Here is a 72089-nt window from a genome sequence, read left to right as displayed (position 1 = left end):
CGAAAACTTTAATTCACAAGATATAGGTTAAACTCAATCTAACCTTTACATGATTAGGTGCCTCTATTTGTAGGAGAAGAAGCAAGAAAACCTTGCTCCCCAAGTACATCAAAACCCACGGCCCTCTAGTAGTAAATAAGGAAAGTATTCTCCCTTAATTATAGCCTAGAATCTAGCTAGAACTTAAGAAAAGATGGCAAATCATTCCTTAAATACAACCAAACCACACGGCTCCAAGGGTTCCCCTTGCACGCCACTTCACACTTCAAATTTAAGGAAACTTTCCTAAATTACAACTCATGGCAACAAGGCCTTTGATGAATCGAAACAATCTAACATTTTCAAATCTTATTACAACTGAAAAACATATTTTTAGTCACATGTAAAACCTCTACTTTAGGAGTAAAGTAAAACCATGTAACGACCTAAGAAAGCATTTGAAGATAGCTTGGTGGAGTCATCCATGCACACATCAATGTATCATATAGCCCTCATTATCATACAAAGGCCTAGATGAAACACCCATGAACATCACTTTGATTGAGTAATTTCTGGATTTAGTTGTTGCTGGAATTATGTGGGATAAAACCCACTTCTTTCTCTCCAGCTTGTTTGCATCCGAAACATGTGGGTAATTTGCACTCTTATGTGCTCCCAAAAGGCCCTTTTTTATGAGCCTCCATATGTGCATATGAGAGCATTTTATGTAACCACTAACCAGCATATGCCATCACTGTGCCCCTTAGGCGAAGGGGGCAGGACTCAAGCAACTCCTCACCGTTTTCATATTGTGACTTCCTCCCATACCTCCCTTTTCTATTGGCACTTACATCAATTGATTCCCCATTTTTTGTTGCTGCTTGTGTTTTTTCGAATAATCAGTTAATTGTTGATTTATGCACACCCAAATCATTTGCCAGTTTAGTTTGAGAACCCCGTGGAAGCTTTTTGCCTTTCCTAATACCCAACAAATTGTAAACAATGTGTCTTTTCTTCTCCTCGCTTAAGTCCCAATTTGCTTTCCTTACTAACTCATGCTCCACTGTGAATTCTGTGCCCACAGTTGATGCCACAAATCATTGTTCCATGAGCAGCCTCTCAGCGTCAAAGAAGCCTTCCCCCATTTTGCTGATGAAGAATGAAGAAAGTGGAAGAAACTGATGCTAGCTGCTCCTACTGTTTTGCAAAATTTGTGTAATTTTTCGCTAACTAAACATTAATTAGGACTAGCATTTTGATGATGAAAAAGAGTGAAGAAAAACCCTTTTTTAGATGTGAAAAGAGCTTTTTATAAGACCTAAAATGGTGGTGATGTAAATTTGGGAAAGTTTAAGCCTAAAAAATCCCCTAGTCCAAATATTGCAAGTAATATGTTAGGGGGGGAGTAATTGTTTGAAAGAAAATGATGTTTATATATATTAATGGAGGATGGACAACAGATTTGAGGACTGCAATTGGACCAATAGTTTATGTTAGTAGTTCTGTACTTCTGTCCAAAAAAATGGCTCATAGTTTACGCACATTTGCAAACATAATATTACTAGTAAAGTGTTGATAGCGTACCACCTACATGGATTGGTACTTACCTAGTTAGCCATTCTTCACATAACCTGGTTGAACTATTGTAAGTTGTGAAAAAGTTGATCTTCTTACACGCATATCTCTGACAAACCATGCCAAGGTAGTTTGACAGCCAAAAATACAACAGTTTGAGCGAAAGACGGAAAGGCAAATATTCTTTCTTAGTATGAATATTATCATATTTCCTAGCTTGCAATAATCAAGGATCGATTCCCCTTCGATCAAGACGTCTCTATTTCTTCTTGTGCTTAGTAAAACTAAAGCGTAAGGGTAATCATGTAAAGTCGTAATATAGCCAGAGGGAATGATCAAGACTGTAATCTCCAGAAAAAGTGGCAGCACCATTGTACTCCGGACAAGTCAATGAAGCACATTACTTCGAAAAACCATGAGTATGGAATTCTGCAAGTGAGCTCAGGAGGTTGAAACTTTTTGTTATTTAACTATACAATCATCCATGTCAAATGGCGATAACCAGCCCACTTAGCAGCAACACGGATTCCAATGGCTAATGCAACACCCAGCAAAGGAAGTGGAATATTCCCACTAGAGGAAGTGACTTCACCTTTTGCATTTCCTTCAGCAAGTTCCTTAGAATGGTGATGAATAGCCAATGCTGTAAATGAGATGATTGCTAAAACTCTTACCCATGGCTCACCAACAGAGGCCAGTACAGTTGCAATAGGTAATGCAGAAGAAACATAATCCCTTTTCTTAAAAAACCGGGAAAAGCTAAAGAGTCCAACAAGCATCAACCAGAAGAGTGGTTCAATGATGACACCTCTCACTGCCCCATAACCGATGAGTCCAGCTGCAGTAAGAAGATAGGGTTGGCACTTTATTGAGTTTGGAGAAGCTGCTTCTCCAATAGCAAGTACAGTCAAAGAAAGCATAATGATGAAGGTTAATTCTGGTATTGGAGCAGATGTCACTATACTGGAGTACAAGGAACGGGTGGCATGAACTGCAGTCTCAACATAGAGAACTGTGTAAGTGATTGGATCACCTATGAAACGGTATATGAGAGCCAAGATGAGTTTCAATATGTATCCAACAAATGGAAAAATGCCGAAAAAGAGATTTCGCCAATTGGATAGTTCCCACAAGACTAACCTCCATGCATAGATGAGGAAAGGCAGCGCTGCATATATCATACGCAAAGTCAGCATGAAGCAAGAATAATAACATGCAATGATGCAACATAATGGAAAATTCCCTACGAATAGAAGGTAATCAAGTATATATGACTGACTTCCTCTCTGTAATCCCTAATTAGGTCAGCACATACTGAAGCAATTTCCAAGAGTTTATATACATGCGCTTTTAAGTGAACAGACTCAAACATAATACCAACCAGTAAATTCAGGGCTTGGACACAAGGTAAACAAGGCAATGGAGTTCAATGAAGCAAAACTAGTTCAAGTATGGGTGCAATCTGTCCCGTCACCTGTTATGTCCGTTGTAGCAGCCGTGATACGCTAACTACAGTGCGTTCTATCTGATCCTCCAGAAAAGAATTATCTATACATTATCTACGAAATCAAGTAGACAGCAACAGGCATGTCATGTTGGGCTATCAGCAGCTATAATACTCGCAAATTTAGAAGATAAAATAGAGAAAGTGAAGGTAGTTTCCCTCTCTATCACTATGGGGATTTCATCCTAGAAGATCTCATGCTTTTAACAACAACAACAACAACCTTCCCAATCAATCCCAAAATGATTTTGGGTTGGCTTGATGTAAGTGTAAAAACACCATCCCAATTAAGTATGATGATTTTAGACTTGAGGAATTAGAATATTCACTCAACTCTCTTTGAAACTCACAGAATGGATAGTGACCAAAACACAAGAACTTAGTCAAAGTTTTGGGGTCTTAGGCTAGAGACAAGACTCACTCAATCTCCGTAACTCTCACAACTCAAGACAAACTCAAAGTTGAAGTGGAACACTCAAGCTCGAGACACACTCAAAGCAAAGTATTACAATACACTAGTTTTAATCTAATTCACACAAAGCTGATCTTTCTCTTCATTAACTCATATATAAAGCAATACAAGCATCTATGAAAAGAAATTAGCAAGCAACTTCCAAGAAACCACCCACATTAAAATGGTTCCAGTACACCAATCACTCCTCCTTTCACTCCCATTTGTAACCAGCTAGATACACTCCTAATCACAGCTAATAACAGAGCTTACAAATCCTAGCTCTATTACTTCTATAAGCTAAAATTAAACACACTAAAGCAAATGCAAGAGTTATGGCCCAAACAGAACTCGGGCTTATCATAAAACCACGCACACTACAAGCTTCACTCTTCCATTCTCCAAGGACACAAAAATGCACTTCGATTGGATTCAAGCATTCTCCCATGTAATACATGTCACAAATTGGGGTAAAAGCAAATGGGGAGAACACAAGAGCTTCTAAGACAAGGGCAACTAGTTCATGAGCCAAAGAGCCTTTAAGTGAGCTTGATTTCGGATCATGGCTAACATGAATGGTCATGTGAAATCATCTCCGTGCGAGTTCAAATAAAGTACAAGAATAAGAGTTTAAATAAAGAAAAATGAGTGGGCAAAAGTGAGAGGATCAAGGCGGGAGAAAATTTAAGGAAACAAGAACACTGAGGGAGGTATGAAGAGAGAAAACCAAAATATGAGAAAATTATATACAAGAGGTAAAGAGAAAAAAATGTGAAAAAAAGAAATAGAAAGATTTGAAAAAACCCTAAAAGGAAAATAAATTAAACCATTCTTTCACCAAATGCCCCCAAGTTTTCACAAAATTCACTATATACCCTCCAACTTTCGAAAAGATGGATGGTATGTGGTGTATTTCGTGAGATTTTGGGGGTATTTGGTGAAAAATGCGTAAAAAATAAAATATTTAGAGGGAAGAAGTTTGTGAAATACAATGAAAAACGTAAAAGAAATCAAAATGGTGAAAAATAAAATCAAGTAGTATCATGAGCATAAAATTCTCCCTCCACTTCACTCTCTCCAACACCATGTTTCCTTAATCCCAAGTAAACTCATGTCACTCTCACTCATCCTTTTCCAAGGGTCTACCCAGTACCCTACCCCTTTTCCTAAGATCACTTTACCTCTAACTGGTACATCACTTGTCTAACATGTCCAAACCACATCAAGCGAATCTACCTCATCTTGTTCTCAATGTAAATAACTCTTACTTTCTTCTTAATTATCTCATTCCTCAACCGATCCTTTATTGTATGCCCACTCATCCAATGTAACTTATGCATCTCCGCCACATTCCTTATGAACGTGACTCTGTCTAATGGCCAACGTTATCAAAATACTTTAAGCAATTCTCATGTTCAAAAATCCCTTGATGCACTTATAAATCCAGTATTCACAATCCCCTTTGGGACGTTAGACACCTTTTTTGTTTAACACACATACATTCAGCTCTAAGAAAATCTGCTTTGAGAGCACATCTAGTCTTGTAAATAGCATCCTCTACTCAAAGTTTAAGTCATTCTGACACTTTCTAGCAGATTACCCTCCTATATAATTTGTGAAGGATCCATGCTTTGTCAGGAGACTCAGTACTGATGCCACATCTCTTGGAAAGTGCATATTCTTGGCACCCAATAAAATCATAATTTGATTTCTAGATGTCAACTGTTGAGGTTCATAGGTTCTTCATAGATCACAAATTTGAAAGCTGATGGAGGATGGAATAACTCTTCATCAAGGAAGATGGAAGTCAGTTTACACTTGATGGGAGGAAAGGTAGTAAAATCAACTTATAAATTATAAAGGAAAGTAGGAAAAAATTTCCACTCAAAAAGGGATCACAAGAAAATACAGCCTCACATCCTCTCCGACATTTATTGGCCTACTAATAACTCATTGGAAGAGGCGAGCAAGGAGGTCAAGCAAATGATAAAGACTAAAGAGGGCTAAAGAGCAAGATAGATGACTCCTTGGTTTATAAAAAGTCATCCAAATGCCTCTTCAAAACCTCCTCCGCCAATTTTTTATTTTATGTTGAATGGGACGGGGAAGGGTAATGGAGGCACGTAAGCTGAAAACTTATTTCTTAATATCAACAACCTGAATCTAGTTAGATGATACTCGTTGTTTTACCCTAATTATACATGGATACAAGGATATACAATAAAATTTATGGAAAAGCTATCACGCATCCAACAACAATGCCTAAAATCCTGCAATCTACATCTTATTTGGATAAGTGATGCTCATTGTCGCATTCAATATGCATATAGAAGCATTGAATTCCAGACAACAACATTTTTTCCACATTCTTACTATTGAAAGGAAAAAAAGGAATATCTTCTATCTCTAGCTTTATAAAAACAACACATTTTATTTCCCTCTCTCATAATGGTTCCAAAATATACGATTACAGTCATTGTCGCGGCAACGGTTGTGGTTTGGCAGGAACAAAACGAGTACGTCAAATGTGAAACGCATCGCGGTTTTGCCCAGAAATATGTTATTATAGTCCTTTTTAGGTGGTTTATTAGTTTATTAGGTATATTCCAATATTATGATAGGGAATTTTCTGGAATTTTTTTTTTTTAAAAGTAGTCTTGGTACGAGAAAGAAGGGAAACCCGAGTAAAATTTTGCCTTGTCAAAATTGGTGCGGCCCAAATTTCGGCTTATTGAAAACCACCGTGTTGAACCAGTCAAATTCGATTCGCCAAAGTTGAAAATCGTTCCAATACGGGCTAATACAGGATAACCAAATTGAACCGGGTGTATTTTGATACCATGTCTCACGCCCCTCCCCCACGTAACATATCTTTAGAGACAAAAAAAGGAGATTCTTATTTAGAGAGAGTCAAATGTATTTAAAAAAACGTGTTCTAATTATCCCTATTGTGACATAGATGATGATAAGACTTCCAAAAAGTGCACACAAAAGAATCTCCACATGACCAGTTTGTACTTGACTTAGATTAAACAGAGAAATCGTCCTTCCAATTCTTTTTCTAGCACCCAAAACTCAAAAAAGAATTATGCCCTTGTATAGGATGGGACAAAGTTTGTAATCCAAGTAAGAGGGTGGGAGGGTTGGGCTCTATGAAGCTCAGAGATTAGTTTCCGGCTATAATGGCCAAATCGAGTTGGAAAATCATTTATAAGTCTCATATATTGTGGGCCAAAGTCTTAATCCTTCCCATACAGCCTCCCCCCATTGGAAGGATATACTCAAAGGAAGAGGTGTTGTCCTCAAGGCCTAATGAATGAATTGGAGATGGTAAGGACACCTCTCTTAATGGATCAAAAAATTTCCTAAAAACGACAAAAAATTGGAGAGGTGCACGTATAATACAATGTGCAAGTGGCACCTTTTGTATGAATGAAAATTTTGATGGCAAAACATTTTTTGAAAGACATGGAGCTTATCCCATTCCTAGTTATCCACATATTAATTACCGGTTAGATGTGTGGCTTATGCTTCAAGAAATGTTTACCATTAGATCTGATTAATATATAATTTTCCCTCCTCTTGATTCCTCTGCTCATATGGGATAAACGAGAGAAAAGGTTGGAACATCAGTACTCCGTACAAATTCCGAATGTTTTTTTATGGAACGTTTGCCAAGCTATCCTTCATGGTGCCTCCAAACTTGCTCAAAACATAGTTAACTTTGATCCAATTTGTGTCAAATATAGGGATGGGAATGAGTCTCACATGCACCTCTTCATGGAATGCCCAACATTTACACTAAGTTGGGTCATTTCCTTTAAATTCATTCCTTTATCTCATGCCCCTAACTTTGAAACTATTTTTAATGGGATCATTGGGTTCATCATAACCATAGCAAACCTAGACTATAAGAAACAAGGCCAACCTTTAGGAAGCATCCAACCTTTCTCTACTTCCTATAATAGATTGTTAGTTGATTTGGCGGTTGTAAAACTTGCTTTTAAGGGGCAGGAAAAGAAGTTACGCTGGAACGACCACCCTACTTGGAAGCTTCCACCAGCAGGGTTTGCAAAGCTCGACATGGATGGGTGCAGGAAGGGTCCTTAAGAAGCCAGTGGAGAAAGGGCGATAAGACGAGAAGATGGCAGTTGATTTATTGGCTTTTCATTCAAAACAAGGAAAAACCGCTGGCTCAAATGGAATTGATGGGGATTCGAGAAGGCTTGGAATTGGCTAGAATTTGATATCAAAATTCTGGTAGTGGAAAGTGATGCCAACGAGATTCAACTAATGCTGGAAAGAGCAGAGGAGAATGTCCATCATTAGCTTGGGGCAGTCATTTAAGAAGTTGCAGTAATGATGAAGGCAGAGGCAAAGAATTTATCCTCCACATCAAGAGAGCAGCTACTATGGTTACTCACGATCTAGCTAACTTTGGTATGCAAACAAATTCATGCAACATGTCGTCATGCCTGACTGTTGTGGAAGCAGTGCAAATGACATTAGAGGTGCTTCTCTCCAAGTATAATTGCCTTTTCATATGTTGTTCCCCTACTCTGTGCTACCTTCCCAACGAGAATGTTTAGTTATTCAGATAGCGACTGGCTTTTTTTAACTATGAATAGCTTTATGTCCCATATGATGAAAATGGTTTTTGGTGGACACATGCGAGTTTTGTGTTTCATTCATTTGTGTAGTCTTGTTCCAGGCAAGATCTTCTGAACAAATTTGCTTCTGGTTGTAAGAAACTTATTAAAGGTATTTTAGTTTCTTGTTGGAATCTTAAAATTAGAATAAGTGCACCATAAATGTTTCCAACTCCCAATAACAAAAAAAAAAAAGAAAAACTATCATCAAGAATCTAATAACTCACATCAATATACTTACATTAGGTCATAGAGTAAAGCCACAAAAACATCATTCTTGGATAGGACTACAATTGCTACAACTGACATTATTACTACTATAATATGATTTGAGTGACCACATTCACTTTATATAAAATCAGTACTCACTATTCAGTAGATTGAGATCATACTTGTTCATAATTGGAAGGCTATATTGGTAAGAATTTTCCTTTATTTATTCTCTCTTCTTAAAATGTACAAGGGTGAAGTTCCCTCTTCTTCTTTTCCTATATACACTAGAGTAGAGAGGCACACTTTCATCCTATTAAAGCCTTATCAAAGCTTAAATTACCATGCAAAGTAACAGCCTTTCATGATAGATTTTCAGTAGCCACCATTCAAGTCTTATTCTAACACTATCCATATAATTTTGCTATAGGTTGTTCAAATTTGTGTTTGAACCTATCCTACGTGAAGGCCAAACCTTAAACATCCATGAACCAAACCATCACAATCGTATTGGTCCCCAGATGAATGGTACACCACTATCAATCACATAAGACAAAAAAGGGCTTCGTTGTACCAAGTACCAACTTAGGCATAACTTATGTTCCACAGACTAAACAACGATTTGCAATAAGGATATGAGCGATACCAACTGTTCGGCTATGATCAACTATATATATCAAGAACCAGCACTTAGATATAAAGGTGAAATGACAACAAGTCCATGTAACATTGTGAGCATGAGTGATCTAATCCATATCAAACTACTCACTGTATACCACTTTCTTCTTCCCCCTAATAAAATTCACTCAATCCCACTTTAAGACCAATGTATTAAATCTCTTCTTGTCCAAGAACACAAAATCATTTATTTTCCAACTTACTTTGTCACTGCAATGTCAACTTTCCAAAGAACATAAACTTAGCCAAAATGGGCAATACTCTATAACAAGAAAGCCTTAGGCTTCATTTGTTTAGGAGGAAAACGATATTCTCTATTTTCCTTTGTTCGGTTGGACAAGCAGTTTAAATAGGAAAACTAAAGAGGAAAAGAATTTTCCATTTTTCAAACATTTTCCTCCAAAATTTGAAGGAAAATTAACTCCCAACTAATCTTCACTTGTGTTTCCCAGCGGAAAATACTTACCATGAGAAACAATTTTCCGTCAAACCAAATGGAGCATGTCTGAACATGATTTCAAGGTTGGCTAACATGTTCAAGTCATAAGGAATCGTCACATAATAGTCGATAGTCGATACCCATGTCCAGTGAAAGTTATATTAAACATAGTAAATAGCAAACAAAATATAACTACAGCTTGTTCATCATGTGATAATGTGAATAGTAACCATTAAGACGAAACACAAAAAAAAAAAAATCACTTTAAAGAACAAAAGAAAGAGAGAAACCTATTAACCAAGGCCAACGCAGAGGGGGTGAAGGAACTTCCTTAGTCAAATATTTGAATCTATCAGGCATTGTACTCTTCCCCCTCAATTCTTCCAACGCTTTATCCTCTTTCTCCTGCTCGATACTCTTTCTCTCTCCTCCCACATTTTGGGCTCTCACGCAAAATCCCAATTTTGCCCTTGAATGGCAAAAACCAAACCGCTGTGTAAATGAAGAGTTTGGTGTTGAGGAATTGAATTGGAGGGTTTGATTAGTGTTTCTGTTCCCACCAAGTAAAGTGGTAATTTTGAGAGGTGGGTGAGGATAGTTTCGACATTTGGGTGGGGAGAAGAGGTTGGGAATGGATATTGACATGGTTGAGACTTGAGAGCTTTGGAAGTGAAAACTGGAATTATACTCTTCTTTCCTTCGACTTCCTTTATTTGGTTGTTGACGGGTTGGGGGTCGGTCTTCAATGGGTCATATTCTCACATACCGATAAGAAATGGTATAAAAAACAGAAGATGTCACGGGTTGGGAACTTGGGGTGGGTTTTTAAAATACTTTTCAATGGTATAAAAAAAATATAATTTTTGGAAAATATTGAAAGTCATGATTGATTTATTATACTAAAGTTTTTATAAATCAAATCCTATTTATCCTTATTTTAAGGGCTCGTTCGTTATCGTTTTTTGTTTTAAGTTTTTTTTAAAACTGAAAATCAAAAACAGAAAATCAGAAAAAATGGTTTTCATTTTTAGTTGTCGGTTTTCAAAATCATCATGTTTTCAATAAATTTGACTAATTTTTTATTCATTATAGGACATATACCATATGACTTTGAAATCAAAAAACCAAAAAACAGAAAACCACATTAATATCGAACGGGTCCTAAACTTTAATTTTGTTTTTTAATCCGAAATCATATTTATTTTTAAAAATAATGACATGGTAATTAATAAACTCGACAAATGGCGTCTAATAAGGACGTCAAATGTCACAACATCTGACTGTTTTTTGGATTCTACTCTATATACTTCCTACGTTTCAAAATAGTTTATTTTATATTAGATTATTTATAAACTATTAGGAATTAATTAACTTTCTACGCAATATCAGTTATTAGGGAAATTATATTCTCTAGTGTGGTTGCCTAAGTCTTTTCTCCTTATCAAAAAAAAAAATCTCTAGTGTGGCATTGAGTTACTGTTCAACTATTTACCGTAACACTAATTCAAAATTAGTTGTTAACTCTATAAAAATGTTGAGTTAATGAAAAAATTAAAGGAAAATAAATTCCCAAATAAATATAATCTCATAATCCCAACTTCCCTCCTTAAAATTTCCTATATTCCTGTCAATTAGCTCTTAAAATTCCCCTTTTACCTCTGCCATAACACTTTATTTTGGAGCAAGAAAGTTGCAATTTTGGGTGATGATTCTCAATTGTTTACTTCTCAAATCTCACTTCTCAAATCTCACTTCTCAATTCTTGCTGCTAAATTTGCATGTCTCAAGTACGAAAATTTCCATTTCCCAAATACTGAAATACCTAGCTTTTTTTTTGACGAATTTAGGGTTTGATAGATTTTGTTATTAATTGTCGTTGATCAAGTAACTAATGAAAGTTTCATACTTTACACTTCAATCTGTATTATTATCTAAAGCAAAATGAAAAATCTTACCTATCAAGCTCACAATCACCGAGCAATTTTAGAGCACGAGGAATGTAAAACTCTCATCTAGGGTGTCCACGTAGGATTTGTCTAGGTGGAATCCGAAAATTAAAAGATTTCGGAATTTGAATGGTCTTATTTAGGGGTGAATTGAGGTAATTATTGATGATTAGTGTTAATTGTGGAATAAAAAAGGCAAGGTCGGTTTTTATAATCTCCAGTTGTGTTTAAAATTGGCCGAAATTTATTCTTTCTAATTGGCCGAAATCGTGTTGATTGATTTTTTAAGTTAGACAATTAATATCATGATATCATATGAGATTTCCGAAAATCAAGGATATTATATATATTTATATATTAATGTGGTTGGCGTTAATTATGGTTACAATTATGTAATAAAAATATCAAATTGATATACTTTTGACCGAAATTTTTAGTTGTCATATTGGTTATGTTAGAAAATTTTACTAATCAGCTTAACATGGCAAGTAATTTAAATTACCAATCAATCTTAATTATTGCCTCCTTTAATGGTAATTGTCAATCAATCAGTTAATTTAAATTGATACTATTCGAAATTCTTAAACAATTATTAACATGGTAATAAAATTAAGTTATCAATCAATCAATATTTTATGCTAATTGTCAATCAACCATAATTTTGGGTACTAATTAGCTAATGCAAAATAAACATAACATTTTTAAGTCTAAATAGTGAGGTTTTCTCATCGAGCATCACAACTCATTTTCGTCTATTAAGTCAACTTCTTCCCCCATCTCTAATAAGTCAATATTATGTTCTCCACAAAAAATAAGAGAAACACAAAATCCAACCAAAAGATGGCCCCTAAAGTTGAATATTCGAATTTATTTCCTAGATGTTTAATCTATGGTTTTAACACTTAGCTTTTTCGTGGAAGCCATCTTTATTTCCACAATGTGTCCAGTATGTTCACACATCATTTTAATAGAAGCAATGAGGTTTGGGCTTATGTTGAGACGTTAAGAAAACAATACATGGTTTTCGTCCATATTTTGATTTTTCGAACATGATGTCATATGATACAATGTATTCCATCAAGAGCTTACAAGATTGATGATGAGTATTTCGAAGATATTGATTTAAACAAAACAAAATGTTGTGGCGTTAACAACAAAGTATTGGTTGATTATCTACCAATTGATTAAAACGTAGCAATTAAAGTCATTATATATTTTTTTTTTACTATATTTACATTCGAATAATGTAGTTGTCATTACCTTTTTTTTTATCTAGATCCTTTTTAATTTAAATTGATACAAAGTCACCTTTACAGCATAATATCGAATCATATGAGATTTTCGTAAATCAAGCATATCCTATTTATATATTATATGTGATTGACGTTAATTATGATTAAAATTACGCAATTAAAATCCCAAACTCATATACTTTTGGACGAAATTTATAATTCTCATATTGATTACATTTCAAAATTTTAAAATCCCAAATAAAAATGGAAATGAATATAAATTATCAAAATATTAATTTGCCAATGTTGATGGTAATTGTCAATCAATCACTTAATTTAAATTGATAGTATCCGAAATTATCCACGTGACATTAACTGTAAACTAAAGCCTCACATTGCATGACAAAATGGTGAGATAATGAATCTACATGCCACGTGTAAGTGTGTAAATTGAATGTCACATATAACTCTCTTGCATTCTTCCTTGCTAATCAATAAGCGCAACAAATCAACTGTATAAAAATTCTTCCTTTCCATAACTTAAAGATTTATCCCTTGATTTTTGGCTATCAAAGAAGCAACAACTTCTTTTTGTAGCTTCTTTTTATTTGTTATAATTATTCTTTGGATTATAACATTAAAAATTTTAAAAAAAAGAAGCATGCAATAAGAATTTTAAAAACAATCACTCAACATATATAAGTAAGAGTTTCTAAATCGGGAAATGTTTTATGATGGGAGAAGGCAGGTTATTATCATAAAAATAAGATAAATAAAAAAATCTTTCATGATTGAAGTAATAGTAAACTATTTGATTCATATTTAATTATATACTACTTTGTTGCGGGTACAAGTATTTATGAGAGTAGAAAAAAATAGATATTTGAAAAAATAATAGATATTTGGGAGTTATAAGTGAGAAGATATATTTAAAAAAAAAATAAGAAGAGGTAGTATTGGTAATTTTTGGTAAGTCATGATTACTTAATAAAGAAATATATCAAGTAAAAAGAGACTAACATTATTGAAATATGCAACAAATAAATGTGTCTAAGGATTGCAAAAGCTATAAGTGTTAGTTCAACAACAATTAATTGTCACGAATATATTTTATTTTAGATAACATGAGCGATGTTCAGTCAATGATGTGTACGCCAACATAAGATGGGTTAATTGATACTATATCACAAAAGAGAGGGGTTGAGCAAGACTACGAATTTCGGGAGTGGTAATGGCTGCATTAACGAGTGCCAGTAATAATGCAAATTGTCATTTTATCTGAACCTCTTAATGAAGTAATGGGTTAAGCGAATAATTTTTCATTAGATAGGTTAAACTAGAGTGTTAGAAAATCTAATAAATTGTTTGACAAACTTAAATAAAAAAAACAACCATAGTGGTACACAATACGATACGGTACCATTCTATTTATTTATTTATTCCTTATTAAAAACAAAAAAAAATCAGTCAAATTCATATAAGTTCACATAAAATCTAATAAAAATTAATAAGTCTGGGTAATTTAAGAAAAAGTCAGTTCAGCAAAAATAAGTAAACAATAAAGTTCGACGTACTCATAAAATAAGGTCTAATCAATTCGGATAATTTTGTTCAAATAAATTCGATTAAGGTTTAATAATGATTAATAAGTTCAAAATGGTAGGTTTATTTCAAATGTAAGAAAATCGATGATTACATTTTTGAGACATTTAAGCAATCCTATTAATCATACTATATAAGTTAAAAGATTCATAAATCCAAACTTGATCTATAGAATTTCCTTATACAATATTTAGATTTACAAAGTTATAATACAACAAGGATCGCAAAAGTTATAAGTGTTAGTTCAACAACAATTAATTGTCACTTTTATTTTTTATAACATGTGCGATGTTCAGTCAATAAAGTGTACACGGACATCATATGGGTTAATTGATACTATATCACAAAAGAGTGGGTTGAGCAAGACTACGGAATTCAGGAGCGGTAATGGTTGCATTAACGAATGCATATAATAGTGCAAATTGTCATTTTATCTGAACCTCATTCCTCAGCTCTTAATGAATCAATGGGTTAAGCCAGTATTTTTTTCATTAGATAGGTTGAACTATAGTGTTAGAGAATCTAATAAATAGTTCGGCATATTAACCATAAACTTTTCTATTCTTTGTAGCATTATGTGTAAAACTAAATGAGGTACTGTCAAAATAAATATCTCAACATCATACTAGGAAATAGGAAGCTTATATTGACAAAATAACGTGAAAGGTTTTCAAATTCCTTTGATAGCTAGCAAGGAAGGAATAATTTACCACATATATGTCAGTTTTCTTAGAGATATTCTATGTGTTTCGTATAATTATAGAGATTGGCAGAAACTGTAGATAAAGTAAGAGAGACATAAGGAGATCATTTGGATAAATTATTTGTATTATATATGAACGCAAAATAATTATTTTCAAGTCATGATAGAATAATGTAAAAGCAATTGAGTATAATTTAATTGGTACATTCTATACAATATTATATGATTTTATCATTTTTTCATAAATAAAGTATAATAATATTTTAAAATTAGGAGCAAAAATTGATAATAAATTGACCTTTATCCATATGAGGCATTAGGAAAGCATATATTTCCTACTTATGTGATTATAAACTAAATCTAACAAAAATAATAATTCTGATGATTAGTAAAGCATATAACTTTTAGTACCAAGGATTTTTAATTATCCAAAATTATGTTATAATTTATATGATGATTGGGACGTAACATATTAGTTAATAATAAATTTCATTATAATGTTCGAAAATCAAAATGTACTACTTAATGGGAGAATTCAACTCTAGAAAGATGTATATACGAAGTTCAATCTATATGATATAATGAGCAAAGCCAGAGAAAGATGTATCATCATATAGATTGAACTTCGTTTATTAAGCAAAGCCAAGTTCCAAATTATGCAAAAAAAAATCATAACTTACTTATGTAGCTTCTGTCAATCAAGGAAATAATTTACATACATGATATAATTGACGTATTTCTTATTGACTAAAAAGGAAACAATTAGTAAGATAATAAAATTTATGTATGTGTTTTAGGGAGTTGAGGTTTACATATCAACATTTATTATTGAAAATATAACTTATATTTTCTGAATAATTCATTTACCGAAATTAAAACTTATAAGGATCTATCATATGTTGATACGTGATCACGAGTCATTTTGCAAAAAAAAAAAAAAAGACATTTTTCATGCAGCTTGATTTCTTTGCCACATATATGCCATGTTAGTTAAACAATATGATTAGGGAACTCTTTGAATCTCAACAAGAGAAAAGACAGGCAACAATTAAGCTAAATAAAGTTAGGAGCTAATTAGGTGACCAGTTAAATAAGTATATATTGAGAAAATAATATGAGATAGTATTATACTTATTTTTCGAAATAAGTTATAAGTCAAAATCGTATAACTCATTTAGTGGCGGATCTAGGATTTTACAATTGGTGAGTCACCACCGTCCACAACAAAATGTCAATCAATAATCAATGCATGAATTTAAAACTTCATAAAAAGTTTCACTCTGGAAGTAATACTCCGGTCCAATTTTTCGAGATTTAAACCACATTAATAAAAAAATGTGTTTTCATTTAAAAAATCATAATAAAATTAAAGTCGAACTAATACAAGATATTCAAAACACGAGTTTTCAAATATAAAACTACACATTAGCTAATTTCAAGCCAATGTGTATATTGGTACCACAACTTGAAGTTCTTCACCACTCCCATATAAAATTTTCTGTTTTTATCAATTACAACTCAGAAGAATACATTACCTCCTTGCAAATTAACAAAAACCCATCAACAAATTACAAATTAAAATCAACAGAAAAAAAAAAGTATGCAAAGTGAATGGAAAAAAGGTAAATGCAGATTATTTCAAACAATGGTGTCCAATGATTGACCTATGCAATGGTGGTGCAAGACAACAAGATATGGAGGTGAGAGGGATTGTATGCAATGGTGGTGCAAGGCCGCAAGATATGGAGGTGAGAGGGATTGTACGTATAGCGGGAACAAAAGTGGCTCATTGGTTGAGTACGAGATATGGTCAAATTGTGTGATTTAATCTATCTTTCAAATGTAGTAGGCCAAGCGGAAAAATTCAATCAATTTTTTTTATAAGATTAATAATGGGTCACATGATCCACAATGATATTAAATACATCAACTGCTAAACACACTGGTCATAAGTCATTTTCAAAGTAAATAAATACATGATTATAAAACTTTAAATCACAAGATACTATTTCTACAATGATGTAGGAAAAAACAACATAAAATCTTAAATTTATGGAACAAAATTTCCCGTACAATTGTCACATGTCTAATCGCAAATAAAAATTTACATTTATGTATATACTTATTTTTTATTCCTAACTAACTTTTATATCATCTATTTGATAGATGAACGAGTTAAATATTTTCACCCTGATTTTAGGGAAAATAACATAAAATAAAATTTAAAAAAAAAAAAAATCCCCATGCAGTTGCACGGGTATAAAATTAAAATCATGACTAAGTGGGCAGCTACCAGTGGGTGACCAAATATGATGCATCGGTGGTGCAAGAAGGTAGAATAAGACTTCCTTAAGTGGTTGCTGAAACCGGCGTATGACTGAGTGTTCTTGGTGGTGCGAATTGTGATTTTATCTTAGACTCTATGGGAAGCAATAGACAGAGCAAATACTATTTCTATCAAATTTTTTTAAAAAAATATAGGTGGGTCATGCGATCCACCATGACATTAACGACATCAGCCTAAAGACACATGTTATAAGTCAGTTTTTAAAATAATCTCAATACATGATTATGAAATCTTAAATCACAAGTTAATATTCACCACCATGACTTTAGGACAAACTTCTTAAAATTTTGAATTTATAAGACAAAACATTTCCCGTGCAGTATGCACGATGCACGGGAAGTTACTATTATTTTTGGAAGCAATGTCGGAGAAACCCAAGAATGACACTAATCCCGTCTGACTTCAATAAATTTTCTATCTAATTTCAGAGACGACTATTTCCTTTAATTAATGATTATTTTTACTATGACCAAAAATAAAAGTCAAGGACAAACTCTGTCTTATGTAGGCATGTATCTTTCGATACATGTTTTCAGCCATGGACAATTTTATGTTGTCGTTTCCAGAGTTACGAGCCAAAAAGGTCTCAAGATCCTTTTGTTGAATAAAGAACATTGTTTGCGTGCAAATAAGCCAAATGTAGTTTACAAGGAAGTGTTTGCAAACATATAAATTGATTTGAAAATTTCATTTGTAATTTTTGTTCATCACCATTCATACTTTATGTTTTATGATTTTGTGTAATATGGGAAGTTAAGTCAATGTTATTATGTGGCTTTCTCTAAATATGTAATAAACCAATAAATACTCTCGTGCATTATGCACGGGTCATAATACTAGTTAAGGTAATTCTTCAAATTCCCAACTTAATTTTGTCATTATTTTTTGTTTTTTTTATATATCTATACATATATATTAAAAGGCGTGCGAAAGAAAGCCTATGTGCCACATGGCACTCTCCTTAAATTTCTAATGCAAATATTTTATGTCAATGTGTACTCTTCACTTAAAAAAAAAAAATGTGTGAGCGCAAGGTATCGAACACATGACCTTTGAAATGAAAAGTAATAGCTTAACCATCAATACACTATGACTTTGTTGTCTAATGTTTTAAATAAAATATTATTAAGTCTTGTAATAATCATAATTAATTAAAAAGACTTAAACAAGTATATACATCTCTAACATTCTTACTATGTACTCCTTCTGTTTTTTTTTTTTTATCTTTCTCACTTAAAATCTTGGCACTATTCATACTTAGAGAGAATCTTCTAATTGTTTCACAATTTATAAGAAAAAACATACTCATGTGGGGTCTTGTTTGATTCGTCTCAATTAGTACATTATTAATATTCAATCGTTATAATTTTTACTGATATATAATGAAAGATATTTAAACTCAAATAGGTGTATTGGGAGACGCGCATAGGAAAGTGAGAATGATAAAAAAAAGAAGCAGAGGGAGTAAGGCTATGTTTAGTTCACCTGAAATTTTCTGATCTAAACTTATTTTTTCTGATCTGATCTGATCTGATCTGAACTTATCTGAACTGATCTGATAACAAGATCTTATCTTTTAGATTTTTCTCAATATATAAGAAAAAATATAGTCATGTGGGTTCTTGTTTGATTCGCCTCAATGAGTACTTTATTAATATTCAATTATTATAATTTTTACTAATATGTAATGAAAGATATAGTGATTTTCAAATATAAGCATGATCTGAACTGAATTGATCGGATCTGAACTTATTTTTTCTGATCTGATCTGATTAGATCTGAAATAAGCAAAAATAAGGTGAACTGAACATAGCCTAATTTACAAGAGATTGATGTCATATTCTCTTACCACAATCCCTTTTAAGGTATTGTTTTCAAACTCTAACCTTTCAAATTTTTTTATTTATCACGTCGTGATGTGAATTTTTCAATTTCTTAATGGACAAAAAGTATGAAAAGTAGCAAATAAATTATGAAATTTTTTAAAAATAACATATTTATTTATTGCAACTGACCCTAAGCATCGCCCGGGGAAAAAAACTAGTTAAGTGCATAAGTTGTTAATATCTCTGTTTTCCTTTGAACGACTTAGTATTGTAATCCCTCGTAAATTTATGAATTTTATAACTATATTTTAATATATAATTATTTATATTTAAAATATATTTTAGTATAAAGATTGAATATTTAAAAGTCAAAGTAATTATTTTAATGATTTAAAGAAGTTAAAATATTTTGTCTGAGCATGTTTTGAAAAATATTTGAAAAGGTTAAAATATTTTGTCTGAGCATGTTTTGAAAAATATTTGAAAAGGTTAAAATACTTTTTGGATTTGGAAAAGGATTTCTAAGTGGGTATGAGTAACCCAAACACATTTTAGATTAGGAAAATGACTCCTAATTGGGTATGAGAAACCCAAACACTAATTTCATCATCAGTAAACTCCATTTGAGTCCATTCACCTTTTTTTAAGCCCACATGGGGAAACTATAAAAATCCCATAAACCTCACTTTTTCCCACACAACTTTATTATAACACCCTGATAATTCTCTCTTTTCCAAAATACCTTTTCAATATAAAACTTAGAGAATCATCAAAGCATTATCGTCCGTGTGATAACGTATCGGCTTATTTAGAATTTTACAGCGGAAACATATAACTGAACTTTAGAATTGGAATATAATGAACAATGAAATAACTTTAAAATCAAACAACATTGTTAACCTTACTTCAAACCAAACTTAAATGTATCTAATATAAAACAATAAATAGATCAATTTGTTACACAAGCTATCCATTCCCAAATCCCCATGATGCAACATCTGCACACCTGTAGATGTCAATGCACTAAAGAATCTGCTCTGTTCACCAAGAATGGGTCATCACAGGATCAATAAGGTAAAGCCATGATCAACACATACAAACAAAGCATGTAATCAGTAAAGCTCAGTACTACATAATAATTAATAAACATTCATAACATGATACTAATAAATAATAAGCAGTGAAATAACATCATAACAATCTAACAAATTTGCAGATAACTTTTACTGAACTAAACTTTAACAATCTTTTTATTACTTTAATGGAATAGTTATTGGATCGAGCTGTCTCATCTAAAACCAGCTTTCCTTTTGGAAGACGAAATACGGACGCGATTATGTATTCCATAATGACCTATCGAGGAACCTTTTAATAAAAATAGGAACGGTGAACAATCCAATTCTCAGAAAAAGGCATGGCACGACCACTATGAAGCCCAACTCCTGATTGTTCAACTTCAAACGTGCACCAGTCTAAAGTTTAATATTATTCAAATTTCACTTTACATGATTTACCAATTATTACTTATTATGACACACAAGCAATACATATAATATATAATCAAACATTCACAACTTTATTCCTTTTATCTTAGGATTAAATAAGTGATCATACAACTTACAACCCAAAATTAATTCCTTCTTTATTTCAATCTTTCTTATTTGTTGAACCTAGCCAACAACCAACTTACCTTTCAAAGGTATAAATTATCAATTTACCAAATAAGGCCCACAGTCCTCATAAAGTAGTGAAAATAGTAATATAAGTGAACACATGATTCAATCATAATCCAACTCAATAAATATATTGTTGACCCTTGAGTTTTGAATATGACCTAACCACAAAAGACATAGTATATTTTTATTTATGTTATTGCAAGGTAATTCATGCTCGAGCTGAGAGAATACTTGATTGAAGATTAAAGCGGAGAATTAATCAAGATCGAAGTAAAGATGTTCGAGAGATGAAGAATCAAGCATGGAATGAAGATTAGAATACATTAGGGTATTTATTAATCTTCTTGTTAAGGTTGAGTAAAAGCTTAATTAAGTTTGTGGTGAATTCTCAAAGGAACTTGGTTCTGTTCCCATGAAAGGAACAAACCTGGCACTATAGGAACAAGGCTAAGGAACAAGACTTAACGGTTAGGGAACAAGACTTAAAAACTAATTCAGGAACTCCTAAGGAACTCTAATAATGTGCGCCAAAGTGAAATCTGTGCGCAATATAGTTGTTAGAGGTTTTAGGGATATTTTGACCAAGATCCACTATTTTAGGAATTTAGTTTAAGTTTGTTAGGAAAAGATTTTAAAAAGATTTTCTGATTTTAAATTAGCTGATTTTCAAATATTATCTTTTTAAAATATATATTTTATCTTTTATATTTTATTTAAAAGATTTAGTTTTCGAAAATTTAATATTTCTGGTTTTTAAATGTTTCAGATTTTTAAATTATAAAAACTGTTTTTCCGGTTTTATAAAAGATTTTTAAAAAGATATTTTTTCCTAAAAACTAGCTAAAGTATTTTATTTATTTATTTCCTAAAAACTAGATTTCACGCCTAAAGTCTACAGCTACACGTTTTATGTAGTTAGTGGATTTAGTGGCTTAAGTTAATTATCTTCCAAGTATTTATTTAATTAAATGAGTTTAATTAATCTCCAAGTTTGTAAAAACCACGTAATGTGTTACTTCTTCTATGAAGTGAAGTAGTGGATTAGTGGATGCTTTACATGACATGGAATAATTAATTTATATTAATTAATTAATTAAACATCATGGAGAACATGTGATAATGGTCTAAATTAGTGGTGAACATGTCTTGTCTTAATTGTCTATAAATAGGCGCCTAATTCATTTGAGCAAAATTGTGTCTGACTTAGCTTAATTGTCTTAAGTTATCTAAAGTGTCAGTGCCTTTTCCTTAAGAGAATTCATACTTACATTAATCGAGTTTATTACTCTTCCATTGTTTTACAAAGTGTATTTTTGAGAAAAGGGTTTGAGTGAACTCTTGTAAGTGTGAGAAAACTTTGAGTGAAGTAAGAGAAAGAGAAAGAGAAAGAGAAAGGAACTTCGAGTGAAGTTTGAGAGAAAACGTCAGTTGTGGGAACTGTCGTTGGGAACTTGAGTTGAGTGACTTAAGTTGAGAATCGAGACAGAATTGTTTTGGCCTATTATAGTGGAAAGTTGTTTAAAATCCCTTGTGGTCGAGGTTGTTTCTTCCTACTAGGCCTAGGAAGTTTTTCCTCGTAAAATCTCTCGTGTTCCCATTATTTGTTCCCAAGTTTACTTTTAATTTCGCAAAAAGTATAGCTTATTCTCTCACTATAATTCACCCCCCTCTTATAGTGCTCATATTATACAACAATTGGTATTAGAGCGGGAACTCTAATATTCAGGAAATCCTGTTGAGTTCAAGATCTTGAAAAATATGAATACTAGAGAGAAACTGGAAGAAGGGTACTCTACGCAGAGGCCACCAATGTTCAATGGTAAGTTTTACACTTACTGGAAGAACAGAATGGAGATCTTCATCAAAGCCGACAATTACCAGGTATGGAGAGTCATAGAGGTAGGTGATTTTGAAGTCACTACCACTAATGACAAGAATGAGGTAATTCCTAAATCAATGTCTGATTTTGATAAAGCTGATTTCGAAAAGATGGAAATTAATGCTCTTGCTATAAAACTGCTTCATTGTGGTCTTGGACCTCATGAACACAATCGTGTCATGGGATGCAAAACCGCAAAACAAATTTAGGATCTTCTTGAAGTCACTCATGAAGGTACGAGTGAAGTTAAGAGATCAAAAATTGATCTTTTGATGAACCAATATGAACTTTTTCAAATGAAATCAAAAGAGTCTATCCAAGACATGTTTACACGCTTTACCAATATTATTAATGAGCTAATATCTATTGGTAAAGTGATTACATCTGAGGAACAGGTACGAAAGGTCCTAAGGAGTCTTCCTAGGGATCGATGGATGGCTAAGGTAACTGCCTTACAGGAAACTAAGGACTTTACTAAGTTCAATTTGGAACAACTTGCTGGTTCCCTTATGACTCATGAGTTGCAATAATGAGAATAGAGACATGTCCAAGCAAAAATCGATTGCCTTAAAAGCTGATGAAGATGAAGACTCAGAACTGATGAAGAAGAATACGCTCTCATGGTCCGAAAATTCAAAAGAATGTTTAGGAACATGAAGAATGGAGATTACAAAGGTAAGAATAAGAAATAGTCTAACAAACTTGTTGTCATAAGTGTGGCAGCTCTGAGCACTTCATCAAGGATTGTCCCCAATGGGAACAAGAAAAAGGCAAAGGAAGGGAACGAAGCAAAAATATGAATAAGGAATACAAAAACTCCTATACTCGATCTGACATGAAGAAAGCTATGGTTGCTGCATGGGGAGACTCTGACTCCGAAGAAGAAGATGATCCTCAACCAAATGAGGAGACTGCAAACTTCTGTCTTATGGCTCGTGACAATTCCGAATCTGATGAAGAGATTGAATATCTTGAGGCAAGTCTAGACACCAACATGCTTTAAGTGTAGCAAAGGAACATACCTCTTGGCTTAAAAGTGTTCGAATTGATATTGAGAAAAGATTTTTTGAGTTATTTGACAAAAATCTTAAATTAAAAGAGGATTTCGAAAATCTTAAAAATGAGAACTACTTGTTAAGTCTTGAGTTATCACAACTAAAAGAGTTTGTTCCTGAAGTAAGTTCATTTGACATTAAGTCAGTTCCCTTGCAAAGTTTCAAATCTAAAATAAATGAATTGAAAAATCATGTTTCATTTTTGGAAATTGAAAATAATGAACTTGTAGGGGAACTGCACAAAATGAGAAATGAAAAGAAAATGCTACCTATTCCAAACTGGATTAAGACCCTCAAACAAAACGAACCGAAAGTCTTGGTTTTAATCACAAAAAGAAATTTGAAAAACCTAAAAAGAGAGTTGATTTACCAAGTGATAAAGTTTGTATGTTTTGTGGGAACACTGGTCATTTTAGGAACTCTTGTCCTAAAAGACTTGGTCACATTAATGAGAACTTGGAAACAAGTAGAGTAATTTGGAAAAAGAAATCTATTGAACCTGAAGGAAAGGAACCCAAGAAAGATTGGGTTCCTAACTCTAACAATTAGTTTTCTTGCAGGTTGGAGTGAGGGGAACAACACATGGTACTAGTTGGTTGTTCTAAGTATATGACAGGAGATAAATCAAGATTTCTCTCACTCTAAGCCTATAATGGTGGAAGTGTGACTTTTGGTGACAACAAGAAAGGTAACATAGTTCCATGGGCAAAGTTGGTAAGTTATCGTCACATTCCATAGATAATGTGTTTCTAGTTGATGGATTAAAGCATAACTTATTAAGTATTTCCCAATTCTGTGATAGAGGGAACTATGTGAAGTTTAATAGTGAAAAATGTTTAATTGTCAACAATAGCACAAGGATATCATTTGGAAGGAACAAGAAAAGGGAACACATATGTTGTGGATCTCAACCTTGTTCCCAAAAACAAGTTCACATGCCTTAGTGTTATTGATGATGATTCATTTTTATGGCACAAGCGTCTAGGTCATGCTAGCTTTTCCTTGCTTGACAAACTGCGTTCTAAAGAACTAGTTTTAGGTTTACCCTCTACTAAGTTTCATTTAGATCATGTTTGTGATGCATGCGCAAAAGGTAAGCATGTTAGGTCCTCTTTCAAGTCCAAGAATGTGGTAAGTACCACCAGACCTTTAGAGTTAATTCATATGGACTTATGTGGACCTATGAGGATACAAAGTAGGAGTGGAAAGAAATATGTGTTGGTAATTGTAGATGACTTCTCTAGATTTACTTGGGTTATTTTTCTTTCTAGCAAGGACGAGACTTATGATGAGTTCCTTGTCTTTGCAAAGAAAGTTCAAAATTTAAGTGGTCATAAGTTACTACACCTTAGATCAGACCATGGTAAGGAATTTGAGAATTTTAAGTTCGATGACTTTAGTAGAGACAACATATTAGATCACAATTTTCCAGCCCCTAGAATACCTCAACAAAATGGTGTTGTTGAAAGCAAGAATAGAACACTAGTAGAGATGGCTAGGACTATGCTAATAGCTAGTGGTCTTCCTAAAAACTTTTGGGCAGAAGCTGTGAATACTGCTTGTCATATTATAAATAGAGCCATGGTAAGACCTTTATTAAATAAAACTCCTTATGAGCTGTATTTTGGTAAAAAGCCCAATATTACATATTACATATTTGATGAAACAGATAAATTTGATGCAAGCACACAGGTTGAAGATGACTTCGAAATAGGATTGACAAAAGATCTAAGTCTTATTGATGAGACTTTGGAAGACGAAGTCATGGGAACAAAGCCAAGGGAACAACATCCTGTTCCTGTTCCCAATGAGGAAGAAGAATAATAGTGATGATCACACAGTGAATGAATCCACTATTGTTGAACCTGGTTCCCAAGTACAGGGAAATGAAGATGATCAAGGAAACCAAGTTTCCATCCAGGATTTCCAACCAAAGCCTTGGAAAACTCATCGTTCCCATCCTGTTAATAATCAGTGACATAAACAAGGGAACTCAAACGAGATCTCAATTGAAAAACTTTTGTGCTTTTCATGCTTTTCTTTCTATGTTGGAACCTAGGAATCATGAAGAAGCACTCACTGATGCTGATTGGATCGTAGCAATGCAGGATGAACTTCATCAATTTGAAAGAAACAAAGTTTGGCACCTTGAACCTAACCTAAAAATAACAAGGTTATTGGTTTAAAGTGGGTGTTTGAAACAAATTAGATGAGTTCGGAACTATATAAGAAACAAGGCCAGGTTAGTTGTGAAAGGATACAATCAACAGGAAGGCATTGATTATGAAGAAACTTTTGCTCCAGTTGCAAGACTGGAAGCAATTAGAATCTTCATAGCTTTTGCTGCCTTCATGGGTTTATAAATTGTATCAAATGGATGTAAAATGTGCTTTTCTAAATGGTTATCTTAATGAGGAGGTATTTGTAGAACAACCTCCAGGTTTTGAAATAAAGAATTTCCTAATCATGTCTTTAAGCTTGACAAAGCTCTTTATGGGTTAAAGCAAGCTCCAAGAGCATGGTATGAAAGACTTTCTAAGTTCCTTCTTGAAAATGAGTTTAAAAGAGGAAAATTGGATCGAACCTTGTTTTTAAAATCAAAAGGAAAACATTTATTAGTTGTTCAAATATATGTTGATGATATTATATTTGGTGCCACTAATGAATCTTTGTGCAAGGACTTTGCTAATCTCATGAGTAAAGAATTTGAAATGAGTATGATGGGTGAGCTCAACTTCTTCTTGGGGTTGCAAATCAAGCAAACAGAAGAAGGAATCTACATCCATCAACAAAAGTACATAAAGGAACTATTGAAAAAGTATGGTTTGGAAGCATCCAAAGTAATCATACACCTATGGGAATTCAACCAGATTGGATGAAGATTCTATAGGAAAAGTGTGGATCAAACCAAGTATCGAGGTATGATTGGCTCATTACTATATCTAACTGCAAGTCGTCCTGATATTGCTTTCAGTGTAGGGTTATGTGCAAGGTTTCAAGCCAATCCAAAGGAATCTCATCTCACAGCTGTGAAGAGAATCCTAAGATACCTCAAGGGAACAGATGATTTAAGCCTATTCTATTCGAGAAGTGATACCTTTGAATTGAAAGGATTTGCGGATGCTGACTATGCAGGAGATCTGGTCAATAGGAGATACATCAGGTATGGTTCAGTTCCTTAGTCATAGTTTAGTTTCTTGGAGCACCAAGAAGCAAAACACAGTTGCTTTATCTACAGCGAGGCTGAATATGTTGCAGCAGCAATGTTGTTCCCAAATGCTATGGATAAAACAACAACTACGTGACTATGGAATTACTTTGAATGTGTTCCCATCTATTGTGATAATACTAGTGCTATTAGTATTTCTAAAGATCCCGTGCAACATTCAAGAGTCAAACACATCCATATTAGGCATCACTTTCTGAAAGATAATGTTGAAAAGGGTCTTATTAAAATGGAATTCTGTGAGACTGAACGTCAAATTGCAGACATTTGACAAAGCCCTTAAATAGAGATAGGTTTGAAAAATTGAGACTTGAACTTGGCTTGATCAAGTTGAAATGATTGCTACAAATTCCCCTTTGTGTTAATTCTTTGGCATTATGTCTGGATGTGCATATTCGATGTTTTTATTTGCTTAAATACATCACAATCTTATATGATTATTTCATATGTATAAGTAAAAATGTCTGAAAACTGCTCACCAATGTCCAATAATATTCCCCTTATTGTTCATAAGACAATTCTATGCCTTAAGTGATGACAAAGGATTAAAAGAATTAATGGAGTTCCAAAGTAGCAAAATTTATTGTTTCCATTCATTGTTCCCAAACGCTGTTCCCAGCGTATTCGCTTTAGATATTTTTTTTCTTTTCAAAATTCGAAAAACCAAAAATATTTGTTCAGATTTTATTTCCTAAAAATCTGATTTTTTCCTTATATCTCTCAAGTTAGTTGAAGATATTTTTTTAATAGATGAATTTTTTCATAAAACGTGTATATACACGGTTTTATATTATTTATTTATTCTTCCTTAAACAAAACAAATTTTTTTTCCTTCCTTCTCATAAAACCGAAAATACTCCACAAAATATGAATCCAAAAACACTTTCACTCTCTCTCCTCCCACAAAGCCGAAAAACCCTCTCCTTCCTCCACTAAAATTGAATCACCTCACCCATGGATATTTCTCCAATTCTTCATCAGAATTCTAAGGAAAAGGAAGAAAATGAAGAACGGTTGAAATGGAGGTTGAAGAAGCACATGCAACAATGAGGGGGAATCGATGTTCCCGAGAGAGGAACAACAGGTTGCTCGAAAAAATCCACGAACTAGGTATGTCATGGACTTTTTATTGATGTTTCTTGGTGCAAAAGAGTAAATTTCGTCAATTGCTTAATATGATTAAGTTTCAAGGTTGGGAAATCTTTTGTGAAATGTTATGGAAATAGTTTATTCCTAAGATGGATGAATTTTGTGAAAACTTTTCCATGGATGAAGAAGGAAATTGTTCCACTTGGTAAAGGAACTCAAATAGTTTTAATGCTAAATTTTGGGTAAATTGCTTGGTGTTCCCGTGAGAGGAACTGATGTTTATTTCAAGAAACAACGTGGTTCCTATCCATTTTCGGATATCTCTTTTGATCAATTGATTGTTAAATATGGTGGTCAAAAGGGAAAAACATTTCTTGATCACAATCTTCTTTCTCCCTTACACAAAATTTTATTTCACATCCTAAGAAAGCTTTATTGCCTCGTCTTTCCAAACGTGCTCAAGTTAGCATGTTGGATTAATTTACATTCATTGTTTAGCCTCTCAAACACATAAACTTTCCCTCTTTAATGATTCAACACATTGAGTCATTGCATTGAAAATGGATTTGTTGTTGGATATGGAGCTTTAGTAACCGAAATTCTACTTAAGTTTAATTGAAAATTTCGGGAACTACATGTCCATTGGGAATGAATAGTTGAATGTGCGTGCCTTGAATAACTTGAATGTTTGTGTTGTGAATGGAGAAGTTATCAAGGAGGGCTAACTTTGATGATGAGGATGATGATGATGATGATGATGATGAAGTGAAGAAGAAAAGAAAAGAAGTTGAAGAGAAGAAAATGAAAAGGGAAAAAGAAAAAGAAAAGAAAAATCAAAAAGAAAAGAAAATTGAAAAAGAAAAAGAAGAACTAAGAAGAAAGGGAAGAAGGTGGTTGATGAGGTGGTGAAACCGGTTGTAAAAGCACTAGAGCTAGTCAAAGGGTTCAAAATGAAAGTGCTTAATTTTCCTTTGCTTGATGCCGAGAAAGTTTGAGGAAGATGAAGTAAGGTGATTGATAGGGAAGATTATGAATCTAACCTACCTCCTTCTAGGGAACCGACTCCTGTTCCCATGGAAACCAATCCTCCTTTTCCTCCATCTCCACAAAAATCTGCCTCACCCTCTACCCTAGCACCACAAATGATCCTATCCCTCCCTCTACCTCAAAACCCTCTGTTCTGTTCCTAAAGCTAAGAAACAGTGTGTTCCCATTCAGAGGAACAACCTGCTGTTCCCAAACCTAAGGAACAAACAGCGCACCCAATCCTTCTCAAATGCTCCTCGTCTTCTCAAAATCCTACCATTGGTTCTACATATCTCTAGCTCATGCTAGAAGATTGGATTCTTTGTTTCCTTGGTTATGGGTCATTCGGAAGCAATGATGGAGTTTGCTACGGAAGCTAAGGATTTAAATGGGTTGGTAAAAGGGGTTATGCAGCAAAGTTGACAAAGCCTTGGAGGACAACAAGAGATATGGCTCGGCTTGGTGAACTTTCTTCCTCCTTCAAGCAATGAACTCTAGGTTGTTGAAGTTGGAAGACATTGTGCTCAAGGGAAATGATACATTGGCCGAAAATCATCAAGAAGTGATGGCAAATTCATGATGTGGTGGAAGAAGTAGAGCAACCTCCTTCTCCTAAATCATAAACTTTTCTCGTTTAGTTTTTTTATTTATTTTGTGTGGGAACATGAACTTTGTTTAATATTTGTCTTTTCTATCCTTCTCCTTTAATCATGCTACAATGGAACTTAAATTTGCTAATTCTAAGTTTGATCTTTTTGCATGTGTGCGTCTAAATGAATGGCTAATATTCTTGGATTGCGGTTTTTGAGAGTTGAATGCTTTATTTGCTTATACTACCAACTTATTTTACAAGTTTGGTGGTGTGATGTGTTTAGTGAATAATATTCATCTTTTTGAAATCGTGGACTATGTTTTTGAAGATGCCAAAGGGGGAAAGTTAAAGGCAATCAGAATAAATTTTTTAATTATGTTCTCATATTTCGACTTTACAAAATAAAATAACGAGTCTATAATACTTAATTTAACTTGGTTACATACTTTGTTAAAATTATTTTTATATGACTTATGTGTATTATTTTTAGTATATGCCTTTTGTTGCCATCTTCAAAAAGGGGAAATTGTTGACCCTTTAATATTTTTCAAAACGTGCCTTAACAAAATATTTTAACTTCCTTAAATCTTTAAATAATTCCTTTGACTTTCCAAATAGTCAACCTTTTAAATAAATAAATTATTTTAAACTAAATTCTATTTAAATATAAATATACATATACCAAAATATATTTATAAAATCCATAAATTTATGGGGGATTACATTTATTTTCTCTCTCTTCCGCTTCGGCTCTACTCTCCTCCGTCGATGGCGCATCACAGCTGCCACCGCCGACCACCGCCAGCGCGTCACAGCTGCCACTGCCGACGCAACACCGTTACCACCGCCGGCGAGCGACAACACTGCGGCCTTGGCGTCGCGCGTTACTTCCTCCTCTTTTCTTGGTTTGTTTATTTTTCTTCCTCCTCAAGTTATTTTCGATGCAAAGTTTATGTTTATAAGATTTGTTTTAATAAAGATTATGTTTAAAAGTTATGATTTGATGATTTAATTGTGAATCTAAGCTTATATAATTTATGTCTTGAAGAAATAAAAATTTAGATTTACTTATTATGTTTAAATTGGTTTTTTAATTATCAAAGCATGGATTTTTAGGGTTTTAAAGATTGGAAAATCATAGTAGTATACCATAGTTTATGAGATTGATTGTTCTTATGATTTTAAATATGTTTAAGCGTGTTTAAATAGAGTTTTAATACATAATATGTTGCTGAAAATTTGAAAAGAGTATTGTTGATGGAGATTTATGATTGTAGAACACGAGTTCTGAGAGTTTTTGACAACTAGTATAGTAATACTATATTAGGAGGCTCTAATACTTACTCCCTCTATTATTTAACTTCTCATTGTTCTGTGCACATCTCCCAATGTACATCTTTGAACTTAAATATCTTTCATTATATATTAGTAAAAAATTATAATGATTGAATATTAATAATATACTAATTGACACGAATGAAACAAGGCCCCACATGACAGTATTTTTTCTTATAAATTGAAAAATATTGAGCACATTCTCTCTAAGTATGAATAGTGTCAAGATTCTAAGTGGGAACGATAAAAAAAAAAAACAGAGGGGGTAAGTTTTAATGATGGAAAAAGTTTTTAAACACTTTTAAGAAGGGTTTAAAGTATTTTATTATTGCTATGAATTCATATAGGATTGATTACGGATTTATATTGGTTGTTTTAGATGAAAAAATCTCTTTAAGCACTAGTGGAAAAAACAGCTTTTGCTACTTATCAAATGCTTTGGTTGAATAATCAACCCGAGCATTTGTGATAATTTTAGAAAAAAAAATTCACAAATGCTCGTGTTGATTAATCAAACGGAGCATTTGATGTGAAATGCTCCGGTTGACTAATCAACACGAGCATTTCTGAATAAATGCTCCGGTTAGTCAACAGAGCACATGGATTGTTAAGCGCGATTTTTTTTTGTTGAAATTTCCCCACTAATTTAATCAAATATTAGTCGACCTTATAGATCAGTTTTAGTCCCTACTCCCTCCCTCTCCTAAGTCGCCCGCTCTCTCACTCACTCAGCCGTCCTCCGTCCGTCTTCCCTCCCTCTCTCCCAAGTCCTTCGCTTTCTCCCTACTCAGCCGTCCTCCGTCGTCCTCCATCGTCTGTTCGGTCGACATATTAGGACTCAAGTCCTTCTGTATGGTCGACATATTAGGGCTAAGTTGGCTTTTGTTTGGTCGACAAATTAGGGCTCCATCATCGACTTCTGTTCGGTTAATGGTTGTTGGCTTGTGAAATATGTTGCTAATTAGTAAAATCGATAGATGGTAAACTAAAAATTTGATGCTAAGTTGTGATATTGTCGTTCTCTCTCTCTTTCCCTCATCAAACTGCTTCTCTATCCCTCTTCTCTCTCGATCCGCTCCTTGGAATGCATGTCCAGGTAATTTCGTACAAACTTTATTGTTGTGATTTAGTTATTTTATTGCTGTATGTTTAGGTTCCTTCTTTTGGTTTCTTAGATTTGGGGATTTTTTTTAGGGTTTTCTTTGATTTTGTCTAGGGTTTTGTTTCCGTCAACAACTTTATCTCTTACCTCGATTCCATTTTCGGCAACCGCAACAAGCCAATGTTGTTCCAGTGTTGCTGTTCTGGAGCATGCTAAAACACGGAAGTAATTGAGCTCCTGCTGACTCTATTAGAGATGCGTTCAAATTGGAGTTTAATGATGAATCTAATGTGAATTTTCAGTAGTACTTCTGCAGATGTAGGAATAGAGACAGTGCCAAATTAAGCAGAATCTATGAAGTTGCACCGATGAGTTCTTTACTCAAGGATGCAAAAGCTTCGTAAAGCTGAATAAGCATCTATATCAATAATAAGGCAAAAGAAACAGTAACCTGACCATGATTGGACAATCTTTAAACTTACCAAAGGTCACCTCAAACTGGATCTTGAAATTAGGTTTCTTTCTAATTTCAAGGATGACGTGAGTTTGGAAATAACTTTGTATAGTTCAATTGTATGAGTCAGAATCTGACTCAAAACTTCCTTCTCTTAATTAAGCATGAACAGGATGAAAATTAATTAATTCAAAGACAAACTGGTTGACTAAATCAACAACAGGGAGAAAAGAAAGAACCTGCCTTATTGAAGTCAGGCTTAACTCAAAACTGAAACAAAAGCAAGCAGAAATAAATGCCCATATAACAAGTTAAAACACTAAGGGGAAGAAAGCAACACTTTAGTCCCTTATAGTGAATCTATTCCTTGAGTAATTTTGAGCTGCTATAAACTATTGGGTTCCCCTAAGCCTAAGCTTAGAACAAGTTAGTCATGTTGGAAGTCATAATTGATTCACAATTAAGCAAAATATATCATTAACACTCTAGGTGATTCCTTAAACCTAGAACTTAGATGTAATAGCCCTTATTTTTAAGCAGGTTTAATTAGATGCTAATTATGTATTTTAGCTTAATTATAATAATTGCGTCTAGTTGACGAGGTTTGTTAATAAGATTTAGTTTCTTAAGACAAAAGAAAAACACTATTTGATATGGTATTTGTTTATATGATTTTATGATTAGTATTCTTATTTTAGAAAAAAAAAAAAAGTTTAAATACATATCTCTATGTAGCTAAGGTGTCAAATTTTATAAGAGTTTTAAACTCTCATTTCTTCTCCCCTCTCAATCGTGTCTTGCTAAGCCAAAGACCAACTATTCTAAAGCCATGAGCTGTCACAATTTCCTTAATTCATCAAACAAATCTCCTCCATAAGTTTTTACCAAACCTTAATATTAGCTCAATCAAAGGACTGTTAGGTTTTTAGAAAGTAAGTGATGAACGAAGTTAGAGAGAAAACGCTCTCAAGTGAAGAGAGTGATATTCTTCAGAGGTCGAATAAAAATTTCAAGCGAGTTGATTGCGAGGGGCTAAGCACTAGTAGTGATGTCTCTATGGTACCTAATTCCTGTGAGAATATAGGAAGTTTGGAGCAGCTATGCTCGTATAGCCATGCAGCAAGGGGTTTTGGTGGAGCCAGAAACCCTTTGTTTGAAGGAGAAGATGGTGAGGATGATATTGAGTCGGAAGACGATCAGGGTTGTGAAGAGGAAGAAAGAGATGGTTCATGTCCAATTATTAGGTTATCCAAGGAAGAAAAGAGAAGAATTAGAATTCCTTGGAAGAATTCGCTTATTATCAAATTGTTTGATAAAAAGCTGGGCTATGAAGTCTTAATGCGAAGACTCAAAGCTAAATGGAGCTTAAAAGGGGAGATTGCTCTAACTGATGTTGGACATGCATATTATGTGGTTCGGTTTAGTAATTTGGATGATTAAGAGTTTGTGTTGACACAAGGGCCTTGGATGATAGGAGAGAGTTATCTTACGATTCGAAGATGGGTGCCGAATTTCATAGCGGATGAAGCCCCCATTAAAACCCTTACGGCATGGGTTCGCATTCCTCACCTATCAGTGGAGTACTTTGACAAGCAAATACTTCATAAGATAGGTTCCAAAATAGGCAAAGTTATTAAGATTGATAGAAATACGGAATCTATGGATAGAGGTCAGTATGTACGGTTTTGTATTGAGGTCGATCTCTCCAAACCGTTGTTGTCAAAATTCATATTGAATAAGAGGACTTGGATTATCCAGTATGAAGGTTTAAAGATGATTTGTTTCAAGTGTGGTCGTCTAGGGCACAAAGATGAAAATTGCCCCCAATTTGGGCGATCAGAAAGTCAAAAAGGGGAGGAGAGGATCGATATTCCTCTGAATAAAGGTGCGGAGTCATCAAATCATAGTGAGAATTATGGAGCTTGGATGTTGGTGCAAAAACCAGGCAGAAAGTATGTCCCAAAGATGAAAAATGTAGGAAATAATATCCAGAGCATGCAGAAGACTGTAGGATATAATAACCAAGGCATGCAGAAGTCTTTGAAGGTGAATACTGCCGGACCTTCGAAGGTTGTCCAAGGAGATGAACCTATGGTTCACCAGGTAAAAGATAGCGACGCTGGAAGGGGGTCTCGTTTTGAGATCCTTCAAGTTGAAGATGACGTTCAAATGATGGTGGAGGAGTTGGACCCGAAGGTCAACCCGGACCCGGAACCAAAACGAGATAAAAGAAAGCTTCAATCAGTCACGGAGATAGAGAGGGCGGTTACTAAGGAAGCGGATCAAGCGTGCCAGCTTGCGGAAAAAATTGGAATATCTACTACAATTGTGGAAGAAAATGAGGAAGGAGCTAGATTAGAGGAGCAGTCTGGTTGCGGAAAAAATTGGAATATCTACTACAATTGTGGAAGAAAATGAGGAAGGAGCTAGATTAGAGGAGCAGTCTGGTATAGATAAGGAAAATAAGGGAGTGACAGGTAGCATGGATATAATTAAGGAAGGAGGAGGGACTAAAGGGAATATCCCGGTAATACGCGATTCCCAAATCCCGAGATTCCAGCAGAAATTACCCTTCAAGGGAGATCGTGTTCCTCTCTCGATGAATAGTAAACTGGCTACCCTTCGAGGCCCAAAAATTCGAAAAAATAGTACCAAAAAAAATTTGCGGCCTATCCCTAAAGGCAAAGAAAATTCTGAGCCTTGCCCTTCAGGTATTCTTGCGGCGCTTAGTCAAACGGCAGTAAAGGGTCTGAGTCAACAAGATGAATCAAGCTCTAATCCCAATCACACTGGTATCCAAGATCCCACCAGCGGTGGAGTTCTTTGTGGAGGGTCCGATGGAAGGTCCCTCGCAAATCGAAGTACACCCGATAGCAAACAGGGAGAAACTGGAGATAAATGCATATCTGCCGCCGGAGAATTCGAATCCATTGTTAATGATGGAAGTGGGGATTCACATGGTGACAGATGGGCCGATGCGAGCCTTGAGGGAGTTGTTCATGTCAGAAATGACTTTGGTTCCTCTGCTTGAGTATGATAGGTACCCTCTATTCTCGAATTTTAATATGTCAATCAAAATCCTAGTTTGGAATGTTCAGGGAGCGGGCAATAAGGTGCTTGTTATTAGAGAATTAGTTCGTATTAATAAGCCGAATGTGGTGGTTCTCGTGGAGACTCATTTGAGTGGTTCTCAAGCCCAGTTGATATGTGACAAAATTGGCTTCCAAGGTCAAAAGAGAGTGGAAGCTCATGGTTTTTCGGGTGGTATTTGGATGCTATGGGACACTAATGTGGTTCTATTTCCGCATATGGATCCCATTCACAGCATATTACTGTTGAAATAAAGAAAGTAGGGGAAGACCCGTGGATGTTCTCGGCTATTTATGCAAGTCCGGATTCGAGTTTACGTAAGGACCTCTGGAAAGAGTTAGAAGCAATCAAAGCAAACTATTCAGGGTCGTGGTTGTTAGCAGGAGACTTTAATGAAACCATGACCATGAATGAGCGGAATGGAGTTAACAATTCGGAGATGATTCGAAGATGCCGCGAGTTCTCTCAGTGGGTTAATGACAATGACTTGATTGACTTGGGGTGTTCAGCTCCAGAACACACGTGGTTCCGAGGGAACTCGCCTGAGACCTTTAAATCAGCTAGATTGGATAGGGGATTGGCTAATGAAGAGTGGCGTATGCGATTTGGGGAAGGAGCAGTCCGTAACTTACCAAAAGCTGCATCGGATCATTGTCCGATTATTGTGAGTACAACTGGTTTCGCTCCCATTCCTACAGCGACGAAACCATTTCGATTTCAAGCAGCATGGATGAATCATGCTAAATTCCACGAATTTGTCTTTGAAAACTGGAAGTCGAATGCTCCCATTGTTCCGTTTTTGAAGGAGTTTGCTGGTAAGCTTCAAAAGTGGAACAAAGATGAATTTTATAATATTTTTCAGAAAAAATCCGAGTTATGGGCAAGGTTAGAAGGAGTTCAGTCTATCCTAGCTTCGGGGCGCCAATCTCACCTAATTAAGTTGGAAGCTAAATTAAGAAGAGAAATGGATGAGGTTTTGAATGCGGAAGAGATGTTATGGTTCCAGAAATCTCGAATGGATGCAATTAGAGATGGGAATAGAAACACTAAGTTTTTTCATCTCTCAACAATAATTCGCAGGAGGAGAAATAGAATTGATTCACTAATGGATGAAAATGAGACTTGGGTTCATGAAGCGGATGGAGTCCGAAAGTTGGTCATGGACTACTGGAGTACTCTTTTTCAAGAAGAGGAGTCTGAGGCCCAAGGGAGTGCTTTATTGTGGAGATACTTCCCAGATATCCCAACTGTTGAGCGAGAAAAAATTTCTCGACCATTCGCTTCATGCGAAATTTTGGCGGCTTTAAAGGACATGCAACCTTTTAAGGCTCCAGGCCCGGATGGGTTTTCAACCAATTTTCTACCAAAGGTTCTGGGAAGTTGTGCAGCCTAATGTTACATGCCTAGTCAAGGATGTGCTTGAAGGTCGAGATTTTCCTGAGGGTCTCAATGATGCTTTCCTAGTGTTAATTCCGAAAGTGGATGTCCCCCAAAAAGCAAACCAATTTCGGCCGATCGGGTTGTGCAATATTGTGTATAAGTTGGTCACAAAAGTGATAGTGAATAGGTTAAAGCCGATTCTCCCATCATTAATTTCTCCGACTCAGTGTAGCTTTGTACCCAAACGCCAAATTACGGATAATATTATTATTGTCCAAGAGATGATTCATTCAATGAGGTTCAAACAAGGAAAGGTAGGGTACATGGCAGTGAAAATCGATTTTGAAAAAGCCTATGATAGGCTGAGGTGGTCCTTCTTGCGCGATTCATTAATGGAATTATCGTTACCACAGTTAATGGTTGATGTGGTAATGACTTGTGTTACTTCGGCGAAGTTACGGATATTGTGGAATGGTGAACCGCTTGATGCTTTCCAACCTACTAGAGGGATTCGCCAAGGGGATCCTCTTTCCCCATACTTGTATGTGATTTGCATGGAGCGATTATCGCATTTAATTGAGAGAGAGGTGCAACTAGGGGCATGGTCTCCTATTCGGGCAAGTAGGAATGGTCCTCCTATTTCTAACCTTGCTTTCGCAGACGATTTAATCTTATATGGGGAAGCTTCCGTGGAACAAGCTGAGGTAATGATGCATTGTCTTAATAGCTTTTGTAAGGCGTCTGGGAGTAAAGTTAGCCTGACGAAATCTCGTGTTTTCTTCTCAAAAAATACGAATGGTGGGATAAGAGATGCAATAAGTGCCACGCTCGGCATGGAAGAGACGGAGGATTTAGGCCAATATCTGGGAGTTCCTCTCATTAATGGTCGCAGCTCTAAGCGCGAATATCAATACCTAGTTGACAAAGTGAATGGAAAACTAGCTAGCTGGAGAATGAAATCTCTCTCGTTTGCTGGAAGAGCTACGCTCGTGCAGTCCACACTAAGTTCAATTCCCTTTTACACTATGCAAACGACGAAGCTTCCTAAGTCTATTTGTGATGATCTGGATAGAAGGGCGCGGAGTTTTTTGTGGGGATCCAAAGAAGGGGAGAGAAAAGTGCACATGGTGTCATGGAATCAAATAACCAAGTCCAAGAAAGAGGGTGGGCTGGGTATAAGGGAAATGCGTCAAGCGAATACCGCGTTTCTAGCAAAACTCGGTTGGAGATTGCTGGCGGAGCCGAATGCTCTTTGGTCAAGGATCCTAAGAGCAAAGTACTGCGATAATCGTTGTGATCTTGATATGTTTAAGGAAAAACAAAACGCTTCTAATGCGTGGCGTGGAATCATGAGTAGTGTCGACATTGTTCGAAAAGGTGTAAATATGGCTGTCGGAAACGGGCACAAGACCTTCTTTTGGCACCATAGGTGGGTTATTGATAAACCACTACTCGAAGTCGCGATTACCGAACCCCCGCTCTATCTCCAAGATGCAACGGTTAGAGAAATGTGGGACAGAAATTCAGGGTGGAAATGGGAGCTGTTCTCTAATTATATTAGGAAAGAGGAGTTAGGGAAAATTGCAGCGCATGAGTTGGTGGAGGACGAGGATGTGTCAGACGAAATTTTCTGGAATGGTGCCCCTTCAGGTGGTTTTACGATGTCGTCTGCTCTGAGAATAATTCGCAATGAGTCGGAGCTAGATGTTGATGAAGTCAGAGGGTGGAAGTGTATGTGGAAAGTTGATGTGCCTCAACGGGTGCGTTTCTTTCTCTGGTTGGCGAGTCAAGATAGACTCATGACCAATAGCAACCGATTTATTCGAAAAATGACAAACGACCCTCGGTGTTTTGTGTGCGGTGAGACGGAGGAGCATACCCTTCACATTATCAGAGACTGCCCAGCTGCGAGTAGGGTATGGAAGTTGTTAGGAGTAGCCATTGATGACTTGGCTTGGAGGATTCAAATTCGCGACTGGGTGTTGGGGAATATAGATCAAAGAAGTCTGAATAAGGAGGAAGGATGGCCGCGGGTATTTAGTGTGACTTGTTGGTGGCTATGGAGGTGGAGAAATGAGAGATGTTTTAATGTGGAGCCGAGAATTCCGATTGACCAGGTGAGCTTTATTCTAGCTCGAGTTAAACAAGTTCGTGAAGCGTTTGAGCGTGACCAATTCTGCGCTGAAGGTCATAGGGCTCCGAGACAGAAAGTGCTGATTAGATGGAGGTACCCAGTGATGGGTTGGGTGCGTCTAAATACGGATGGCGCGGCTAAAGGCAACCCATGGAGAGCAGGGGCAGGAGGCTTAATCCGAGGTCATAGAGGTGAGGTTTTTGAGATCTTCGCGTCTAATTGTGGCGAGTGCTCGTGTACTCGGGCGGAATTGCTTGCTGTGATGAGAGGGCTTTTGGTGGCGTGGAACGGGGGTCATAGAAAAGTGTTCGTATCTGTGGACTCGGAAGTGGTAGTCAAGTTGTTAGAGGGTGATCCTCCCTCTAATTCTCCTTATATTCATATCATCCGGAAGTGCTATGCTATCATTCATAATCGTGATTGGGTGGTTAAGGTGGAGCATTATTATCGAGAAGCCAATAAAGCTGCGGATTGGCTTGCAAATTTTGGAGTGGAGTTAGTAGAGAAGTTTGTGTTGTTGGAGGCGGTCCCGTCGGATCTTCGGAACATTTTATTGGAGGATTTTGGTGGGGTTGCGTGGCCTAGGTTGGTGCCTGCGCATAGGGGAGCTACTATGGAGAGATAGTTCGCTGTAGAAGTTGAATAAGAAGGGACAAAGTTTTGTTTTGTCCTTCAGTTTTAGTTGTGTGATTTTGCTTCTTGTTTTTTTTTCTTTTTCTTCTCGTTTTCGTATTTTCATTCTTTTTGCTGTTTTCCTTTGTATTGATTTGGGTTGTTTGTGGCCCTCTATTCTCACCAAAAAAAAAAAAAAATTAGCTCAATCAGAGACTAACTAGAAAACTCCAGAAATCCTCATCTCATCCCCCGTTTTTTTTTTTTTTTTACAATATTCTGCCTCAATTACCTACGGCATGAAGTCCAGTTTTGTTCTTTGTTGCTTCATCAAAGTTGTAGATCTTTTCGAGTTATTGAATTTAGGCTCAAAAATTTCTTCATTCGGAGTTCGGAGCTATAAGTTATAGGCTTTGCAAGTTTGGTGTTGCTGCTGAACTTCTGGATGCGTTGTTGCTGCTATACGTTCGTTATTGCCGTAGTGTTGTTCCGTGTGTGTGATCTATGGGTGGTTGTTGTTGGTGCTTGCAACCATCATTTTCTTCATTTCTTTTGTGGAGGTATAACTTAATCTATCTTCCTCCTCTTCGTTGATTCTAAGATTCGAATCCTAGATGTAAATGAATTTTATTTTCTGATTTCACCAATAAATTCAGTTCTCAAGTTTTTTTTATTATTAGCAAAATTAGCTATGGAAAGAGTTTATTAAAATTATATATTGAATCCTTACTCTCTACCTAATGGATCGAAAGTAAAGAGTTGATTATTGAATTGTAAATATATTAGTGATTCGAAGTTAGATATAGAATATAAGTTATTGAATATAAAGTCCTCATTTGGTGTTTAGGTATTATATTGTTTTGGGAATAAAGTAAATTGTAATTTGTTATTGGTTGTGAAGTTATTATGTTGTGGGCCCATAACCCACAGGTCCAGGATCGAGTAAAAAAGTTTTGTTTCCGCTGCGAGTAAATAGTTAATTCGAGGTTATTAAGTGTTAATTGAGTTTTATGAATGTAAAGTATGATTAGCTAGCAGCTCGAAAGTGCGGGCTGTTACAGGTGGTATCAGAGCATGGTTATTTTAGAGTTGTCGTGATCTTCATATCATGGCATATAAGTTCAAGAAAGATATTTGGGAATGTTTGAAATTGATTAGGTTATTAGTTAGTTGAAAATCGAGGAATTCAAATTGAGAAATCGAAGATTGGGTGTTGTGAAATTTGCAAAAGTAAAAAGTTGTATTGGGTTTTAAATTGGAGTGGCTATAAGAGAAAGATCGAAGTATATTGATTAAGATTGCAGGAAGTTAGGAAATTTTTCTTTTGAGATATTATAGTTCGTTATGAGTTCTAAGCTAATTTTTGTGAAAATGTTTTATGTAATGTATTCGTTTTGAAATGATCTAAAGTTTTTATGTTTTAAATTTCGAGGATGAAATTTATTTGAAGGGTGGTATATTGTAATAGCCCTTATTTTTAAGCAGGTTTAATTAGATGCTAATTATGTATTTTAGCTTAATTATAATAATCGCGTCTAGTTGACGAGGTTTGTTAATAAGATTTAGTGTCTTAAGACAAAAGAAAAACACTATTTGATATGGTATTTGTTTATATGATTTTATGATTAGTATTCTTATTTTAGAAAAAAAAAAAGTTTAAATACATATCTCTATGTAGCTAAGGTGTCAAATTTTATAAGAGTTTTAAACTCTCATTTCTTCTCCCCTCTCAATCGTGTCTTGCTAAGCCAAAGACCAACTATTCTAAAGCCATGAGCTGTCACAATTTCCTTAATTCATCAAACAAATCTCCTCCATAAGTTTTTACCAGACCTTAATATTAGCTCAATCAGAGACTAACTAGAAAACTCCAGAAATCCTCATCTCATCCCCTGTTTTTTTTTTTTACAATATTCTGCCTCAATTATCTACGGCATGCAGTCCAGTTTTGTTCTTTGTTGCTTCATCAAAGTTGTAGATCTTTTCGAGTTATTGAATTTAGGCTCAAAAATTTCTTCATTCGGAGTTCGGAGCTATAAGTTATAGGCTTTGCAAGTTTGGTGTTGCTGCTGAACTTCTGGATGCGTTGTTGCTGCTGTATGTTCGTTATTGCCGTAGTGTTGTTCCGTGTGTGTGATTTATGGGTGGTTGTTGTTGGTGCTTGCAACCATCATTTTCTTCATTTCTTTTGTGGAGGTATAACTTAATCTATCTTCCTCCTCTTCTTTGATTCTAAGATTCGAATCCTAGATGTAAATGAATTTTATTTTCTGATTTCACCAATAAATTCAGTTCTCAAGTTTTTTTATTATTAGCAAAATTAGCTATGGAAAGAGTTTATTAAAATTATATATTGAATCCTTACTCTCTACCTAATGGATCGAAAGTAAAGAGTTGATTATTGAATTGTAAATATATTAGTGATTCGAAGTTAGATATAGAATATAAGTTATTGAATATAAAGTCCTCATTTGGTGTTTAGGTATTATATTGTTTTGGGAATAAAGTAAATTGTAATTTGTTATTGGTTGTGAAGTTATTATGTTGTGGGCCCATAACCCACAGGTCCAGGATTAAGTAAAAATGTTTTGTTTCCGCTGCGAGTAAATAGTTAATTCGAGGTTATTAAGTGTTAATTGAGTTTATGAATGTAAAGTATGATTAGCTAGCAGCTCGAAAGTGCGGGCTGTTACATTAGAAATCTAAAAAGTAACTCCTATACATTCATTCATTACAAAAGTAGTTGTTATTACAAATGGTAACCAAGGCTCTATCTATAGAGCTGGTCTTAGTGCCTCGAAGCTAAAATAGTACAAACTGAAACAGATCATATTTTGGCTAAGTTATAACTTACAACCAGTATAAAGGTAAAGAACAAATGTGAGGAGGTTTCTCTGAGTGAGCTAGCTGTTGTAGTTCCGCATGCAGCTTGCCACTGTGCTGCTAATTACTGTCATTTGCTACTTTTTCTTTAGCCCGTCATCATCACTCATCACTACTTGTTCTTTAGTCCGTCATCTTCACACATAATTAAACATAATTGACCTTCTTTATTACTCATTAGCGGCTTATCAAAGTTTAGCTTCAGAGCTCACGGGCTAGGCCTCACACTTGATACGCTGAGGCCTTCGATATGAAAGTTCTTGGGTGAGACTTGATATCCTAACTCCTTTAGAAGTTATCCTTTGCAAGCATTGTGATTAGGAATCCTAATGCTTTCCGTCCTTGAGAGTCCCCTTGATTCAACTGTTTTTTCTTGATATGAGTGACCGACCAACTAATGAAAGTTAACAATAATCCTTGAAGGTTCGTTGAAGCACTTAGGGTTTATTTCAACCGTAAAAAGAAAAAAAAGTACTTAGCTAAAATACTTACTGGTACGACCAATGGTGGTCTGATCTGAATTTGTAGATTAGGCCAATTGATTAGGGTTCGAATGCCTGTATCATTATGGGACTTTTAAGGGAAAAAAAATTCATCTAATTCTTACAGAGGTTGTGATTATGATATATCTTAATACAAAAATTAGTGCAACATGATTGTGATATGGAGCATTAATAATTTGCAAGTATGCAGGATAGAGGAGGAACTGTTGTGCAGACTCTTTGTGGGGATGAGAACTCCTTGTTCCATAAACCTTTCGTGTCATAAATTTCAATAGAAAATAGATAACTTCTTCTGTAGCTGACTCAAAAAAATTTACAATGTGTTTGGATGAGGAGATGGAGAAGGCAGGAGTCTAAGTCATTTATTTTTCCTCAACTTTGGATAGTAATTAAGCTGAGTTAAGGAATGGAAGGGAAGAAAATTGGAGGGATCAATCTTTGTTGCTTCTTTAGTTGACTAAATACTCCCAAAGCTGAAAAGAATTGGATAAAAATTGTAAGCCCATTAGTCACTGACAACGGAATGACTACTGCAATTGCATTAATTAATCTCACCACCTTCCTTGTTTCTTTCTATCTCAAATCACTTTCTTTCTCCTTCCCCCGATTTGACTTTTTTTCCTCACTTTCTCTCACTATCATCTTGTTTGTCTTTAGTTTTGATATTAGTAAGCTTTGTCTTATTTTGATAGCTAATTCTATGGAAATATCATTGACAAATTTGACTAGTGATGATGAGAACAAGCATATTATTTGCATATGATGTTTGGAGACGTGGACTTCCATCTACAATCTATATATCTATATTCTATATATATTATTAAAAACGCTTGGGTAAGCATTGCACGCTGCCATATGTTATCCCACCTTATATGGCGCCGCTTTGTCCCCAACATGACATTCATACGCTAACATGGCATTCCCTTAGAAAATGATCCAAAAATTTGCATAAGAGGTCTCGAACCCATGACTTCTTACTTTATAATATCATGATCTTACCTAAATATGACTTGTGCATATGTCAACTGCAGAATGTATATATTTTTTTATCCTATTGAATTACCCGATGCATCTCCTAGGCCCAACAATTAGTTCTAACTTGCAAAAGTGACATTTCTCTTCTTTTAAGCTGCTCCTCCCCCCCCCCTCCCAACAACCCCCCTTTCATCTACAAACATGTTACATGGTGGTCTAAGAACCTTCCATGTACCTCATGCCTCAGCACTCATAACACTAATAGTGAGGGAGTTTTCTGTGTATATGGGGATGAGGGTGGGGTGACTGTATTATTCTTCCATGCCATTAATTTGTTAATTCTAATGATCCATGCATGCTTACCCTATTGCTCATGTGCTTTTCGCCTTGTGGGTGCTTGAAAAAATCATGTCAGCATTATATGTGGTTTAACTAACACAAGGTATCTCTTACTGTAGATGATTGTTTGGGCTCCGACTCGAGAGAAAGCCATTGCTCGTATGAAGAGGGCTCTTGATGATACAATTATTACAGGCAAGTGTGTATACCCCGCTGTAGATGATGCATTGTCACAACATTTTCGTTGTGGTTTATTGTGCATCTTTAGCTTTATTGAAGTACGACTTGCCATTGTATTACTTTTCTTCTTAGTGCTTTAATGAAACATCGTTATTTTTTAAAGTTTTTTTTTATTACAAGCCTGTTCATCCCTGCAATTTGTGTGTTCTCATTCTTTTGTCACCATCAAAACTAATCAAATTCATCCTGCAGGGGTCCCCACAAGTATTGAATACCATAAACTTATTCTTGATATTGAGGTTAATCTTTATATTATCTCACCATCCTCAGTTCTCCTTCTCAGACACGTATACATATTAATAGTCTCACTTTATATAATTGTCTTACATTACTTTTCCTTAGGACTTCAAAAATGGGAATGTAGATACTGCTTTCATTCCCAAGCATGAACAAGAGTTGGCAGAGGTATGACTTTCAAACAAGAGTTGTTCCAGTGTTGCTGTTCTGGAGCATGCTAAAACACGGAAGTAATTGAGCTCCTGCTGACGCTATTAGAAATGCGTTCAAATTGGAGTTTAATGATGAATGTAATGTGAGTTTTCAGTAGTACTTCTTTATTTGGCCTCTATGTATCTTAATATTTTCTTACTTTGAATCTGTGGGATCCCAGCAAAATATGAAGTTTCAGGGTTGTCTTTGCAATTGATTATTACTATTAAATTGAAGAACAAAAAAAAAAATGATGATCCATGATTTTGAGTGGAAGATAACTTGATTGGGGTACTAGGGAATTAAGTAGAGGTGAGGCCTTGACTGAGTGTGAACGTCAAAATCTCAAGAAGTAGCAGGTCAGAATTTTTTATCAAGATTTATGCTCCAATCAGAGGTAAAATTTTCATCTTTTAAGTACATGCGTCTGCTTATGCTTTTCACACTTTCTGGACTATACTTTTCTTTTTTCCTCAAAGTTCGAATATATACATATTAGTGCAGATACAATCTGTTGTAAGACTTCGACAAACCGTGCTTTATAAGTATTTAGGGTCTTAGGGATACTTACAATGAAGGTATTGAACAATCTCCAGTAGGTTGCCTTGAGTCTTATGGGTTTTAGAGTAATATTTAATAAATATGTTGCTTGGATGTTCTGAAAAACTAATAAATAAAGTAGTTATTGGTATGATTTTTCAAAATTATTAATTTCACTACTAAAATTTCTAAAATCAAAAACCTAATGATTATGTATATATGATGAATATTTCATGTCATTTGGAGTTCAGTTCAACAACGATCCAGTATTAATCTCGGAACATAACCAAGCATACTCTACCCTGGTATCTACAAGAGCGTCCATGAATATGGCAGTCGATATTGCAGGGGTGTGAGTGATTCTCTTGCTTCTTGAAATTGTGCTTCAATATCTGTAACTTTAATCTTGTAATTTATGCTTATGAACCATGAACCATGAACCATGAACCATGTACTTCGTGTTTGATTTTTCAGGGAGTATTTGGAGTATACCAAGGGGTAAGTAACCATGAGGAATTGCACAATTTAATGAAAGCAACACTCATGAAACACAGACTTAAGAAGGATGTTCTTTCTGAGCCACCTGTAAAACGCAGGCCGCAAGTAATTCGCTGCACCACATTGTTGTTCATGCTTTCTAGTGTTCATCTCTTTCTATGTTTTAATATCTTGACTCTTCATAACCATCTTTTAAATTAGTTCTCTGAAAAAAAGTTCTTTTTTATGCGAAAGATATGCTCTTACTTTCCCCAGGCTTGATATTAGCCAAAGTTCAATGTGGATGACCTTATTTTATGGGAGAGATCGTAATGTGTTAACTCTATGGTTTCTGATTGCTGGATGATTTTAGAAATTGTAAGTGTCAGGATGTATGGAGTTAGTTGAGAAATTTTCGGAGTAGTTTTACATGTTGACAACTCAATATGTTCCTAGTTATGATGCAATTATATATGTCAGCCTATATACTTCTATATTTTATTAAATTTTAGCGTAATAAATAGTCTCCATTCAACTGATAAATTACCTAAGGACTTTACTTACTGATTATTATGTACGTATGCTACTGGCTGGCAGTAGCTAGCTGAATTTTTTATTATTATTCAAAAGTTACAAATACTCCGGTTGTTCAGGAAAACCGTAGCATTTGTAGCATCAAATGCTTCGGTTTTGCTCAATAACCGGAGCATTTGTTGATTTTTATCCATATAAAAAAGCTCAAATGCTCCGATTTTACTTACAACCGGAGCATTTGAGAAATTAAATGCTCCGGTTTACAACCGGAGCATTTTTAAAATGCTAAAATGCTCGTATGACGTCTGCTACACATCAAATACGGAGTATTTGTGGGCTTTTTAACCGGAGCATTTGATGATTTTTCCACTAGTGAAGTGACTTCTAAGGTTGTGAAAGTGGTCACTCGATTTGTCTACACAAAGTACGTACATACATATGTGTTGATTGGATTAGTATCATGATCCTAAGGATGAGAATTATGTAATATTATATATGTATTTGAACTACTTTCAGTTCATATATGATTTCTATTATGTTAGATTTGCATGTTTTATGCCGTTGAGTGAAACTTATTGATTATGATATTTATATTATGTTTGTATGGAAGATTGATGCAAGCATATGAGATTTGAGAACTTTATTATATTAATTCATATGAGGTGTATATATATATATATATATATATATATATATATATATATATTATATATATATATATATATATATATATATAATATATATATATATATATATATAATATATATATAAGGGAGTTCATATGAGAATGCATACTTACATGAGAAACGAGAATGAATTTTACGAGCTATAACTGTTATGAATAAGTGATGTAACTCTAATGAAATAGTGATGTAATCCAAAACAAAAAAAGAATATTAGAAAAAAAATTCAATTTTTTTTTTGGCTCAAAATTTTTTAGGGGGTACAACTCTAATGAACAAGTGTTGTAACTCTAATCCAATTACGTGGTTGAGATTCATTCTCATTTCTCATGTAATAAGCATTCTCATGTGATCTTACATATATATATATATATATATATATAATAATATATATATAATATATATATATATATTATATGAGAGAGAGAGAGAGAGAGAGAGAGAGAGAGAGATAGAGAGAGAGAGAGAGAGAGATAGAGATATCAGAGAGGAAAGATCATGTGAGAAAGGAATTTAGGTAAAAAAAAGGCTCAACAAAGGCATCTGGACAAATTGAAGATACTGCACCTAATGCTCCATTGTCTCAAATAAATTCTCCTACACTTGATCAATTCGACAATAACATTAACCATGCAATTGAGGACAAGTGGGCGGATATTATTGTTGAATCTTTCCCATTATCTGAACATATCAAAACTCCACCTCCTAAATAAAAGTGTAAGGCTAAAGGAAAGGGGGGTAAAGCAGAAAATCTTATTCCTAGAAGAAGTCCTAGGCTCATTGCACCTTCAACTTCTTTCTCCAATGCACCCATTCTCTCACAAACATAATCGCTTAGTTGTACAACTTTTACTCTAAAGAAATCTGCTATGACTAAGCAAAAAATACTCAGAACAACTGCTGTTATAAGAGGACTTCCAATTCCTGGACCAAGAGTCAATTTGAGGGATGATGATGATGAATTACATGGTCAGGGCAGCGATGATATTGTTGTTGTTAGTTCATTTACTTTATTAATCCATCTAATGATAATACTAGTGTTGGTGGGGAAAACTGAATGAGAAAAAAAAGAAGAAAAAGTCCGATGAGGATGCACTTGATAGTGATGTTGATGATAATGTTCATGATGTTGAGGATGAGGTTGATGAGGAGACAACCACCATTCATGCATGATAACTATGACCTTTATGTTGACCAAATCTAGGAAGATGATGTAGATGCCGATTAAGACAAGTATTGGTCCAAGTTGTACAGTAACGGACAAATGTATGTGGACTCAGGTTGGGGTAGTATTAATCTTGCATCATGGATGTTATTTCATGACAAAGAGCATTTCAAGTCAGTACTTAGAGACTATTGCATACAATGTGGATTTACTCTTGTTGTGCATAAGTCTAGCCCTTCAAGGTTCATTGCAGTTTGCAAGGATTTCAAACTTAGGTGGAGAATACATTCTAGTTTAGTTCCTGATGGAAGAACTTGGGCAATCAAGAACATTCAGAACATGGAACACACTTGTTCAAGGTTTGATGAAAGGAATCCACTTGTTCATGTCAAGTGGGCAGCTAGCAGATAAGATGATGGATGACATTAGGAAAAATGAAAATATCTCTGGAATGACACTAAATGAACTACGTTGGCAAAGGTATGGAGTGACAATGGCAACATCCACACTGTACAAGATGAGAAGTGTTACTTTAGCAGAGATTATTGGTGGTCATGATGAATCATATGGGTTCCTCCCTAAGTATTGTGAAATGATAAAGGAAATGAAGGATCTACTGCAAATTGTTCTTGGACACCCCTAAACCACCTAGAGAGGCCACTATTTTCATTTCTTTCAAAGGGGCTTTAGATGGAGTGTTGAATGATTGTAGGAGTATTATAGGAGTTGATGGGGACCACTTGAAGGGTAACTTTGGTGGAGTTATGCTGTCAACTGTTGCACTTGATGCTAATAATGAGTCGTATCCATTTGCTTGGGGTATTGTATCAAGTGAAGACACAACTTCTTAGAAATTCTTTGTATGGCATTTAAAGAGGGTGCTTCAGTCTGGAGATAAAGGTGACAACTGGTGTATTATTTCGGATAGACAAAAGGCATGTTCCTAAACTTGAAGTGTGTTGTTTTGTTTATAATTTATCTTACATATGATACGAAATTCTTTTATGTGAATGTGGTGCACGATATTGATGCTGCCTTAGCTGAATGTGGCCAAAGGTTGACAGAAGATGGTGTTGTAAGCACTTAGCCAAGAATCGGAAGACTGCATTCCCAGTTCCATTGATGTACTCTCTTTTCTGGCTAGCGTTTCATGCTACATCCAACTTCACATTTGAGAAAGCCATGGAAAGAATTCAAAAGACAAACCATTTGGCTTTGATTTGGTTGTCAAAATTAGGTGATCGATCAAGATGAACCAAACATGCATTTGATCCACTTATATGCACTTATGAAAACAAGACTAATTTTGTTGAGAGTTTCAATGCAACCCTATGTGTAGACAGATGCAGGTCGATTCTCACCTTACTAGAGGTAAAATGTGTGGTTTTGCTTAGTATTTTTTGTATTATGTAATCTGAGTATCTAACTATGTCTGCATTCTCACAGGATTAAGAAGAATGTGTATGGTGAGGATGGCTGCTAGACGCTAAGCTTGTCAACAATGGAATGAGAATGAACCATGCCCTAACATAGTGAAAATACTTCAAATTCTAAGATAAAATTCAAGGACATACAAAGCATATTTAAGTGCACTAGGATAATATGAAATCAAAGAAGGTAGAAGCACTCTCCTTGTCTCTTTAAACAACAAAACTTGTCTATGTGGGGTATGGTAGGTTAGTGGCTTGCCCTGTAGGCATGGTATGAGAGCCATCGTTGTCGCAGATGAGGACCCTTACAAGTACACAATCACTTGGTACTTTGTGGCTATTTACAAAAGGGCACACAATTATACCATCAAGTCTATCCCAGACCAAGACCATTGTAAAGAAATAAGACATGCCTCAAGTCAATCCTCCAACCATGAAAAGGGGAATTGAAAGACCTTCTAGAAACCATAGGAGAGAAGAGGGAGAAAAGGAGAAGGGAAAGAGGCCAAAGACTATCCAATGCTTTACTTGCAAGCATTTTGGTCACAATGCATTAACCTGCAAGGGAGGACCAACTGCAAAAGAAAAAAAAATAGGTTAGCATGTTGAAATTCATCTAAGACCACCAAAACCAACCAAGAAGCAGAAGTTAACCTCTCAACCCAACCCAAAAATGTCAACCAGTCAAGTTAATAGTGGAAAGAAGAAGAATGAAATTATGTCAACAACTCAGTCTAGTGGAGGAAAAAGAAAGAGGGCATTTGATAGTGTATCACAACCCACCCTTCATATCTCTAATGTTCCTAGTTCCTCAGGTGCAAAGAAGAAAGAAGAAGAAGACAGGTTCTTCACAATAGTTAGCCTAATCCTGGCTAGGTTGGGCCACTTGAAGTAGGTGTAGGTGACTTATTTGAGTTTGTAATTTTTTGGATGTTGAATAATGCATCATGGTGATGATTGCTTTTGGTTGATTACACTTTAAGTTTAACTAGGTATTTATGGTAATTTAGTTTTATTATGGTCAGCATATGTTAATTGACAGTAATTTAGTTCGTTGTACTATGTTCAATTCGACAATTCTTATTCTCACTTTTAGACAACTTTTTGAAGTACAATAATACTACTACTATTCTCAATTTAGTTGGTATTCTCAGTTTATATTTCGAACAATAATGTTGTTATACTTTGCAAAATCTCAATCAAAACACATACAAATTCCAAAATCTCACTTAAAAGTTCATGTTTCATCGTGTTTATATATTTAGTGATTTTGATTTTGCGCTTGTGAAGTTTTGTTATACAGTAAGTTATTGTATAACATGTTATACCCAAGACGTTTTGTTTTTCCATTATTAGTATAATATAAACTCGCATGTGGATAGTTGGATGGGCTTTGGATAAACACATGAACATAGTGCTTCGAACTTGGTTTACTTGGTTTCGAAAAATTGATTTGTTCTTAAAAGTGTATTGTGTTAAGATCAAGTTTTGGCAACACTTAGTTGGATAATTGGATGGGCACCGGATACACACATAAATTCAGAACATATATATCAACTATCAAGATTGTGTCTTAGATTTTGATTTAGGAGATGGTATTGTGTTAGACTCGTCTGACAAACCATTCTCGTCGGACGTCACAAATAGAAGACCATGTGAAAGAAAAAACAACACAAGGTGAAAGAAAAGACACACCAACTGAAAGAACACAGAAGACCAAATAATGAAAGAAAAATAACACAAGATGAAAGAATTTACACACCAACTGAAAGAACACAGAAGACCAAATGAAAGAAAAACAACACAAGCTGAAAGAATTTATACACCAGCTGAAAGTCAACAGAAGACCAAATGAAAGAAAAACAACACAAGCTGAAAAAATTTACACACCAACTGAAATAACACAGAAGACCAAATGAAAGAAAAACAACACAAGCTGAAAGAATTTACACACCAACTGAAAGTCAAGTAATCTCTCACCAAATTATTACTATCTTCTTCTCTACTCCTACCTCACCCCTCCCCCTCAAAGTCAAGTAATCTCTCACCAAATTAGATTACCAAATACCAAATTCCTTTACACTACTTGCCACCAAATCAAAATTCAGAGCAGAGGAATGAAAAGAGAGAAAGAAGCATAAAGCAGAAAGAAAGATGTGTTATCCTAGTAAGATTTGCATGTTATGTATTTGCCTCATCTTGGTGGTTATCGCCATCGGTTTCCTCTTAAGATTCGGCATATTCAAGAATGGTTTTCACAAATCTTAGCCAAACCTCTACCTTTTTTTTTAAATTATTACTATCACAATTGTTCACAATTGTTACTACAGTAGCATAAAAGTGTATACGTACCGAAGAGAATAATATCCCAAGAAATTCCAAGAAACCTGGAATTACAGGAAGCACACCCAGATGCAGGAGAGAGAAAGTTGTGGGTTGTTGTTGTTGTTGTCCGACCGAAAGTTTCGGTCAGATCGTCTGATACAATACTTTCACTTGATTTAGAACATGTATTTAGTAGCATACTTAGAGCATATGTTGGCCAATTTTATAATACTTCCTCCATTTTTTTTTTTACTTGTAACACTTTCGTAAAAGAGAAATAATTAATTACTTGCAACACTTTCTACTTTTGCTTTACCTTTCTCTCTATCTCTCTCCAATCACATAGGGTCCTCTTTTTTTTCCTCTACCTCTCTCCTACCCAAAATTTTGCATTGGAGTTAATAAAAAAAGTGTTGCAAGTAAGAAAACGGAGGAAGTATATATTTCAAGTGCACAAAAATACGCCTTAACCATGGTTCAGAAGCTGAATGACCTCATCTTAGCAATAAACATGGACCGTCTCTGTTTTCCATGAGTTCAGCCCATGAAAGAACACAGAAAAAAAGTCCAATTCCAGTGCATCATTAATTACTTAACACCCCCCCCCCCCGTGTTGAGATCCTCTAGAGTTCCAAAATAACTCTACACGGTAGAGTTCGTTAAATATCATTCGTTGATTAAGAAATCAAAGGCTTGTATTTTCTTTCCAAAGAATCCCCCTATTTTCCCCCGAATATCCTGCCCATATCTTTTCTTTTCCCACTAATCATGAGCCCTTGATTTTATAATATATGATCAAGATTCAACTCTACTTTGTAGAGTTTTCATAAAACTCTAGAGGATCCGAACCCCCCGTAATAGTTTCCTGCAATACACTAGTGGTAATCTTGAAAAAATGAAGGCAGAGTTTAGCTGATTACATAGCTTCTGTTTTAAGCAACTTGAGAGGTGGGGCTTCTCAGCTTCAATTTGGAGTACTTCGTTCCTTGATTCGCGGTAGATTATATCAGATCTACATCGTATTAAGGTTCTCGTCAAAAGAAAAAGTATTAAAGTTGATTGAATTATGACATTGGGGTTAGGAAAAACTTCAGACATGTCCTTTGTGAAAACCAGAAATTTAGAGATGCAATTGGGTGGGCAGGTCTATTACATCGGGAGGTTGATATACCAGAAAAACTGAAACTATCTTAACTAACGCACCAGTGACACAACAAGGAATCTGCTAGCACAGGATCTTCCAGTTAGGCAGAGATTTACACCCAAAAAAACAAGTAAAAAAGGTTGAGCAAGTTTGAAATTCATGGTGTATTTGCTTTACATGTTTTTCTTTCCATCAGAATTCGCAAGGCTTTGACCAATTTCCTCCAACTGGCCACGAAGGCTCTGGTTATCCTCAAGCAGCCTATCATATTCAAGAAGTAAGCCTTCTGATTGCTTTTTCAACGCCTCGGATTTAGATTCTGAAGCTTTTATCTCATCTGTTTTCGCCACACATTCAGACTCCATGGTCTTGATCCTAGACTTCAGGGTAGCAACCTCCTCCTCCATGGCTTTAAGCTCCTCTGAACTTCCATTCTTGGCATCATCAAAACTTCGGTTTTGTTTCTTTACAGCCTCCATTGTCTTTCTAAGTAAGCGGAGTTCTCTGATGTAATGGTGCAATCTGTCCATCATCAGTCCCAGGAATAAGATAAACCCTGCACGGAATCAGTTAGCTTTTCTGTCAATAACCCATAGTAATCTTGCTTCACACATAAGCCCAATTTTTCCATTTGTGTATGTATAGCTGCAAAAATGAGACTAGATAGGAAGACATGTGAGAATCAAATAATCAAGAAACACATATAGAGACACACAACGTCCAAAGTTATTTTATTATCATGGCTATAATATACTTTGAGGAAAGAATGCATATCATCCTTTTCCACAGTACGCTCCATCTAATGCCATAAAATTCATAGATAATTGCTACTTCCTCCATTACATATTACTCGCTACGCTTCTCAATTCACGGACTCCTAGGCAAGTTTTGGAGAAGAAAGAGGTAGAGAGTAAAAAGAAAAGGGACCCATGTGAGAGGAGAGAGATAGAGAGAGTTTATTGTCCAAAAAGGAAGTGTAGCAAATAATGTGAAACTTCCCACAATGGAAAGTGTAGCGAGTATTATGAAATAGAGGAAGTACTAGCAGACAAGGCAACAATTTAATCCCCATTATGCTGGGTATCTTGTAACTCTAGTCCTCATCTGTGGTCTTGCATATTCGTTACTAATAACAAGCTCAGTAGAAGGTGCGAATTTCCAAGCTTGAAGGAACTTGTTAATAGCTTGTTTTTTTGACGGGACATGTTGATAACTTGCATTTAACTAAAGCTAAAAAGCCAAGGATATGACACATAATAACGTTTCTAAAAGCAATGCAACCTAGCTTGTGGAGTTTTTAAGACCAGAAAATACACACAAGAATATGAACTCGAGGTGCCGACTTTAAGAAACCTTTGCAATTTCAGCTGAGATCTCAATCTCAAAGAGGGTCCTCTTGGCCAATCACGACCTGGGCTTTTTAGGGAATCCCCCCCCCCCCCCCCCCAAAAAACCACTGGTGGGATTAGAGCGAAAGATTCATGCTGCTGTGCTGTGCTTACTTGCCAGCTAGAAAGGGCAGAGCACACTACGCAAACAGCAGCAAGCCAGAGATCCTACTCTCCAGAGCGGCCTGCTTTAGCACGAATCAACTGTGGGGACTTGCCTAAACTGGATTGGATCAATAGAATATTCAACATATGGCACTGCCTCAAAGGCCTTACCATACCACTTAGCTCAAGCCAGTCTAAGTGATTGGCTGAATACCGAGAATAGAGTCTCCTCTTGGGCTTTCTCATATCCCAGAAATTTGACCTACAAGTTAAGGCTACAACTAGTTGTCTGCCTACATATTAGCTAATTTAGATATTTGTAGCTTCAATGGGCAGTTGATCTAACCAACTATAAAAGTAAAGAAAAGGATTACAAAAAACAAAAGACTTTCAGCTGATCATGCAAAAACCACCGAGCTTCAGTCTTTCCGCAGCTCAAAAACCCAGAAAATTTGACCTACAACTAGTTGACTGCATGCAATTAGCTAATTCAGATATTTGTGGCTGCAATGGGCAGTTGAGCTAACCAACTATAAGGGGGCTTTTGGTATAATCAATGTAAACAGAATGGAAAGGATTTGAAAAGGGACGGGAAATGGAAATAATAATTGTTACCTTTAATAGTTGTTTGGTATCTTAGTGGAATGGAAACAATTGAGAGGTTTATGATTGAGGAAGAAAATGTAATTTGTTTCCACTAGTTTGATAAGGGGTAACAAATGGGGGTATTATGTTTCCCTCATGAAACGGTATTTGTTACATAACATTCATGCCAAACAATTAGAAATAGAAACACTTATTTAAACCGTTTCCTACATTAAATTTTCTCATACCAAACAACCTCAAAAAGTGAAGGATTACAAAAAACAAGACTTCCAGCTGCATCTCACAAGATCATTGAATTTTACAAAAACCAATGAGCTTCAGACTTTCTGCAGCTCAAAATAACCGCAGTAATGACCCCTACCCCGACCCCCAAACAATCAAACAAATGATATTATTCTGCAACTCTCAAGTCTCAAGTTAATATAAGTTGCAAAAATCTTGTGCCATAAAACTTCGCTGACGAATTTTCCAATTAGCAAGGAACTCTTAGATTTTTATGACGCTCCGTTTAGCTTCAGCATTGAGCCCATAGTCACAACAGATGCAATCGCAAAATACAGTCCTAGAGTAATACACTTCATAGGTGTTAAATATAGGTAAAATCCCCCTAAATACAGAATCATTAAATAGCATGAATAATGTTAAAAAAGACTTCTATACCCTTGTTTGATTATTTACCACCTATAGATATTGATAGAGATTTCTATCTTTTCATTGCTTAGTATAAATTCTTTTGTATAGTGTGCTGCAATTTCACTTCTTTTCATTCATTTTATTTTTGCTGGAACTGCAATTCACTCAGTCAGTGTTAGAGCACAAAAAGGTTCTTCCAGTTAGAACTGATTTCTACCAAAGAACTGTTCAAGTAATATTGAGTTTTAATTGGGTGTTCCGACCAATAGGAGATTAATTCTACCGATTTAGTTTACCGGTGGTTTCTTTTCGCAGCGATATATTCTGAATGAATAACAGAGGTTTCTGCGAGTAATTACAATGAAAGAAAATATTTGCCTTGAAAAAATCATCTTCCTATGGTTGCTATCAGCCATTACATAGAGCAAGCATCACTTAACTATGTTATGCTTGTATACTATAGTGGCCTAGGGAAGAAGAAAATGAGAGAACAAAATTATAGCAGGAGTAAGAACGAAAAAAAAAAGATTATTTCACTTGAATAAGGCAAACTTTGGCCGCTTCGCCTGCAATTATACAAACTTTTGATTATTATTTAATATGTCAAACTATTTTTTATGATTTTTCCTGAGTCGATCGTTACCGGTTGTTGAGCTTGTGGTAGGAGGTGAACTAGCTGGCATGGCACTGACCGGGACACATGTCGTTATTTCATCGGTTGGGTTTTTAAGTTTTATTTAAATCTTCATAAACAACACAAACTTTTTTCTTTTTATCTCTCCTCCACCTTTCCCTCCCGCTGATCCTTTTTCTCTCTCCCCCACTCCTGGCCCCTACCCATCGAGAAACCCCCCTCCCCCAATCCTTGCCCATCAAAGACCACCCCCTCCCATCCCATACTCCAAGAACCACCCTTATCCCCTCCCCGTCCCCCGAAAACCACCAAATCAACCCGCCCAAACTCCTTCACCTCTAAACTCTTTCTGCTCTCCCTCCACTCTCTCTCTTCTCTCCCCCTATTTCCCCTCTCTTTCTCACATCAAGCTCGTGTGCTGGCAACTCCTTCCCCTCTTCCCTCTTCAACAATCAAACAACCTCTTGCCTATTTAAATCTTCCCCTTTTACTTCATCACACCATCTATATTGCTGGGTATCAATAAATTTCTCGGTATTTTGTTCAATATTCAATCTTTTTCTTAAATAAAAAAATTGTGGATTTTGGTAGAAGGGGGTGTTTTCTCTCTCTTCCGGTGAAATTGGGTGTTTTCCAATAACTAACGAGTTTGATGATCATGTTTCATACTTAACTATACTACCCATTTCTTGATTTTCGTTGTGTTTGTTTAGTTTCATTGTTGAATAAGAAGAGTTAGGCGATAAGGGCGGCTAATGGTTTTTTTGGAACGATGAAAAACTTCGAAAGGTTTAAATGTTCACTGAAGAACTATGATTGGGGTACAATTGGGAGTGATTATGAGATTTATAGATTGTTTAGTGCCAATTCTGAGGGTAATAAATTGGATCAAAACTGACCCTTTGCTGAAGTTTAGATGGGTACCCATGAAGCTGGCCCATCTCACATCAAGCTAGGGTGGTTTCGATGGTGGCGGAGTGGCCGTGGGGTCGGGGTCGATTTATGGGTGGGAGGGGCTGCGGGGACTGGGAGGGTTGGGGTGAGGTGGTTCAGATTGAGCTCGTCAAATTCGGCGACAGAGGTTGTGTTCTCCGCAGGATGTTCACGTGGTCTAACTCGATGGAAATACCATTGGAGAGTGTTGCTTCGTTGTCTGCCATTGATGAGGGTTGCCCTTTTTTTGGTGGTTTAGTGGTTGTGGTGGGTAGTTTCGTTGGTGGGAAAGGGGCTGGTTTCAAGTGGTTGTGAAAGGGGAAGGAGAGAGAAAGAGATTTTGTTCTTTTTTTAAAATTTTAAAATTCTTTTTACTTGTCTTATAGATTATAAGTCATATTGACCTACTCTAAAATTTTGGTATAAAGTTTGAAATATTAAATAATAATTGAAACTTTATATTATTAAGGCAAAATGGCCAAAGTTTGTATTATCCTAGTTGAATAATCCAAAAAAAATTCTTATATTTTCATTTTGGCTGTATTTAGAGAAAGTTTAAACAGTATTCAGGAACCCCCATACACATAACAAGGAAGTAATATAATTAGCATGTTATTCATGTTTAAAGGTTAAAAAGAGAAGGCTGGAAATCTTATACTACTAGGGGCCAGCCTAGCAAGTCCGTTGTTCTTATTGATCAAGACTCAGCCTAGATAATATTGTTCAAGATACGAGATTCGAAAGCATGTACTCCGTTGTTATCAAACTGTTTAGATGACATTCCCGTTACAAATTTGAATTCTACATTTTCAGATTTTCAAGACAGAATAATCACATTCCATATCTAATCTAAAAATCCAAATATAAAGATTCCTATTATTGACCCAAAAACCAAAATATGTAAAAAAAACCAATCAACTATTTCATCGTCCAAATCAAACCACCATAGTATAATGGATTGAAGCATCTAAACAACTCCTTATAAACACGGTATTTGGCCACAAAAATACACAACCCCATATATTACACAAAAATGTGTTGAAGGGGTAGTACTCAAAACATTGGATCGAATCTCGTCTACATCACGCTTAGTCCCTCATTTGCACACCAAAAGAAGAAATAAGAACAAAAAGAGTGTAAATGCAACTAGATACTGTCATACTACTATCTTCCAAGTTCCAACTAAAGATAACCAAAAACAATTCGAAAGTAATATTTCAATTTTATTTCCCTAAAAACTACTTTTGAAATCCAACTAATTTTCTACAAAGTAAAAGAAAAAAAAAAGGTGAGAAGATGGGTTACCCATAAGAGAAGCATCGAGAAGACTGCGTGTGAACAAAATCTGATCAGTCGGATTAATAGTTCCGGGTTCGATGTCGCGTTGCTGGATGTTAACGATAGTTGAGATGGTGGTAACGAGCAAAACAAGAATAGTTCCACCAACTGTTGTAATAACTATTGGTCCTCTACCTCGTTTCATCCGATCTAACCCCAAAATCACAAGTTTTCTTAGCGGGGTTCTGAAGAGAAGTAGCAGAATTACTGCCATTTCCATGAAGATCACTGAGAATAATAGGTGAATCATCGTCGGTTACTATTATCACATAGGAGAGAGAAAAAGGAGGGTTTTGCAGAGTTGGGTTGAGTTGAGGCCTTGAGGGTTATGATCTTTGTAAGAAAGGAAAGCGTTGAGCCGTTGAGAGTTTGAGACCTTTTTCGTCTCCTCTGGTCTTGTGTAGTTGTATTGTGTATCTATACTATATACTGGATTTGAATCCCGTCCGTTGCACGTATTTATTGCTTAAATTTGATTTACATAGTTGATTTTGTATTGTTGTGAAATAAGATCTCTCAACACCATTGTATTTATATACTTTCTTCGTTTTCTTTTATTGTAACGAATAGTTGAAAATCTATATAATATTTTAAGGTTATTTTTAAAATCAAACTCTACTTTTTCATCATCCAAAATCCAATATATATGTAACTTTATCAATATATAGATTTTAGTTTTTGTTCTAACAACAAAGTTTCCATAACAAATTTTGTCGCAATACTAATTGTTTTGATTCATTGAATAAGACTGAAGTTTTGAAAAATAATATATTTGATCCCGTAAATCGGACCTTTGATCAAAGGCTATAATCACACATATATATAGTTTACTATACTTATAGTAATTATTATATTTTAAAAAAAAAGACTAAATAGTATCTTACAATTCATCTAAATAAATATATATTCATGATTTGTAAACCTATATATTGTAGATGGATCTTATTTTGAAGCATAATACAAACACTCTTCAATGGTAAGAGAATTATAATGTTTTGAATTAGGTAGCAAAAGTTATATTTAATTGCATAATATAATAGTTTAGGTTATTTGTTCAAAACGAAACACTAATTTCTCCCAATCCAAAACTCATTTTATGTATTTAACTATATGTAGAACTCTACTTTTTTACAATATTTAAAATAAAAATTTATGACATGACAATACTACGCGGCGTTCTTTATTTCATAAGGTGTAGAACTATATTGTAAATGGATCTTATTTCGAAGCATATTTCAGGCACAATCCAGTGGTACAAAAATTATATTATTTCGAATTATGTAGCAAAAGTTATATAAATTTTCCATAATATAATAATTTAGGTTGTTCATTCAAAACCAAACACTAATATTCCCTTATCTACAACTCATTATATGTATTTAAATCTACTTAGAATTCTATTTTTTTAAAAGCTAAAAATAAAGATGCATGACATGATAGTACGACACGGTGCTCTCCATTTCTTAAGCTATCGAACTATATTGTAAATGGATCTTATTTTCAAAGGATATTTCGAGTACTCTCCAACGGTATAAAAATCATAATATTATGAATTACGTAGCAAAATTTATACACAATTTACCTAATTTGATAAATTAGCCCATAAAATCTTAACCATAGGAATTACTTTGTTTGTAGTTGTTTTTCTCGACGATCAAGGATTCCAATCGATTTCTCTTCATAAGTCAATTCATTCCTTAGCTGCAGCGGCTGTGTAACGTGGCTATGATTTGGTATATACTTCCACAACATTAACACGCGTAAAAGATTATGAACTTTATCCAAGTCAGTTCTAGAATCTCATATGGACCAATATACCTTCTACTTAGCTTACCAGATTTACCAAATCTCATAATACCCTTAGTAGCTGAAACCTACAAGAAAACATGAACACCTACTTCGAACTCCAATGGTCTCCTTCAACCGTCTGCATAGCTCTTTTGCCTATTCTATACATCTTTCATCCTGCCTTGAATTAATCATACTTTTTTCGTTGTTTCTTGTATCAAGTCAGGTCCAATTATTTGTGCTTCATCAATGTCACTCCAACACAAGGGTGTTCTACATCTTCTTCCGTATAAGGCTTCGTATGGCGTCATTTAGAGGCTAGCTTGATAGTTGTTGTTGTAAGACAATTCAACTAATGGCAAGTATTTCTCCCAACTTTCTTGAAAATCCAATACACATGCCCTCAACATATTATCAAGAGTCTGACTGGTTCTTTCTGTTTGACCATCTGTTGCTGGATGAAAAGCAGTGCTGAAATCCAGCCTCGTGCCAAGGGCCTTTTGCAACTCTTTCTAAAACCTCGCTTGGAATCTCGAGTCACGATCTGATACAATAGAACATGGCACTCCATGCAATATGACAAGGGAAAATTTCTCAGGTACCCCTGAGGTTTGTCGTAGTTATCAAATTGCCCCTCACATTTGAGGAATTCCTCATATACCCCTGAACTTTGACTTTGTGCTCAAAATGACCTTACTATTGACGTATCTCTAACGCGTTAGGTTTTTTTCTCTTTTACGTCTCCATCTCCATATTCATCATCTCTCATCTCACCATCTTCCACTAACGGCATCCTAAACCTCCACTTTTCTCTCTCTCCGTTCACCTACATGCTACATGCTTTTCTCTCTCCACTCCGTCTTCATCTTGTGAATTTCCCCAATTTTTTTATGATGGTGAAGTTAATTCTTTCTCCTTCTAAAATTCTCCCAAAATTATTGGTGCTTGTTGTTGTTCTTCTTGTTGTTGAAGCTACCACAGGATTTCCTAGGTTTTAGAAATGGGTTTATAGTCCATTTTTGTGGATTTGGTCATGGAAACTTAGCCTGGATTTTATTTTCTTCTTCTCAATGTTGAGGGGTTGGGTTTTTTTGGGTTTGCGCTTAAATAGTGTTATGAGAACAAGGAGCAATAAAGTTGAAGGGGTTGTGAAGTTTAGGAGAGAGAGAGGAAGAAGATGGAGAGGAGGGTTTTAAGAGGGGTTGAAAAAGGATGGTGGAGACATATTAAAATTGCCATAACTAATTCTCACATGAACGTAAAAAAAGATGAACAAGATGAAGATGAGGAGGAGAGAGAAAGGCATGTAGGTCGAAGGAGAAAGGGAAAATTAAAGGTTTAAGATGTCATTAATGGAGGATGGTGGGAGGAGAGATGAAGAAGATGAAGATGGAGAGAGAGAGAAAAAAAAAGCCTAACATCGTTAGGGCTCCACTAATAGTAAGGAAAATTTGAGCATAAAGTCAAAATTCAGGGGTATTTGAGGAATTCCCCAAATGTGAGGAGCTATTTGAGAATTACGTCAAACCTCAGGGATACCTGAAAAAATTTCCCATCAGATAATTGTGCTCACATTTAACTTAGCTAGCTTATCCACGCTCCAATTATTTTTAATGGCCAATAAATGTGCGGATTTTGTCAGTCTATCCACAATGACCCAAATATAATTCATGCCTCGAAATGATGATGGCAATCCCATAACAAAATCAATCGAAATTGAATCCCATTTCCATGTAGGAATATCTAATGGTTGCAACAATCATGCAGGTCTCTGATGTTCGATCTTTATCCTTTGACAAGTCAAACATCTTGACCCAAATTCTGCATCTTCTTGCTTCATATTGCTCCACCAAAAAGTCTGGTTTAAATCCTTGTATAGCTTGTTTCCTCCAAGGTGAATAGAGAAAGGACTGTTGTGAGCCTCTTCCAGAATTCTCTTTTTCAATGTTTTATTGTCAGGGACACATATTCTACCTCGAAATCTCAAACTTGCCATCATCCTGAATCACAAATCTCGGTGATTTCCCTTTTCTCACATCACTCTTTATCTTTTGCAACTCCAAGTCTCCACTATGTGCCTCTTTTATCTCTTTCAACAAAATCGGGCTCAGCTCCGATACATACAATACTGCTTCCATTTTCGGTTGCATAACCTCCACTTTCATCTTCCTTAAATCATTATTGATATCTTTCGGCAGGGTTAAGGTTGTATTTAGGTATGATTTTCGTCTTAGAGCATCAGCTATAACATTAGCTTTGCCACGGTGATATAGGATATCAAAATCATAATCTTTTATGAGTTCAAGCCACTTGTGTTGCCTCAATTCAATTCTTTTTGGGTGAAAATGTATTTAAGGCTTTTGTGGACTGTGAAGATCTTACATGGAACACCATAGATATAGTCTCTCCATATTTTGAGAGCAAACACAACTGCGGCTAGTTCAAGGTCATGGGTTGGGTAATTTTGTTCATGGGGTTTGAGCTGACGAGAAGCATAGGCTAAAACTTTATCATCCTGCATCAACACACACCCTAATACATGGTTTGAGGCATCATTGTATATAACAAATCCATCAGTATCAAAGGGGGAGCGAGAGAAGAAGAGCAGCAGTTTGACACTTCTTCAATTCCTGAAAAGCTGCTTTACATTCATCACTCCATACAAACTTAACCATCTTCTTCACCAATCAGGTTATAGGCATGGCTAGTTTGGACAAATCTTCGATAATATCCAGCTCAACCCATAAAACTCCTAACTTCAGGGACTTTAGTGGGTTTAGGCCATTCCATGATAGCTTTTATCTTTTGCAGATCATGATATGATTTTGGAAGGCTATTCTAGACTCTTGATTGAAAGTTGGATTCTTTTAGTGTTTATGATGGTGTAGTTCGAATATGACAAGTTAAAGTACTCTAAACTTGATTAGTAATAGTGTATATGGAGTTATTAATTCCTAACCAAGGATTAATAGCAACTAATAAGGTTTGCATTCACTGCTTAGACTTTGGATTCACTCCGAAAACTTTAACTCACAAGGAATAGGTTAAACTTAATCATACTCTAACCTTTACATGGTTAGGTGCTTTATTTATAGGAGAAGAAGCAATAAAACCTCACTCCGCAAGTACATCAAAACCCACGGTCCTCTAGTAGTAAATAAGGAAAGTATTCTCCCTTAATTCTATCCTAAAATCTAGCTAGAACTTAAGGAAACAAAAGCTTAAGGAAAGATGGCAAATCTTTCCTTAAATAAAACCAAACCACACGGCTACAAGGGTTCCCCTTGCACGCCACTTTACACTTCATACTTAAGGAAAATTTCCTAAATTACAACTTATGACAACTAGAACTTTAATGAACCGAAACAATCTAACATTTTCGAACCTTATTACAACTGAACTTTAAATAAATACATATTTTTAGTTACGTGTAAAACCTCTACTTTAGGAGTAAAGTAAAACCATGTGACGACCTAAGAAAGCATTTAAAGATAACTTGATCGAGTCATCCATGCATGCATCAGATCAACAGAGACTCCAGTATATGAAATGATGTGCCCTAAAAAGGCAACTTCTTTCAACTAGAACTCACATTTCTTCAACTTTGCATACAACATGTTTTCTCTTAACACTTCCAACACCTTTCTCAAATTTTCTTCGTGCTCGCTTGAGTTTCTTGAAATTCACCAAGATATCACCGATGAATAAAACCACAAACTTATCAAGGTATGATTTAAATACTCGATCCATCAGATCCATGAAAACAGCAGGGACATTGGTTAACCCAAAGGGAATGACTGTAAATTCATAATGACCATATTGGGTCCTACAAGCAGTTTTTGAAATATCTTCTGGCTTAATACGGAGTTGGTGATATCCAGATCCGAAATCTATATTGGAGAAAATGGTTTGCACCTCGAACTTGATAAAAAAGATCGTCAATACGGGGCACTGGATACATATTCTTGATAGTGATCTTGTTTAACTCCCAATAATTAATGCATAATCTCATGCTTCCATTTTTCTTCTTGACAAATAAAATTGGTGCACTCCATGGTGATACACTAGGTCGAATATACCCCTTTTCGAGTAATTCATATAGTTGCTTTTATTTTCATTCTTGTAACTTAGCAGGTGCCATTCGATAAGGTGCCTTCGGAATAGGAGCAGATCCCAGAACAAGGTCAATGCTGAAATCTATCTCTCTTCTTAGGGGCATGTCAGGTATCTCTTCCGGAAATACATCAGGTACTCACAAACAATGGAAATGTTAGACAAGGAGGATTTAGATTTTGGTGAGGCCTACCACATTACAAAGTTATCCATGATGACCTTTTGAAAGTAATTTAAAAGCAGCTTTCAAGGTTGAGCTGATTTCGGGTTTGGGTTTGGCTTTTCTTCTTCGATAAGAAACCTTACACCCATCTAGTTTCCGGAGGGTTATTTCATGGTTAAGGAAATTTATGCCGGCTTTGTACTTGGACAACCAATTCATTCCCAATATCAAATCAAAGTCGATCAATTCAAATTGAACTAGGTCTACTTGAAATTCACAGCTTCCTAATAAAGGATAGGACAATTTCGATACATGACATCACATAAGATGGATTCATAATTTGGGATGGTGACAGACATGTCAAAGAAGTCAGAGCCTCGTTTTGCATTCAAACTTCAAAAATGCAGCAGATATAAACGAATGGGAAGCTCCAGAACTGAAAAGAACATAAACAAGAATACAGTTGACAGGGAAGGTACCAGTAATGACAGTATCATATGTTTTCGCTTCTTCACACTGCATCATAAATACTCTTCCAGGCTGTGGGGGTCCACATAGAGGGTTTATGTTTGCATTTCTTGCATTCCCACCGTATCCAGAGTATTGCCTGTTTCTTTGACCACGGTTAATAGCATTTCCACTTCGCCAATCTAGAGTCGGGAAATTCTTAATCACATGTGTAATAGCCTATAATTTAAGCAGGTTTAATAACGACTTTATAAATGAGATTTGATAAGTATAATAGCTGATATTTTCAGACACATTTTAGTCAAAGTTAGCTATGTTCATATTAGTAAAAAAAAATTACTTTAAGAATTATTATTTATACTCTAAAGTAAGTTCCAAGCACAAATAAGTTAGTATGGATTTTATATAATAGAGATATTAAGATAAGGATTTTAAGCTCTGAAATAAAGAGAAACCCATTTTTAATCACAATTTATCTCTCCTCACTCATGTCATCTACTCTATATGCTAGAGCATCACTCTATTTTCTTCATAACTTCTCAATCAAGTGCCAAAGTGTATTTTTCCATAGATCAATTATTCTCTTTAAGATTTCAGTTTAATTACCCAAGTGATTGAGAATTGGGAGAAACCCCAAAATCAAAATAAAACCCCAAACAATAATTCTCTCTCATCTGATTTTATATCCGTACTATGCATGTTCAATTTCTGTATTCTAGAGTCAGAGTTTACCCAAACTTATTGCATGAAAGTTGTAGATCTTGAAAAGTTATTGAACTTAGACCCAAAAATCACTCAGTTCAGAGTTTAGAGATATGTTTTATGACCTTTGCAAGTTTGGTGTTGCTACCTTCATTTCTCTCTCCTCTGTTTTTTTTTCGACAATCTGTTGCCTCAATTATCTACAACATGCAATCCAATTTCTCTCTTTCTTTCTGCTTCAAAGTTGTAGATCACTCCGAGCTAATGAATTTGGGCACAAAAATCACCCAATTTGGAGTTCGGAGCTATGAGTTACGCCTTACACAAGTTCAGCACTATTGTTGTACTTTGTGTTGCGCTGCTGGCGTGGTTGGCTTGGTTTGCCAATGTTGTCATTGCTAACTTGTTTGCTTTGTTGCTGCCATTGTTTTGGTATTCCTTTCCATATGAAGGTATAAGTTAATTTTTCTTAATTCCTTGTCTCCTTTGATTCCAATTCAAGTCTGGTGCAATTGGATTTTTATATTCTGATTTTAGAAATAAATTTGGTTCTCAATTTTGTTATTGATTAGCAAATATAGTTATGATAAGAGATGTTAAACTTAAAGATTGAATATTTTATCTTTCTTAATGGATTGAAGCTTCTAATATGAATTAATCCTCTAAGTAAGTTTATAAAAACTGGTTTTTTATAAATTATGTTGTTTGATAATACTCTCTGAAATCAGAGTGATGTTAATTAGAGATAGAATTGATGTTGTGAGTTGGATTAGTAGAATGGATTGTATATAAGGGTTGTGGTTGGTTAGTTCATGGAAGAACTTAGAAAGTATGAGTAATTCAATTTGTTTATCTAAATTGTTGTGAGGATGGTTAATTATTGTTGTTATTGTTTTAAGGTCGTTGTTGGTGTATGTATATGGAGATAATTTATGAAGTTCGAGCCATAGTTGATTATCCAGTATGTCGAATTATTGAGAATCATTTCAAGGTACACACATGTCCTTCCACCTTCGAATCTATATCCGTGTTTTATGTGATTTCATGGGCTGAGCTTAATAAGCCTTTTATATAAATACAAAATTATTCAGTGTTATTCGTGTGTTTACTAGAGTTGTTGATTACATATATGGTTTTAAGCTATGAGCGAAAGCTATATATGTGATGAATTTTATTGAGTGATATTTTTATGAAGAACTAATTGGAGGTAGTTGAATCCTTCAAGAATATAGATGTGTGATATTATTAAATCTACTTGTTTCCACATCGAAGTTATAATAAGTTTCTTATGCTTAGTAAGTTGATCTTTTATATGAAAGTGTAGCTATGAGAATTAAAGCAAGGATCTTTAGTATATCTAACTATATAAGTGATCTTACAACAAGTACTCCGATTTAAGAACTAAGCCAGGACGTCAACTGTATATCTTTATGAACTCACTTTCGATTTAAACTATTGTTATATTTGAAAGTTTCAGAGAAAAAGAAAGGAATTTTGATCAAAGATGTTGAGTTAAAATTTCAGGTTTAAGACAATTGTGAAAATATTTGTGATATAAGTTTTATATGAAATTCTTAAAGTATGAAAGACTCTTTATTATGGTTTGAGATTTTAATTATATATGATCATGAACTTTGAAAATTATGAATAAAAAGTTATCAGCAAACAAAGGGATTTTAGTCGAAGTATGTTTGACCTATGATTCTAATGTATAACAAGAGACAAATGATTTGCGATATGAGTTTTATATAGAAATTATGAAGTATATGAATAAGAGAGTATCTATGGTATGAGATTTTGGATTATATATAGTCAATTAAAGTAAACTATGAATCTGAGTTAAGAAAAAATATGAATTTGTGAAATTATAAAATATTATGGGGAAGAAACTGCAGCAGCAGTGATGAACACATCGTGGTATGTGCGTATTATGAAATGATGGGACATATGTCCTATAAACAAGTCTTGCAAGCAGTACAAAGTTGATAGGGGAGATGTCCCCATGAGTTTAGAGATGGTGTAGCCTCTCTATTCGTATAATTTCCCCGATTATTTTATAAACCGTTTAAAGAGGAAACTATAAAGTATTCTTGATGAAACTCCTAATAGTTATTTTCGAAAAACGTTTTGGTTGCTGCAACGACGTAGGGGTTTATGTAGAAACTCTGAGATATTGCACAAAGGATTTTATACTGAGAGATACGCTCCCAATAAGGTGTTCTGAAATATTGGTTACGTGGTTGGATTTAGTAAGATGTCTTCGAAAGGATTTATCTATAAGATAGTTAACGAAGAACTGTTTTATGGAATTGAAATATAAAGTTGTCTGTTTCGTTGGAAGATCTATGGTTTTGTTAAAGTAGTATAGATTATCATCTCATCTTATTTCCAATGTGTATGTTTTGTTATATCGCTATTCAGCTATTTGAATACATGGAGAAATCTTATGAAAATTGATTAATGATACAAGTATATTTTAAGCCACTAAAATTGATCTGGTTGGACAATGAGTACTCAGTTTTTCTGATTTTGTTCTTGGAACTTGTCCTGGTGGGGGCAGGGTTCATTGTTAGTGATCTTGCAGGTTCGTGTATGGGAAGCTCGAAATGGAGTAAAAGGAAGAATATGGGTATCAAGGTTGTAATTAGATTTAATGGTTCAGAGGTTGTATTTAGGAGTATATATCCTAATTTGAGAATAAAATATTATATTTTTTTGAAAATCGAGTAAGGTATTATGAAATCCGTTATTTGGTATTGAAGGTGATTTGTTGTGGGCCCTGACCCACAGTTCCAGGATCGTTTTATAGGTTATGTTTCCGCTGCAAGTGAATATAATTCGAGGTTTATTAAGTATTGATTGTGATTCGTAATCTTAAGTGTGATTAGCTAGCAGCTCGGAAGTGCGGGCTGTTACAACATGACCTGGTTTACTACACTAGTAACACTAATCACTTCCTTTACGACATTCATTCTCTATGTACCCTTGTCTTTCGAAATTGTTGCATCGAGGAATTTGCCTTTGATTATTTACCGACGAGTATCCCGTGTTTGGCATTTGGTTGAAGTTGTTGTTGGAGTGGTTATCACGAGATTTCCCTTTTCTTTTTCCACCCTCATACACTTCTTTCCGTAGCTTCACTTTCCTTTCAACATTTATCGCCTTGTTATATAGCTCTTAATAGGACTTACTCATGTTTGCAGTAAGCCTTTTTTGAAGATCTAGATTTAGACCTCCTTCAAACCGGCTCATCCTTTGACGATCCGTCGACATCAGATTAGGAGTAAATCGAGCTAACTCATTGATAGACAACATATTACAGGACTAACATACCCCTTTGCTTCAGATGGATAAATTCAGATTCCATCTGAAGTTGGAGAGACTGGGGGGCAAAACTGGTTTCTCATAGTCTCCTTTAGGCCTTCCCATCCAAACCCAGGCTGATTCTGCATTTTTCTAGCAGTCTTTCACCACAGATCAGCTTGCCCCTTCAAGTAGAACAAAAAAAATTGAACTTTCCACTTATCTGGACAATGGGTGGCATCAAAGAGTTTCTCCATGCCATTTAACCATTCCCCAAACTAAGCGGGGTTTGCTTTTCCATCATAAGTAGGCGATTTATGAGCATAAAACCTTTTGAACATGTTTGAGCATTCAACCTGCTCTATCTTGGCTCATTGCCGGTTTCCTTGTAAGAATTCCATCATCAAGCTCATAATGTCCACCTTATTTCCGTTTGCATATACAGGCGTTTCTTCGAAGACAGGGTCACTTCGTAGAGTATCTAGCATTGCCCGGATTTTACTAAATGTGACTTAAGACCCATGATTTCCGTTTCCTCCATTTGCAGGTCCACTTTCACTTGTTGCCATGTTCCAAAACATCAAATATTTCATGTTCATAACATGTTAAGCGATGCATAAATATCATCGTAAAAATCATATAAAAACATTTCCTTCTCCGATCCTAACACTCACACGTTTTCATGTTTAATCACTCATTTAACAACACATTTTATTATTTATATTATCTTATTTTTATTTACATATTATAAACCTTGAAAGTTAACATGTAATTCATGGTGATGATTTTCATTTAACTAGATTACTTTGCCTTTTTTTTATTAATTCATGTAAAACCTTTTAGATTTTACTTGACTTAACGAAAACCTTGGCTCTGATACCAACCTATAGCGCGCCGACTTCTAATCAATGTTATTAAGTTCATTAATCAATTATTAGCAGTGGACCCTTGATAGTCGGTGCGTTAGTACCGTACTCTCCGTCAGGAAAATATAAGGCAACATAATTTCATAAACTTTAATATATTATAGGGAAAACATAGTAAGTATCTAACATTAGTCTTAATTAATAGAAACTTAGTTACTAAACATAGTCTGACATTAACTTAAATTAAAACCATAAAAGTCTGCATAGATCTAGATAATATATTACTCCGTCCTCACAGCTACGCCATCCCGTTATCCTCATCTGTACCTAAAACAGAAAACAAAACGTCGTGAGCCGAGGCTTAGTAACATATATACTAATCTAACAACGTAAATTTATATCAACTCATTTTATTTAGGAACAGGGAGGAGATAAGAAGTAAAAACTATTTCACAAACATATCGTATCATAGTATATTATATTCTTTATCATGTTTATCATCATAATCACATTATTTGGTAATTTGGCTAGTACATCGGAAGAGAAGTCTTCCCAAAATATAGTAACATCGTAAACGGGAGGCAGCCACCCAAGGATAATAACCCTCGCTAAACAAGAGGCGGCGTTATTGCCCATAATATAGAAGTGTGCCACCTGAGGACATTAGGCCTCACTAAACGGGAGATGGTTAACCGGCCGGGAGGTACATGCACAACCCATGATAATTGAATACTTCCAAGAATCGTCTTTCACTTGATTTTAACATGTTTCATTTCTTTTAAGCATATCATAATCATCATGAGTCATTATACTCTTTCATGTTATCCATAACATCATCATCATCATCATCATCTTATAACATCATATCATCAGAATCATCATAAAATATTTCATTTTTCACAATCCAAACATGTAAAAGGGTAATATTAACATGATCATAAAACATAATTCGAAGCGGAATGCAGGTGTTAGCAGTAGAGGTTACCTGGATTCATGCTTAACAACTTGAGAGTCGGGAAAGACTTTTAATATCCTTTATCTTCTTTCATCTATTCAAGGATAGATTTATTAATGAATGTTTCATTGATTAGCTATTAACCTTAAATAATAGTTAGAGCTTATTATAGTCATAGAGTTCGTCATATTTTCTTAAAAGGTCTCAATAATTATCTTAGTCGTTATTAACTTCTTAAGGTGACTCTTTAATCAACTAATAAGTGGAATAACTCCTTTAGTCTCATTTTAGAATTATTGAAGCATTATGCTTACAATTTATATCAAAACGTAGTATATAATCACTCGATTTGATAAAGTATATTATTATTATTATTATTATTATTATTATTATTATTATTATTATTATTATTATTATTATTATTATTATTATTATTATATTATTATTATTATATATTATTATTATTATTATTATTATATTATTATTATTATTATTATTATTATTATTATTATTATTATTATTATTATTATTATTATTATTATTATTATTATTAATTAAACGAGTCCATATATAATTATCAATTAAGCGTGTACTATTAATTAACTAAATTCATTGATATAATAAAACCATTAACAT

General features: G+C 35.0%; 3 protein-coding genes and 2 long non-coding RNA genes across 8 annotated transcripts; 3 read left to right on the top strand and 2 right to left on the bottom strand.

Annotated features, from left to right (window-relative positions):
• Positions 1-1440: 1440 nt before the first annotated feature.
• LOC104903192 (hypothetical protein) lies at positions 1441-10242 on the bottom strand. 2 transcript variants are annotated; one of them, XM_010691190.4, is made up of 3 exons: positions 9776-9886; positions 2695-2722; positions 1441-2587 (listed from the first exon to the last, which is right to left on the bottom strand). In XM_010691190.4, exons 2-3 carry the CDS (start codon positions 2702-2704, stop codon positions 2025-2027), a joined length of 573 nt encoding a protein of 190 aa, XP_010689492.1. In that variant the 5' UTR covers positions 2705-2722; positions 9776-9886; the 3' UTR covers positions 1441-2024. The 2 variants fall into 2 exon arrangements, with proteins under 2 accessions (XP_010689492.1, XP_010689490.1); XM_010691188.4 differs by having other exon boundaries at positions 1510-2722; positions 9776-10242.
• Positions 10243-36065: 25823 nt separating this feature from the next.
• Positions 36066-37058, top strand: LOC125493731 (uncharacterized). Its single transcript, XM_048637240.1, has one exon. The coding sequence runs from the start codon at positions 36066-36068 to the stop codon at positions 37056-37058; it is 993 nt and encodes a 330-aa protein (XP_048493197.1).
• Positions 37059-44918: 7860 nt separating this feature from the next.
• Positions 44919-46683, top strand: LOC104903193 (uncharacterized). 3 transcript variants are annotated; one of them, XR_007269836.1, is made up of 4 exons: positions 44919-44970; positions 45074-45263; positions 45342-46052; positions 46175-46683. It is a non-coding gene; the product is annotated as an uncharacterized LOC104903193 (long non-coding RNA). The 3 variants fall into 3 exon arrangements; XR_002040980.2 differs by having other exon boundaries at positions 45074-45557; positions 45952-46052; XR_007269835.1 differs by having other exon boundaries at positions 45074-46052.
• Positions 46684-47822: 1139 nt separating this feature from the next.
• Positions 47823-51125, top strand: LOC125493344 (uncharacterized). Its single transcript, XR_007269898.2, has 2 exons — positions 47823-49930; positions 50006-51125. It is a non-coding gene; the product is annotated as an uncharacterized LOC125493344 (long non-coding RNA).
• A 2291-nt stretch (positions 51126-53416) lies between these two features.
• LOC104903194 (uncharacterized) lies at positions 53417-59507 on the bottom strand. Its single transcript, XM_010691191.4, has 2 exons — positions 59063-59507; positions 53417-54014 (listed from the first exon to the last, which is right to left on the bottom strand). Exons 1-2 carry the CDS (start codon positions 59343-59345, stop codon positions 53632-53634), a joined length of 666 nt encoding a protein of 221 aa, XP_010689493.1. The 5' UTR covers positions 59346-59507; the 3' UTR covers positions 53417-53631.
• Positions 59508-72089: the final 12582 nt, after the last annotated feature.

The sequence above is a fragment of the Beta vulgaris genome, chromosome 9 (assembly GCF_026745355.1).
Source record: "Beta vulgaris subsp. vulgaris cultivar EL10 chromosome 9, EL10.2, whole genome shotgun sequence".
NCBI lineage: Eukaryota > Viridiplantae > Streptophyta > Magnoliopsida > Caryophyllales > Amaranthaceae > Beta > Beta vulgaris.
Note: the sequence above shows the minus strand (reverse complement) of the source record. Positions and strands in the feature narration are given on the sequence as shown.

Coding starts and splice junctions, on each gene's coding strand:
- LOC125493731 (XM_048637240.1), top strand. CDS start 36,066: ATGACCATGAATGAGCGGAATGGAGTTAACAATTCGGAGATGATTCGA.
- LOC104903192 (XM_010691188.4), bottom strand. CDS start 10,130: ATGTCAATATCCATTCCCAACCTCTTCTCCCCACCCAAATGTCGAAAC. Junction 2,723..9,775: donor GCGTTGGCCTTGGTTAATAG/GTTTCTCTCTTT, acceptor TGATATATGCAG/CGCTGCCTTTCCTCATCTAT.
- LOC104903194 (XM_010691191.4), bottom strand. CDS start 59,345: ATGATTCACCTATTATTCTCAGTGATCTTCATGGAAATGGCAGTAATT. Junction 54,015..59,062: donor TCTCGATGCTTCTCTTATGG/GTAACCCATCTT, acceptor GATTCCGTGCAG/GGTTTATCTTATTCCTGGGA.